The sequence below is a fragment of the Mangifera indica genome, chromosome 1, assembly GCF_011075055.1.
Source record: "Mangifera indica cultivar Alphonso chromosome 1, CATAS_Mindica_2.1, whole genome shotgun sequence".
Lineage (NCBI taxonomy): Eukaryota > Viridiplantae > Streptophyta > Magnoliopsida > Sapindales > Anacardiaceae > Mangifera > Mangifera indica.
In genome coordinates, this window is record NC_058137.1 from 18619667 (window position 1) to 18691755 (window position 72089).

At 31.7% G+C, this 72089-nt stretch overlaps 4 protein-coding genes across 12 annotated transcripts; 1 reads left to right on the forward strand and 3 right to left on the reverse strand.

Annotated features, from left to right (window-relative positions):
• Nucleotides 1-1618: 1618 nt before the first annotated feature.
• LOC123208412 (probable glycosyltransferase At5g03795) lies at nt 1619-11768 on the reverse strand. 2 transcript variants are annotated; one of them, XR_006500791.1, is made up of 6 exons: nt 11177-11768; nt 10400-10686; nt 9342-9577; nt 2312-2469; nt 1977-2150; nt 1619-1874 (listed from the first exon to the last, which is right to left on the reverse strand). XR_006500791.1 is itself a non-coding variant. In XM_044625911.1 (5 exons), the coding sequence occupies exons 1-5, from the start codon at nt 11627-11629 to the stop codon at nt 2049-2051; spliced, it is 1236 nt and encodes a 411-aa protein (XP_044481846.1). In that variant the 5' UTR covers nt 11630-11768; the 3' UTR covers nt 1882-2048. The 2 variants fall into 2 exon arrangements, 1 of the variants encoding a protein (XP_044481846.1); XM_044625911.1 differs by lacking the exon at nt 1619-1874 and having other exon boundaries at nt 1882-2150.
• Nucleotides 11769-12282: 514 nt separating this feature from the next.
• On the reverse strand, nt 12283-15503 carry LOC123212020 (uncharacterized tRNA/rRNA methyltransferase slr1673). 2 transcript variants are annotated; one of them, XM_044631051.1, is made up of 5 exons: nt 15210-15503; nt 13870-14167; nt 13229-13279; nt 12555-12854; nt 12283-12413 (listed from the first exon to the last, which is right to left on the reverse strand). In XM_044631051.1, exons 1-5 carry the CDS (start codon nt 15449-15451, stop codon nt 12372-12374), a joined length of 933 nt encoding a protein of 310 aa, XP_044486986.1. In that variant the 5' UTR covers nt 15452-15503; the 3' UTR covers nt 12283-12371. The 2 variants fall into 2 exon arrangements, with proteins under 2 accessions (XP_044486986.1, XP_044486976.1); XM_044631041.1 differs by lacking the exon at nt 12283-12413 and having other exon boundaries at nt 12435-12854.
• Nucleotides 15504-17213: 1710 nt separating this feature from the next.
• Nucleotides 17214-39307, reverse strand: LOC123225747 (methylmalonate-semialdehyde dehydrogenase [acylating], mitochondrial-like). Of its 7 annotated transcripts, none has more exons than XM_044649939.1 (21): nt 39010-39293; nt 38830-38893; nt 36004-36520; nt 35232-35326; nt 34964-35032; nt 34519-34680; nt 34349-34427; nt 34090-34244; nt 31779-31842; nt 31028-31107; nt 30131-30196; nt 29608-29658; nt 29311-29462; nt 28291-28381; nt 27984-28064; nt 20203-20280; nt 20033-20068; nt 19891-19934; nt 19450-19528; nt 18720-18804; nt 17214-18594 (listed from the first exon to the last, which is right to left on the reverse strand). In XM_044649939.1, exons 3-21 carry the CDS (start codon nt 36494-36496, stop codon nt 17477-17479), a joined length of 3078 nt encoding a protein of 1025 aa, XP_044505874.1. In that variant the 5' UTR covers nt 36497-36520; nt 38830-38893; nt 39010-39293; the 3' UTR covers nt 17214-17476. The 7 variants fall into 7 exon arrangements, 6 of the variants coding, with proteins under 6 accessions (XP_044505874.1, XP_044505842.1, XP_044505852.1 ...); XM_044649907.1 differs by having other exon boundaries at nt 36004-36540; XM_044649917.1 differs by lacking the exons at nt 38830-38893; nt 39010-39293 and adding an exon at nt 38520-38693 and having other exon boundaries at nt 36004-36540.
• A 17936-nt stretch (nt 39308-57243) lies between these two features.
• LOC123211891 (kinesin-like protein KIN-14R) lies at nt 57244-63199 on the forward strand. Its single transcript, XM_044630857.1, has 19 exons — nt 57244-57661; nt 57821-58119; nt 58206-58377; nt 58488-58558; nt 58641-58824; nt 59268-59377; nt 59485-59584; nt 59663-59749; nt 59839-60015; nt 60111-60381; nt 60560-60721; nt 60833-61048; nt 61131-61168; nt 61270-61433; nt 61522-61773; nt 61850-61915; nt 62122-62196; nt 62301-62372; nt 62667-63199. The coding sequence occupies exons 1-19, from the start codon at nt 57448-57450 to the stop codon at nt 63087-63089; spliced, it is 3153 nt and encodes a 1050-aa protein (XP_044486792.1). The 5' UTR covers nt 57244-57447; the 3' UTR covers nt 63090-63199.
• Nucleotides 63200-72089: the final 8890 nt, after the last annotated feature.

Here is a 72089-nt window from a genome sequence, read left to right on the forward strand (position 1 = left end):
TTACCATTCCTTAAATTCGTAAACAATTTGGGTAAATTATGTTTTTTTTTTTTTTTTCTAACTAATTAGCCAAAAGGAGCAGACTAAATTTGACTTTAAATGACTTAATATATAGAAAATAAATGTGCCTATGTTTCAGAAGGCATCTTCAAGTTGATTTGAAGAGGATTCAAGAGTTATATAGAGGACAGAGCAAGATTAATTCATTAATCAAAGCATATATTTATTTGTTAATTCGAAGGTAGCTGGGAAAAGTTCTGACAAGAACTAAGATTAATAATTTAAATGTAATCGTCAATATAAAATTAAAGTTTAATAAAGAGGGTTAGCTATTACGAAATGATTAGCAATATGTAATTGACAGTCACTTGTCTTTTAATTTCTTTTGTGTTGATGATACCAAGTTTAGCCATGCAAGAAAAAAGTATTAACTATAATGGAGTACATGAATTTATGAAAAATTAATCTCTATATTTGGAATGATTCACTTTGCTTAACTTAAACGTGAATTTATGTAAAAATTAGTCTCTAATGAAATCAGAATTGACCTTATTTCAGATAAAGCAGCCATTAATTTGGTTCCTGTCAGATCAAAACTCACTTCATTTCATGCAACCGAACCCACCAAGAGAAATTTTAATTTGAATGGTAGAAAATGCTGGCTGAATGCCATTTGATATGTTGATTTTCAACTTAAAAGATTGATATCTTGGAAAACCATGAATTGCATTGAAATGCAAATCCAATAAACGGCAGCTACATGTACGTTCTAACACAGAGACTTCAATTATTAAGGAAATTTGTGGTGGGCAGGGCTGTTTTATCTTGTAAGATTCGTGGAGAAGAATTTATGAAGCATTTGCATGTTTTCTTGCATCGTTTTCCACGTTTGAAAATGAAGTTGTTTCACAATCTATGGACAAGAAGTTTTATTTGCTCTACCAGAGTCTCAGCAACAATTTAATTCTTATAATACACATTATCAGCTTAGTCCTTTATTTGAATTTTCTTTCTTGAAGCATGAGAAATCAAATATTTTAACAGGAGAACAACTGTTTTCCACAACTTTTCCACGTTCGTAACTTTAAAAATGACACTTTCCCACCTTCCATTAATTTTTTTATGGCACCTACTTTTAACTTCAACAGGATACTCAAGTTATTTTTTTAATCTAATTTGTAATCTTAATTATATTTTATTATATCATATTTCTCTTTATTCATTTTTCCAACCTCTTCTTCCAGTAATCTGTTAAGCTCTGACAAGCATCTTAGATTGCATTATCTCATCCACAGCCACCACCGAGGTGATTGACCACAAAATAGCATTCATGAGGGGCAGGGCTCACTTTGAATGAGAGGGGTTTGACGTAAGGGAGACAGTGATTGGGGTAGATGTTACAGGCCACAAAATCTGACTCCAGAGAAAATAACAGAGCTTTCCTGTGTGGAGGAGATTGGTCAAGGGAGATGAGCCATTGCGTATGGAACAGGTACAAGAATATTTATATCATTTTAATGTTAATCTAGGTTAGGCATCATACCAATATTATCACTTCAAACCTCCACTTCTATAAATAAATAATTTCATCTTAAAATTTGATTAACACAACCTAACAAGTGAAAAAGTGTTATTTATTAAAATAACAAGGTGGGAATGTATGTATAATACAGGAAAATATACAAAAGGGTTGGGAAATAGTGGTAGTGCCTACTTTAGTTTTATGTGATCTTGGTCTCGCTTTGCAGCCAATGTGTAACCACAAAACTTGATGGGATTCATGATTACAAGACTAATAAAACTAGACTTGAGAATGATTTTCAAATTCCATATTCTCCCACCCACAAACCAAATATTAATGCAATTGCATGTACCTGTGAATGAGCAAATCTTCAACCATAGATATTAAGAAAACTATTGCAGATGACAGCTTTTACAAGGCAATATTATACAAGACTGACAGCAAAGAATTTTACCTCTTCTGTTTTTCAGTTGCTGGCAAGCAACATTGAGCGTATACAAAATTGAACCGGGATTATATCCACAAATTAATACTTGATAACATGGTGGCGTAACCATAGTTCATACATCACCATATGGAATGTATCATATTTGCTGGGAGGCGAATTCCATTGGAAGTGATGCTGGACCTGAAAACATGACACAATAAGCATTTGTTATTGATTGATACCCAAAAAAAAAATTTTAATTTCCTAAAAGTAAAGTAAACTGAAGTGATTTTCGAAATTAATAGAATGACAGTTTATAACAAGAAAATTTAACTATGTCACGTGCGGTGAACAGCTTCTACCTTAACTAGGTTGTTATGCAGTGAAACAAACTCTTCATCTGATATTTTCTTCAGTATTTGCTTGAGCTGGTAGACATTGCTTTCTTTAACTATAACAGCAAATTTTCGCCAATCCAGAATGTCATTGAATGGCAGGTCATAATAGTTTGATAATATTACTGGCGAAAAAAAAAAAAAAGTTTATTAGATGGATATAATCACAGCAAACAAAACTAAATGTGAAAATAGCATCCAATCAAGAATCAAGACCTTGAAGTAAGATAACCACACAGAGAATCTTAAATTATTTTTATAACAATATCAGTTCATTAGTAAGACCAATTTAATCATACACTGCTTGCCAATATTTTGTGTTTCCCCCAACCAAAATTCCTGCGCCTACTTAAACAACTTGGACATTCAGAGTGGTAGTGCAGCAAAGAATTAGGATATTATCAATTAGCACCCAAAAAAGAAAAACTAAGAAACAAACTTACAAAGACAACTTCCATTAACTTCTAAGAGGCTACACTAAACAGTGTACCATCATCGGATTGAAAACTATATTAAGGTATAAAAGTAATGACTTAATTTATCATTTTACTTGTATTTTATTAGGTGAGGTTATATGTGATGATTATGTTATTTTTGTCTTGCTAACTATGAGTCATTAAAAAGGTGTTGCAGTTAATATCTCTTGGTTGCAATTTTCTGGGTTCTGTGGATGGAAAGAAATAATAGAAACTTTTGAAGATGTTAGTGGAGAAAATGTTTCCTTACTGTGGGATATAAAGTGAAGTTTTGGGTTTCCATCTCCTCAAAGTTTAAAACAGAATCATTTTTACTTCTTATAATAATTGGGAAGCTTCAATGTTATAGCTACATGGTTTATGTTATTATGACTGGGCCTCTAGTAGGCTTTTGTTCGTCTGAATTCTTTCTGTATGGTGAATGACCTTCACCTCTAATGGAAAGCTACTTGATTTTGTGGCTAGCTAGTCTTTAACTTTCTGAGCTAGGATGCTTACACCCTTTTGTGTACACAAATAAGTACATAGATAATATATTATTATATGATTACGTGATTTTTAATTAATGATAAATAATATTCAATCATGCGTGTACTTAAAAGTTTAGTTAATAAATATGGGAATAGGAAAAAAATGATACGCAAATTATACAAGTATAATACGACGAATAATGAAAAATACGTTTGTAAAAAAACACCGCTAAAATTTTCATATGGGAAAAGTACGGAACGTGTATAGACGGATTTAATGCAAAAAATCGTCAATAATACATTTTTAAAAATACAACAATATTATAATAATTTTAATACTTTTCATAAATCTCTTATTGAAAATTAATATAGTAATTCAAATGTAAAATATTTAATTAACTACTAAACCTAATATAATATAATACATAATAAAAAAATTTTAGACAATAAAGAACGTACTAGTCAGTTAAAAAAAGCAAATAAATTAATCAGCTTAAATTTCAGACTTCAAATCAAAGTAAATCTTTATACAGGCCACAAGAGAGGAAAACGTAACATTAAAGTTGGAAATTAAAAAATAAATGTTGTTGGGTTTTTTTAAATGGCAGTGACATTTTTGCAAATAATTAAAAATAGAAGGGGCAATTTTGTACTTTATATTTAGCTAAAATTTCAAAAAATATGACAAACATAAAATACAACGTATAATTCACTTTTAATACGGAAATGATGTAAAATAAGCACTTAATACATTTTAGGTTCAAAAATTCTTTTGAACGTATTTAATACACAAATAATACGAAAACGCAAATAATACACATATGTACTAACTAAGCTTAAAAGTGAGTACACATAGTGAGGGCGCATATAGCCTCACTCTTTTAGAATTGTTAATTGTGGATTCGTTAGTATTGGTACGAGATATTTAGGCATCACAAATAAAAAAAGTTAGCCCTATATCTTCCAGAATCACATTGATTTTGGTAAAGAAAAAAGAGAAGGGCTTCTTAGGGACCTAACAAATATCATTGATATTAAAAGAAAACAATGCTTACAACAAGAGGTCCCCAAAGGCCATAGCCTCCCAATTAATCAAAGGCTTCCCAAAGTACCCAAATATCAATTCAATAAAAATATGTATACTCATTTTGAATACACAAATAAGTATATATTTCATATGTGTCATTATATGATTGAATGATTTTAAATTAATAATAAAATGATACCTAATCATATAATAACACATATAAGTGTATTCTTATTTATATACTCAAAGTGGTATGCATAGTATTGCTCATATTAATATTCTACTCTGTTTTTTACAATCCTAACAGCCCTTTATATATTGCTCATACTCACAATACATTTTTCATAATAGCCCAATCCAATTTCATGCCTACCATACATATTTCATAACTGCTCAATCCCAATAATTTCACTTATAGAAATATTATCTTAATTAAATAATATCTTAATTAATTAACATTTTTTATAAATATTATCCTAATTAAATAGGATCATAATCTTTAAATTCAAATCTCAATTATTCTCTTATCTATTAATATCATAATCAATAATATCTTAATTATTATCATTATAAATATATTTTTTTTATTATTATAAACTTCTAATATTACCCATCCCTTGAAAACCATCTTGCCCTCAAGGTAAGGAAATTGACAAGTCTTTGGTTTTTTTTTTTTTTTAATTTCTTCCAACCTAATTTGAAAAATTCCCACATTTTGTCATTAGTCTAGTTGCTACCAATGGTTGAAAAAGTCCACTCTATGTTGTTCGCTAATGTCAGAAACACTACTTTAACATTGTTTGTCCTATGCACCATCACATATACCTCAAATTTCATCCCCACAATCACTTTCTCGCCAAATTTAGCATCATTCACTGCCAAGAATGTACCAAGAACTTCAGATCCAAGCTTGATCTTGTCGTCTTCATCCTGACTCATCTCTCTTTTTACAACTTCCTCAAATAACAGCGGTGGTGGTTAGGCTTTGATCTCTTTGTCCTTTTCCTCAATTATTTATCTTTTCACGTCTTCTTTCATAGACAATGACAATGGTGGCGATAGACACAACTCCTTCAATTCCTTCGAACATTCTTTCATTTCCTTAAATTTATTAGTCAACCAATCCAAACTGGTGTCTATAGTGTCCAACTTATCCATCACCATCTTTATAATCTTCTTCAAGTCAATACCTTTATTCTCCATACTCTTCTTGATCATGTCAAGATCTAACATACTCTTATACCAATTTGTTAGTGACGAAACAAATATTATTTATATTAAAAGAAAATATTGCTAACAACAAGAAGTGTCAACTTCTCCCTAAAGGTAGTAACTTCCCAATCAACCACAAACTACTCAAAATACTCAAGTATCAATATTCTTCAATGTTTTTTACAATCCTAAAACCCCTTTATATACTGCATACCTACCATACATTTTTCATAATGCCTTAGTCCAATTTCATGCCTACGATACATATTTTATAACTCCTCAATCTCAATTATTTCACCTATATAAAAATTATCCTAATTAAAAAATAACTTAATCTTAAAATTCAAATCTCAATTATTATCTTATCAGTTAATATCATAATAAATATTATCCTAATTATCATCATAATCAATGTTAATTATTATAATAATATTAATGCTAGGAGTTAATAATAATAATAACAATAATTAATATTGATTATGATAATAATAAGGATCATACTGAATAAGGATAATAAGATAATAATTGGGATTTGAATTTGAAGATTGTGATTTTTTTTATTAGAATAATATTTATATAAGATAATATTTCATTAGGATATTATTTAATTAAAATAATATTTATTAGATTGGGGAGTTATAAAACATGTGTGGTAGGTATGACTATATAAAAAGGTGAAAGAAGAATATTGTTATATAGGTAATTTAGATAACCTATGGTTCAATGAGAGACTACGACCTTTAAGAGAACTTGACATCTCTTGTTACCAACACAATTTTCTTTCAATATTACCAATATTTGAGATAAGTTCCTATCAAATTGGAATCAAAGCACGTTAGATCTAGAGAAGAGTATAAGGATGGTGATGAATAAGTTGTACACCATACACACGAGTTTGGATCGTTTGGCCAATGGAATTAAGGAAATTAAAGGGTGTTTGAAAGAACTGCGTCTATCGCCACCATTATCATCATCTACAAAAGAAGTCGTGAAAAGGACGGTGATTGAAGAAGAATACGAAAAGATCGAGGTTCAACTACCATTGTCATTATTTGGGGGAGTCACAAAAAGAGAGATAACTGATGAAGAAGATTACGTGATCAAGACTGGATTTAGAGTTCTTAGTACATTCTCGTTGGTGGATGATGTTAAATCTAGCAAGAAAAAATTTGCGATGTTGAGATTTGAGGCATATGGAACAATGATTAAAACGAACCATGCCATAGTGGTGTTTTGCCAATAACAAATAACATGGAGTTGACTTTTCCGACCACTAATAACAACTAAACTAATGACAAAATGAGATAATTTTTTTCAAATTTGGTAGGAAGAAATGTAAAAAAAAAAAAAGATATCAAAATAAGTGTGTAACAAAACAAAATAAAAAACAAAATAAAAAAAATTTCCAATTCCCCCACCTCAAGGACAAGGTGGTTTTCAAAGGGCAGGTAATATTAGGAGTTAAATATAATAATAAATAATGATAATAATAATTAATATTGATTCCATAAAACTATATATACAAATAATGAGTACAAACGATGACATATCATCATGTGATTGGGTGATTTTGAATTACAAATAAAACAACATTCAATCACATAAAAATATATCATCATTTGTGCACAAGTTGATGTTCATTATTTGTGTATATAGTATTACTTATATTGATAATAATAATAATAAGGGTATATTAGTTAGGGTATTAAATGATAAAATATTAATTGAGATTTGAATTTGAAGATTAGGATATTATAAAATTAGAATAATATTTATATAGGATAATATTTATTAGATTGGGGAGTTCTGAAACATATGTGGTAGGTATGACTATATATAAAAAGGAGCCAAGATTGTGAAAAGGGGAGAGAAGAATATTGTTATTTGGGTAATTTGGACAATTTTGGTTGATTGGGAGGCTACGGCCTTTGAGAAGAGTTAGCACCTCTTGTTGCCAACACTATTTTCTTTCAATATTAATAATAATTAAGCTAGGTTCCTATCATATTCCCCTTCCTTTGATTCTTTATTTTTGCAGGAGATAAAGAATTCTAACACCTCTAAATCTAAAAGCTAAATACAGATATTGTATCAAAAAGCCCTCACCTGATTTATGACATCTAACTCACACCTTGCCTAATCAATTCATACCTCTTTTCATCTTATTCTTTTCTTATTGCACTGAATTTGGTGGATGGATTCTTTGTTGATGCTTTAGTTCACATGATACAATGACTAATAGTTGGACTAGAAGTCCATTTTCTTTTTATTTTCTCTTGTTTGTTTTATTCATTAGATTCATGTAAAAGTCCTTGGATGAAAAGCTGGTTTTGTCTCAAGTCATTAATTGTTGTAGCATATGATATCAGACTACTTTTTCTGCCATTGATGAACAGAGATGATTGGCAGCTGTTAGGAGTTTCTATTAATAATTTATATTGACTAATATCTATTGTTATTATTATTATTCTTATAATTATTATAAACTCCTAACAAAATACAAGTGGCAGGAAAGGGGAAAACAAATGGCATTTACACAGGATCCAGGACCACAAAACGAGGAGAGGGTACCTGGCAATCCATCCGGAGACTTGGTTGTTATGAAGCATAAAAGTGGAGTAAAGGACAAGAGAAGGTAGCTGAGAATTTGCACAAAGTAGGGAGAAGACTGGAAAAGAGTGTTGGCCTCTAGAATGCCAAGCAACCATAGAATTTGGAGGTGTAGGACTGTTATATTGAATCCTGTAATTACATGACTATCTTAGTGAACTTCTGATTAGTTGTAAGTGGACTTCAGTGTACTGAGATTGGTTCATTTGGCTATAACATTTGATTTTCATTTCCAATTACTCCTGTGTTCTTCGTGTGATTGCGTTTGGCTGAAAAACATAGAGTAGGTGGAATATCATGGAAGTGAGGTGTCAGGTGGAAGAGAGAAAGCAGGGTAATTGTGAAGGCTGAGGAGGTTCTGTATCAGTAAACCAAAACACCCAGGTGCTCATCAGAGTCATTTAAAATTCAAATATGTTGTATTCATTTGTTCAAACATTCATTAATCATTATTCAATTTTTTTAAAATTCTAAGTCATTATTCTGCTAATTCCAACAAGTTTAGTATGGTTTTTAAGAAGATAATGGAAGTTGTAATGTACTTATTTGAATGTACTCCAAACATTCAGTGTTGAAGCCTAAAAACCACAAGTTAAGTCTAACTCCAAAACTTGAAGATTTCTAACAAAAATATTTATATTAGAAGGAATGCCTAATTCAGGGCACAAATTAAATAGGTCCAAGAAATTATATAACAACCAAGACTACAATTAGATCCATTCATAATCATTGCTATTCGATACTAGTTTGAAAAGCTATTAATCAAAAAGAACTGCACCTTGTGTTACACATCAGATGAATTATTTACAACTTCATCATCACCCAGGGGATTGGGAGAACAGCTTTCTCCACTGTACTGTAAATATTGCACTCTAAAGCCTCCTTGGAATAATTAACAAGGGCCTTCCATCTGTGCTCTAGTTTCAATATTCTTTACAAAGATTAATTTATGCCTAAGCTATTCCCTGAGGTTTACTGATTGGAAGACACATTCAAATGTTATGTAAAACTATCAGTTCATGTTTGGGACATGAGAAAAGGAAAGCATAAAATAGCATAACTTTTCAACAAGTGTATGGCTTCATAAGCCACATATTCCACAAAGCAACCAACAAAGTAGGCAAACAAACAAAAAAAAAAAAAGAAAACAAAAAAGAAACTTATAAGCACTCACACTAAATTGAGAGAATTTAAAAACTCACCAGGAACACATCCATAATGGATCGAGTCAGCTATACGAGCACTGTTGACCTGGGAGCCACCAGGACATATACAGAATTTAGTTTTGTAAAACCTCTTCTGATATGCAAGAGGTTGTTCAGTAGCCCTATTTATTCTGTTGTTTAAAATGTAAAGTTCTGTGTCATTCTCCCATACATGAGCCAAGATAACTCTAATTTTAGAGTTTCGATGACCGGCCCAAAAACCAAGAGTTTTCCTGTAAATGAAGTTTAATTTAGTAGTTAAACCTTGAATGACATCACAACATCAACCACTGTGCATATAGTTTATAATGAAAAAACCCATACTTTCTTCTCAAAATAATCTATTCCAAAATTTATAATTTTAATTCCTACATATAATTTCTGTTTCATATATTGCAGTTCCAACACATAAATTTTAATTTGTATTATACAACATTTATAATGTTTGTATACTAATTGATGCGGCATTAATTTAATACTATCATATTGTTATGAAATTCCATCACTCATCTACCGTTTTTAATTAAATACAACATTACTTGGAATAAAAACTTAGCAGCGTATCGTTCTCAATTACATACAAGACTATAATGGAGTCAAACAAATCCTTTGTCCCCCTAGCATTCTATTGAGTTGTATATGAGTTGTACAAACCATATTAGGATTTGAATCAAAGTTATATTAGGATTAGAATCTATAAAATAGGAAATTAGTTTATTGTACTTCCAATTATAGTTTATTGTAACAGTATATATAGATATATCCTATTCACTATCAATATATACAAAAATTATTCAAATCAATATTTCACATATTCTATTCTGGTACACTGAATAGTAAAGTTTGCAAGATTGCATAAGCTGTAGTTTTACTTCCAAGAACACAGCTTCCATTTTCAACGATGAAGCAACAATCTTCCAAACTTTACCCAGACACAGTCAATCAAATTAATGTCAAGTTGAAAAGGCCATATGACTACAAATATATAAACTAAAAACATAAGTGCAGCTAACTTGAAAGCAAAAAATAGGTTAATAAGGAAAAGCAAATATAACCTATTTTCTATATCGTTTCCTCCTCGGGGAAGAGCAAATGGCTGCAGGACTTGTGGTAGAGCAACATCTTTGTGTGGAATGAAGGAAACATCATAACTAGGAGAACACACAACTCGAATCGCATTCTTAACAAGAAAAGGAACCCCCTCAGTCGCCCTTACACCCACATCATGACAAGTTACAAAGAAGTGATCAGCACCCAGTGTACGATTCCAATAAGGATACTTGCTTATCAAACTGTCCACATAGTCCTTAACGATTATTGTCATATTCTCATAAGATGTTCCCTGCACATGATCAAATCAGTCACTCAACCATCATCTTCATAATTTCTCACACACATGAAAAAAAAAAAAAAAAACAAAGAATTTCAGACAATACTAAGAAGCAAATCCCAAAATCACATCAAACAAGTAGAATTGCAGTTCAAACTACTAAAATATCAAACTAGCACCTTAAGATGTAACTAACGAACACAAAATGTCATACCAGTAAATCAGTAACATGATAGTTAGACGATATTAATGATAATACGGCATGTTCAGTTGGGATACAAAACATTTTGTAAATTTAGCTTCACTCAATATCAAATTTCATTCTTCTTAGCAAAAATAATAATAATAATAATAATAAATTTTCATTCTAGAAACACTATAATGTAATACCAGAGTTCAAACTAATAAACTACCAATGGAGAACCTAATTTGTAAATAGTACGAGTAGCAACACAAAACAGCAATAAAAGATCATAGCAACAAAGCAATGGTTTTTAAGTACCTTGCCGCGCATTTTATGGCAGGAAATGGGGATGAAGAACAAATGGGCTTGATCGGGATCAGGAGTTAAGAAAGAACTTTCTCGAATATTCTGAAAGAAATAGCCTTCACTGGCATATTTACCGGTCAATTTCCTGGGGGTCTGATAAAAGGTGTTGGGATCACCATCAGGGTAGATATAGATCTTGAATTTCTGCTCCATCTCCAAGTAATTAAGATGGAAGATATTGGGAGAGTGGAAAACATTGGGGTGGAAGAGAGAGTCGTGCTGACTGACGAAGAGAGGAATAGAGGAAGTGTTCAGAGAAGACATAGAAGGAGGGGAATGTAAGGATTTGAGAGAAAGATAAGTGAAGGAAAGAAGAGTCAAAATGGCTAAAGAAAGGAGCGAAGTCCGGAGGGAGCATAGAGTGTGCGACGGCGGCGATAACTGCGGTGGCTTGTTGGCACTCATGCCCGGAATTCGACGCGGATTTCGGTGGAACGAAAGAGTTTTGAGAGGTGGGATTGGATCTGTGTGAGTGACAGTGTGTTGCGTTGTGTTCTGTTGCGTTGGGTTATTCTTTTCTTGTATATTTTATTTATTATATTTGATTATTGTGATTTCTGAAACCAGGAGTGGGTGTGGGACTGCGAATTTGAATCCTATTATTTATAAAGCAATATATAATTAAATAAATTATTTTTTTTAAAACTAAAAAACAATATATAAATAAAATTAGAAAATTGGGGATATAATTAAATTAAAAAATTAAAATGTTAAAAACACTGAAAAGAGTAAAAACAATATACAATTTTAAATCAATTTGTGTTGTACTAAGTTAACCCAAATATTAAAAAATTTGAATTACAATTAAAAAATTTTAATACAGTTCTAATTCAAATCAAGTTAAACTTAAAAATCACTTATCGAAATCCTAAATTGATATGATATGAAATGACTAAGTCTATTTTTAAGAGTTAATTCATAGTTTCATATGTTTTAAATTGAATATATGTGTACATTAAATCATTCATTCTTTTTTTTAAAGAATTCCAATACTCCCGTCACTTATTCTGCAAGCGCGACTTCGAAATTAGGATCCATACATACTTAACCCTGCCATATGTAGGAAGCAGCAAACAATCTTCTGTCCAAGTTAGATGGCAGAAGTTAATTTTCATAAAACTGATGGTTTTCAGATTGTCTGCTCAAATCATCCCACTTCCCACATGCATTGACAAAAACCCTCTTCAATCTAAAGACAATTATAGATCAATTAGAATCAAGTAAACGATTAGATAAATCTTTGATTCTTCGGTTGTAACATATACAGGAAAATTCCACCAGCCACTGAAACATTCAGAGACTCAAATTCTCCAGGCATTGGTATACTCACAAGTTCACATACCCGCTGAGATTTGTCTGAAAGGCCATTTCCTTCACTACCCAAAACCAAGCATACTGGAACATCAGCTAAAGAGTCCACAAATTCTTGGGACAGTTGTTCCACTGGTCTAAGTTCATCATTGCTCTCCGGATGTCCAGCTAGTAACTTCATTTGAAACATATCTTTCAGCGATTCAAGATGATACCAACAGCCAGAAACTATGGGAAGCTGAAAGCAGGCTCCACGGCTAGCTCGGAGAGCTTTCTCATTGAATGGATCACAACAGCCAGGAAGCAGGAAAACACCACCCTGTTAGATAATACCCTTAAAGTCAGAGTTCTCTTTGGTCCAGTAATGAATCAGTGATAATCAATGAATAGGTGAGCATTGTGAGTGCAAATGCATTGAAGATGGAAATCACAGGCAATTTTGTTATAAAATTGTTGATCCAAATTTCAGTAAGGAATGAATTGACATTAGATGTGAAGAACAAAGACAGTGAGAGTTAGGTATAAGTGCAAATGCATACTTCACATTTAGATGTCTAGTTCAGCCATATAGGATGAGAATCAGCATAGCATGTCCAAACATATGAATAATCAAAATACATTATAATAAAAGGTAGAGGAGATTAAAGGAAGAAAGGAATAAAGACAATTAGAGATCCACAACTATTTTCTCACCCATTTAAAGGCCATAGCTGATCTGAGCAATGTCCCTAGGTTACCTGGGTCCTGCAGGGAAACACTCTCACATGTTAGTGACGTGAATGCCCTTTCCTGACATCAAATGCCTGGAAATATGAACTAAAGGCTAAATATTGAATCAACTTCATATTTTATTGTATCAAGATTCAGGTGAAACCATCATGTTATTTCTTCATATATGAACTGATATCATCTTGCAACAATATGAGTCAATTAACAAATTCAACATTTGCAATTTTCCCATGTCCGTATATGTCCATCAACCAGAACAATGAAACAATGACAGATATATCATCATATGAGTTTAAGCAATTGTTGCATCACAAGGTTATAACAATCCCAGAGCAAAGTTTACAATATGCATTGGGAAACCTAAGAAAATTTTTGACTTGAAATTACTCCATAAATTCTTTTGGTATAATTTCCTTAACTATTATATTAATAAGTAGATATTCAGTGTGGTCAGTACCAGAGAACTGGACCAACTCCATGATCGGCTGTTTACGAGTATCCTAAGACACTACAATAACAATGCCTAGAGGTACACATTAAATGGAGCAATAAATCAATCAACAGAAGTGCAATATATGAAATGTCAACATAAGTGTGAGAGTTGCCTGAATCCCATCAAGGACTAGAATTCTGTGTGTAGATGGGAACCAACTCTGACAGTCTGCCTCTTTTTGATTGCCATCTATACTGAAAAAGCTTGTTGGAAGTTTCATTATGGCAACTGCTTCAATAGATTCTGATGATTGTACTCCAGAAAGTTTTTTCATCACCACAGAGCTAACACGCACAGTACGGGAAGGAATATCATCTAGTCCTTCAGGAATTCCCACTTTATCAAGCAATAGTAAATAATCCATTGTGACAGTTTTATCTTCCAATGACTTTTCATATTTGTATATTTCCCTGTATATGAAGCATAGTCATAAACATGTCACACTAAACCAACGCTGTTGGTTTAATCAGGTTCCTGATTTCAAAAAGCATAAGTCTATATTTTGAACTGGACAAGATAAACATACCAGAGATTATTATGTAATTGTAAAATCACTAAACCTGACATGGCTTTAAATAATGAACAAGTTGAAAAAGCATACTGCAAACCCCACAAGCTCACTGAGTTCTAAATTGAGCTACTTCCAATCGCTACAACATTAGAAGACAAGGTGCAAGTTATATACAATTATATACTAAGAAGGAAGTCCAGAGGACTAAACTCTTGACCTCTTGGTTGGAACCAGAGTTCTGAAACACTCAACCTAACCATCGGTATAAAGGCTATTGAATTAATGCTTACAATCTGTTCGGCATATAGCAATCATCTAAGAAGATTGACTACCACTACTTTCTAATTGATGCTTCTTTATACTCCAATTAGTGGAGAAGGTATATCATGATTTTTTCAACCACAAAGGAGTTGGACTACCCATTTCACCATGTCAACATTGGTTTATATCAACAGAAAAGGAAAGCCTGCTATGATATATTGCAACAGTTTCAACCAGTACTTTCTGTTAAACTTTTTCAAGCAGATTTATTGCCAGATGACACCTCTCAAAGCTAAGTTGTGTACTCCTGTAGAGGGTAAGTAACAACATATTTATAGTAGCATTAACTAAAGCTTAAACTTTGACAATAAAGGTAATTCATTTCCAAGTATTTCTAAACTTTAGAGCAGATTGCTGCTAACACCAATAACATTATTGACTCCAATCTTAAAGCAAAAAATTCCTTAGATTAGTAAAAATCTTCCAGGAATAACAAGAATTAAAATCACCAACAATAGCTAACATGTTAACGATATCAATTAGAAAAAAGAACTTCAAAAAAAAAAAAAAATCGAATTCTTTAACATTATGGAAAGGAGTGATAATAAAAGTGAACAAATACAGAAGAAAACAAACTAAAGTAAGAATGAGAATGAAATGAAGGGAGAACAGGAGGCAACCTAATGGGAGTAGTACCCACAACAAGAGCGGAAGAACGAGAGTGGCGATAAGATGAGCTATGGCGGAGCTTGACGCAGTGCTTGATAAATGGGTTAGAAGTGCTGGTAATGGAATTAACATGAGAAGGCAAATGAAATTTAGCAACTCCACCGCAACCATCATGGCGATTCAAATGAGTGGGTAGCTTGGAATTAGCATTTATGGGTTTGGGAAGTGCCTGGCATGAGCAATGGTATTGCATCCTTCTTCTCTCCAACAACACACCACAATTGCTCCTCAAACCTTTACTGCCTCAAAAATCTGGATAGACCAAAATACCCTTATTTACAATATCATTTTAATTTTTATCTCTTTCAGATGTTTCAGATTTTCATTTTTCGAAGGCCGGAAGACTTATTCCAATCCCATCCCAAGTTTTGGACAAGTCTTAACAATTTAATGTTAAGATTAAAGATAAAAATATCGTTTAGTTAAAAATATTAAAAAAATTTAAAATTTGTCATATATTTTTTTTTTAATTTGAAAATTTAATATTTTTTTTTACTTAAAACTTGTAAAGTGATTATTTTCTTTTAGAGTTTTTTCTTGTCACTGGAATACAAACTTCATCATCTCTAGCTACATTCTCTCTATCAATCTCTTATTTAGTTGTCTTTATTGACGAAGATAAAAAAAATTATGAGCTTTTTAAATTAAATAAAAAATATAATAAATTTTTAATTTTTAAAATATTTTTAATTTTAATTTTAATAGAATAATAAATATTTAAAATTTTAAAAATTAACATATATAAATTTAAGATTGGGAAAATGAGTATTTTCTACCCAAATTTTAGCTCAATCTCAAAAGTATATTCATGTCTAATGAAAAACTCAAACACTCACATATCTCTAAACCGTCGTTAAGTTTTCTATTAAATATAGGGGTAAAAATATCATTTTACTGTTTATATTCAAGTTATATAATTTTATCACATTTTCTCCCTCCGATTTTAAAAATTAAATTTTACTCTTTTATATGAACTTTGAAAAGTGACTTTCAACCCCCCAAATCCCTAATTTTTTGTTCATTTTCTCTCTAGCCACTGATGACGACGTGGCTGGAAGGAGAGTGACAAGCGTTGTACAGATCTAGACGACACTCGTCGACCTTCACTAGACGACGGAATGTCATCTATTCTTTGGAGGACGTTCATCGTCCAATGAGGACGACGCTTGTCGTCCATAATGGATGAGACGACGAAGCATCGTCAAAATAGACGACTCTTCGTAGTCCAAAATGGAAGACGCTTGGTCATCCAAAGATCTGGACAATCGTCGTCCAAAGATCTAGACGATGGTCATCAAAAGATCTGGACGAAAACTTCTCCACCGTCGATCGGTCATCAGCAGAGAAAGTGGTTGCATTTCAAGGGGGAAAAGTGAATTTTTTAAAACTTAATTCAGGGGATAAATGTTAGTTTTTCGAATTAAAAGAGGAAAAATGAGATAAAATTTTAATTATTTAACATTATTGATAAAATAACAAATTTACCTCTTAACCCAAACAGAAAATATGTAGGTGGGTCTTAACATATTAAACTTTAGATAAGTGTTTGAGTTTTTCATTGAGCGTGGATATACTTTTGAGATTGGGCTAAAACTTGGGTGGGAAATAGTCCTTTTCCCTTTAAGATTTTACCAATCCTTACGGGAGAACAAAGCTTTTTGGCCTTTTTCAAATGATGTTAACATGGGTAAATTTGGTATTTTGCTCATCGAAATTGTTGGGTGAGTAATTTCACGAATTTCAGTGACTGGAAAGGCTATCCAAATGTCAATGCAGTGGTCTCAGAAGTCAGAAAGGTTAAAACCCTTTTTGTAATTTCATTTTACGGAGGGAAATTGAAATTCTGATTGTGCACTTTTTGGGTCTAGTTGTGATTGAAATTTATTACATAATTTATTTGCAGCAATGGAAAATGAGAAAGATTTTGATTATGAAATAATTGGAAGAGTTAATCATTCTCAAGAAACAAAAAGTTTTTTTCTTTACCATGTCACATTAATGCCTCTAGATTTTCCAGTATTTTTAAAATGGAAAGATCCTTTAACTCAAGCAGGAATCTGCTTAGGACCGTTTTAAGCTCGTTGATATCAAGCTAACAAAGATTAGAAGAAACCAAAAACTAGATTATAAATGTAAAAACCTATGTTTCACCTTTTCATATTATTTTCTTTAAGTGATGCTTATCTTATAACTTCTGAGATGTAGGCAAAGTCATTGACTATCCTTGGCTGGGAAAATCATCCACTGAAAGTATTTGGTTTTGAGTATACATCCTCTGTGATGACGAAGTTGCAGGCACATATAACCTCTCAGATGTTGGTGACATACTGGTATTTCTCTGAACAATTGAAGAAGGATACATCCTCTCGGAAACTGCAGGGATTACGTCAAGTTGTTGTGTAGCAGGTGCCATGTCATTCCTTGGAGTTGGTCCAGACATGTATAACCTCTCTGAATTCGAATGTAAATTTATGCCAGCTATCCGGGATGTAGATCCTATATGGTCATTTCTGTGAGATGTACAAGGTATGCATATCCTCTCAGTGGTGGGGAACAAGGTAGTATCAGATCTTTGAAATGATTGACCCTCATTGTTATTTAAGTGAGAAGTTGACAGCATGTATATCCCCTCTGAAGTTTGACTTAAGGTCACAGCAGTCCGATGAGGAGTTGGAGCTATACTGTTATTCCTGCATGGTATCGATCCCATATTGCCATTTTTATGAGATGTAAAGACATATGCCCCATCACAAGATGTTGGTGCTGTGTTGCTGTTTCTCTGAGTTGTAGGCACATATATCCTCTCAGAGGGTGGAGGAACAGCATCTGAAGTTTTAGATGTCAAGGCTGGAGATTCACTCCAGTGAGATGTTTGGGGCATATAAATCCTCTGAGACGATTGTAGTGGCGCAGACACTGACACTCTTTGGCTTGACAAATCCCTCTCTGTTGCAGGAGGCCGAGCCAGTGATGTTCCCTGATTTGACAATTCCATATCAGCTGAAGACAATAGCAAGGATTCTCCCTGGTTTGGCAAATCCACATTAGCTGTGGGAGATAGAGATGAAACTCCAGGGTCAGGTAAATCCCTCTCCATTGCCATAGGGATGGGCGGCAGCATTTCAGGGGTTGGTGAATCTCTATCCGATGATACGGACATAGATGATGACTCCCTTTGGTTAGGAGAGCCTCTCTCAGATGATGGATGCAACAGTGAAGAAACACCTTGGCTTCTTATATCTGTATCAGAGAGCGAAGGCACCCCCATTCTTGTAAAATCGCTCCATTGTTGGGCCACCATTTTGATCTGGGTGTAAAACTGCACACCTGCCTTTCCTGAAAATCATAGAGAGAAAATGAGGAAACTAGAGAAACCAAGAGCTGCACGTCAGAAAGCTTGACAATAACCAATCATGATCCAAAGGGAAGAAAAGATGAAGAGAAAGGCAAGGGAACTGTACCAGAAAAATTGAAGTCACCGGCAAAAGATGTTTTTTGTTCATTAGTGAAAGGCGCTGGAAAAGGAACAGGAACATTGATTCCAACCTGAATCAAATAAATCATGTCAGAGGTTTAAATATATTCAAATCATAGTGTGCTCAAACATGAGTAAGGCTACCATGAACCGGTCCCCTTAGTCTGTTTCATAAGTTTCTACCATCACTATGGGGCAGAAAACTGAGCACAGCCCATAACCAAATATAATTCCTTGTGCACACAAAAAGTTGTGAAATTCATGTGTGTTTAAACCTAAGCCATTTCAAGAGATACACAAGATTAATTTTTACCATTCTCTCTTCTTGATCAAACTGGCACTCTTCCCTAGATAAAAATTTGAGCAATAGAGAGTAACCAAATATAATTTCTTGTGCACATCAAAAGTTGTGAAATTCAAGTGTGTATAAACCCAAGCCATTTCAAGAGACGCACAAGATTAATTTTTACCATTCTCTCTTCTTGATCAAACTGGCACTCCCTAGATAAAAATTTGAGCAATAGAGAGTATTTAGACTTCAATTGTTGAAGAACAAGCCAACAGATTGAACTTATTCACAGCAGGTGTTGTCAGATGATTTGTGTTCAGAATGACCAACAAGGAGAGAAGATCTAGAGGATAACAAAAAAGATGCCTCATAGCATACTCTTCTCAAAGAAGTACTCAACTTCAACAATTGAAAAGGATGAGCTTACCAACCCAGCTTCAATTTCATTCTGGAATTTCCTTGCAGTAAAGCCAGATGCTGTGAATATTGATGTTCCATTCACAAACCTACATCATTATAAATAAAAACAGAAGAGAAATGAACAGGCAATGCACAACTCAATATGTTACTGGAAGAAAATGTGCCAACACTTAAAATTTCCATTGTGCCTACATTTTTACAGACAACTTATTTCCAGGAGTAGAATAATTCCACGATTTATGAAAGTAGCATCATTACTGTTACTTATAAGAATTATGTAAAGAACTGGGAACAATAATATATTACAGGAAAAGCGGGAAGAAAGGAAAATGTCATTTAAGAAGCAACCGGCACTAATCATGCCACATTGGGAATCAGAAAAATGATTATGCTGGCACACATTAAAAAAACCATCTGGAAATTAAGAGGGTAAAATTAAAACAAGTACCTGTTTCTGTTTACTATGGCTATGGCATCTTCTAGAGTTTCAACCTGTTTATTGTCACATGAGTGGAACGTATTAACTAATCTCCAATTAATACTGCAGTGCTTTTCACACAAATGCACGACGAAAACTAATCAAACAATACCTGCATACAAAGTAGAACTGGCCCAAATATTTCTTCCTGCTCAACACAAGATACAGTGCAGTCAAGAATATGCCAAGGTCTTTGGTTCAACTCTTCTTCCACTGAGAATCATCGTTACCCAAGTCCATTTATTTTGATAAGTACAAGAATTAAAAGAATGAAAAAAGTACCTTGTAACACTCCATGTTGGGTGTAACATCATGTAAGATGGTCGGACCAACGAAATTTCCATTCTCATATCCTGGAACCTGAAGATTTGATAGTTTGGAATCAGTCATCAAAGGTTTCTAACTCAATGGAAACAGTAAAAGAAAATTAATCAAAGACCACAAGTTCTCCAAACAGTACACATCAAAAAGAGAATAACAAAAGACAACAGTGATGCAATAGAAATGGCAAGTACAAATTCAAAATACAGTAACCACAAAAACTTACCAAGTAAACCCAAACACTTCATTTTATTCTCTTACCAATAAATGCCTTTTATTCTCCAGAAGAAATGCAATTTCAGGCCCAGCAGTAAGAATCATTTCCTTCGAAATCTTTCTTTTCCCACAATCCACAAACCCCTAACTTTCCAAATTAATAAATTCATTGATAAATCAGCTAAACCTACATCCATCCCTGTTTAGTAAGTTTCATGAACCCTCCTAATCCTAACTTGATGTTAAATTCATTCAATCACCATGGTAGCATGTGTGAAGATATCTCAGATCATGTAACACTTGGGTTTAACATTATTTCATATACATTCACTCTTCCACCAAATTACTAAACTTTCTATAGGTTAGTTTCTCTATCACAGAATTAAGGCTATATACATTAAGCCCATCTTGTAGATCCATTTTGTGCCAAGTTAAATCATTCCTATATTTGACTATTTTGACAAGTTTTATCCCTATCACTTTCAAGAAGACCATCCATTTATGTGTCAAGTTATATCATTTCTCTATTTGCTTGTTTTGATTAGGCCTTATGCCTGAGAACTTCTAAAAAGACCACTACTATACAAGAACATTCAAGAAAAGACAACCAAAAGCTTATTTCAGATTTTCAGATTCTAAGGATGTGAGAGAATTCCACATCCATCAGATCTTAGTTTAATACAACTTCATGTACCTATTCAGCTTTTTCACCTAACACTAATAATTTAAGCTTCGGGGTTGGTATTTATGCTTCATCAGAACCAACCAATAAAGTCATACCATCATCCTTCTTCCATTCGGCCATGGATATGTTAACAAAATTTACATGTGAAGCCCGTGAAGTTTTGTTGTACATGGAAGTCTGTTGGGACCCTGGATTGTAAGGATTTACACTTGTCAATAATAATGGAATAAATATGAGATTTCATAAAGAATCACGATTACAATTTAAAATCCAACATCTCTAAACCTACGTCAAGAGATCTTCGGTGATGCCACACCCCCGAATACATAACTACTTTGAAATTGGATTCTCAAAAGTTAATTTCAGTCCTCCCTAAACCCTACTATTGATTCATTACAAATCTAACCCTAATTGGACTCCTAATTCTAATCCTAAACCTTATTGGTAATTATCAAATCCAAATCCTATTTCCTAATCTTGCAAATATTTATTGGATTCCTAAATCACTTACAAATAATTATTAATTTCCTGAATCCTAACTATGATGAAGCTAATAATTCCTTCCTCCTCAACAATAGCATTGTCCCTAAGACTAAGTATAGAAATTTATCATAGAAAAGGCATTGGCCATAACTGTTGGGGGTACACTATTCATCACACTTGAAACACTGACTCCGAGCTCACATCTCAATTGGTGATAGAAGAAGATTGTCATAATCGACTCGTGGTAGATGTAGGCCATTTGTCATAAATTTGGCTTCTCTTGGCTAAAGGCTTTGAAATTTTTGAATTTCTTTCAATTGAAATTGTTGTACATTTGGGAGGTTGTCTAATGAGTCTTGAGCAATGGATAAACTCGTGGACTCATGGATCTTCGGTCATTGGGTGCAAGTCATAAAATTTGGATATAAGAAAAATATGGAATGTGTTATACACAAGTTTAATATAGCACGATATTAATAATATGTTTTTAAAAAAAAGACAATATCAATCATAATTTTAACATTTTTCATAGACCACCTGCTTAAAATCAATATAGCATTTCATATGCAAAATATTCAATTGACAATTAAACTTAATAAAACACAATACATAACTGAGATTCAAATTATAATTTAAAGACTCAAATACAATATATAGTCAAGATTCTATTAAAGTCTCTCAAACACGTAACATAGTCAATTAATTTATAACGATTGTTGATTTTTCAATTTTACATGCATAAAGAGATTTAACAATAATAGATAATTTATATCTCATATTTCTCCTATACAGTTAAGTGAGATTCAAGTCATATAAATATCACTCATAGGAATAAAAAAGCACTTCAGAAGTAAATAAAAATAAAAAAACTCCAAATAAAAATAATCCTAGAGAAGTTACAGTATACCTCTAAACCTTTGTCTTGTCCTACATGTCAAAGGAATTAGCTGGTGATTCAAGGCTAGCAGATTTTATGGCTGATTCTATGCCATTCTATGGCGATTCTGTGTCATTCATTTTATGGCAGATTTTATGTCATTCTATGGCAGATTCTATGTCATTCTATAGCTGATTCTGTGGCAAATTCTATGTCATTCTATGGCAAACTCTATACCTTGTACAGCTGTAATTATTGTTGTAAATTCTCTATATTTCCTTATTTAGGATATACTAGCTGTAGGCTATTTTTAGACAGATCTGTATATGATAGTTTAGCTATTTTTTAGAACTAAATTTCAACTTGTATTCATAATATATAATGGGCATTCTTCTCCAAGAGGAAGACACCAGTTTTTGCTCAAAACTTTCTAAGATTATCATGGTATCAGAGTCTCGGTTCTGAATTCTCCTGTGTCTCTTCATCTTAAATCCAACTCACTCCTAGTTCAATCCTTTGCTCTTAGTTATTTTGATCAAGTTATCTCAGCCTCATGTCTTCAGACAAGTATGATGTCTTCTTGATTCGTTTTAATGACAAAAACTACTCAGCCTGGGCATTTCACTTCAAGATATTCGTCAAAGGCAAAGATCTATGGGGTCATATTGATGGCAGCAAACCTGCACCTGACAAAGACATAGACAAGGATGAGCACTCCAAGTGGGAAGTCAAGGATGCTCAAATCATGGCATGGATTCTAGGATCTGTGGAATCCAACATCATCGTAAATCTTCAACCCTTCAGAACTGCAGCTGAAATGTGGAATTATCTAAAAAAACCCTACAGTCAACACAACACTGCTCGTCAATTTCAGCTTGAACATGAGCTAGCAAATCTCCAACATGGCAGTCTCTCTATCTCTGATTTTTATTCTAGCTTCATAAATCTTCGGGCTGAATATACTGATATTGTCTATGCTACCTTACCTCCCGAAGGTCTTAGATCTATTCAATGTGTACATGAAACTACTAAGAGGGATCAATTTCTTATGAAACTGAGATCTGAATTTGAAAGCACCAAGTCTAATTTTATGAATCGAGAAACAGTCCTATCCTTGGATACATGTCTCAATGATTTATTTTGCAAGGAGCAACGACTTCTTACTCAAGCCACCATGGAACAACTTAAATCCACTTCTGTTCCTATGGCTTATGCAGCTCAAGGCAGGCCAAAAGGTAGGGACATGAGTACTATTCAGTGTTTTTGTTGCAAAGGATTTGGTCGTTATGCTTCAAATTGTTCAAAAAAATTTTGCAACTATTGTAAAAAGGATGGCCATATCATCAAGGAATGTCCTATTCGACCCCCCAAGAGATCTGGAACAACATATACTGTCTCAATTGGTTCCTCTAGTGCTAGTAGTTCTGTGGATACAGCACATCTGATACAAAGTGCTCCTGCTCCTGTTCAATATGTGACATCTGAAATGATTCAACAAATGATCATTTCTGCAATTTCCGCATTAGGACTCTCAGGTAAACCCTTCTCTAAACCTTCTCCCTGGTACTCTGATTCCAGGGCTTCCCATCACATGACAAACAATGCTAAATTTCTTACCAATGTGAGTAAATATCCTGGAAATCTCAAGATTTATACAGTTGATGGCAACTCTTTGCCTATCATTGCCATTGGTGATGTTTCTTCGTCCATAACCAATGTCTTTGTCTCTCCTAACTAATCTCGTTTCTGTCGGACAATTAGTTGAAAATGATTGTAAAGTGAAATTTTCTAAATTTGGTTGTGTTATGCACGATCAACAATCGGGGAAGATGATCCCAAGGGGGCCTAAAGTAGGACGACTTTTTCCTCTTCAATTTCCTATGTCTCCATGTTCCTCTTTACCTATCATCACTTGTAATTTTGCTTATGTTGATTACTGAGCATGGCATAAACGTCTTGGACACCCAAACTCTAATGTACTTCATGCTTTGCTAAATTCTGGTTTACTTAGGAATAAAGGATCAACATCTCTTAGTATTGTTCAATTTGATTACAATTCTTATAGGCTTGGAAAAAGTAAAGTTTTGTCATTTCCTACTCACACACCTAAGGTAGTCCAGCCTTTTGATTTGATACATAGTGATGTATGGGGAATGGCACCAATTACATCCCATGTTAATTACAAGTATTTTGTCACTTTTATTGATGACTATAGTCGCTTCACATGGATTTATTTTCTGCATTCTAAAGATGAATTGTTTTCAGTTTTTAAGCTTTTTCATGCACATATTCAGACCCAATTTTCTGCCAATATCAAAATTTTTCGTTCTGATAATGGGGGTGAGTACATGTCTAATTTATTTTAAGAATTTCTGCAAACTAATGGTATAATTTCTCAAAGGTCTTGTCCTTCAACCCCTCAACAGAATGGGGTGGTTGAAAGAAAGAACCGTCACCTTCTAGATGTTGTTCGCACCCTTCTATTAGAGTCATTTGTACCCCCTCGTTTTTTGTGTGAAGCTTTCTCCACTGTTGTCCACCTTATCAATAGGTTGCTTTCTCCCTCCTTGAACCATGTTTCTCCTTTCTTTCAGTTATTTGGTCATACCCCAAATTACTCTAACCTTCGTACCTTTGGTTGTGTGTGTTATGTTCATCTTCCTACACATGAACGCACAAAACTAATAGCTCAAGCTGTTCAATGTGCTTTTCTAGGATATTCGGTGCACCAAAAAGGTTTTCTTTGTTATGATCCCAACCTACGACATATTCGGGTTTCTCGAAATGTGATTTTTTTTTAAAATCAGTATTTTTTTTCCACACACAAGGATGACCTTTCTCCTTCATTCTCTGTATTGCCAATGTTTACTAACTCTTCTGCAGATTCCGTACCTTCTAAGCCTCTCATAGTCTATCAACGACGCAAGATTTCAACACCTCTTGGGCCTCCTCCAGCTCATTCCCTTAATGTTGATCTTGTTCCAACAACTGCACCAATACCTCTAAGACAAAGTACTCGAGTTCGTAAACCCCCAGATAGGTATGGTTTCACCTTTCCTTTATCTTTGATAGCCACTGTGTCTTCTATTCCTATTCCTTCATCCTATAAACAGGCAATGGAGCATGAATGTTGGCGGAGAGCTATTGAAACAGAACTTCTTGCACTTGAAGAAAACCAAACCTGGGATGTGGTTCCATGTCCACCATCTGTGAAACCTCTTGGTAGTAAGTTTGTGTTTTCTATCAAGCTCCATTCTGATGGATCCATAGAACATCACAAAGCTTGGTTGGTGGTTCTTGGCAACCAGCAAGAGTATGGCCTAGACTATGATGAGACCTTCGCACCGGTAGCCAAAATGACCACTGTACGAACAATACTCGCCCTTGCTGCATCACAATCATGGTCAAATAGAAATAAAGTACGCTTTCTTACATGGTGATCTCAAGGAGAAATTTTACATGAAACTTCCCTGTGGTATGCCTACTTCTTCCCCTAATGATGTTTGTAAACTAAAACGCTTTTTGTATGGAATAAAGCAGGCACCGTGAGTATGGTTTGAAAAGTTTCGATCGACTCTCCTTGGCTTTTCATTTATTCAAAATCAGTATGATTCCTCCCTTTTTCTCCAACGGACATCTAAGGGCATAGTTGTTCTCCTTGTTTATGTGGATGACATTGTTATCACCAGTTCTAATATGGAGGCTATTTCTAAACTTCAGAATTTGTTGCACCCTATTTTCCACATGAAAGATCTCGGCCAACTCACCTATTTTTTGGGGTTAGAGGTGCATCATCAGCCTCAAGATATCTTCTTGAATCAACACAAGTATATTATGGATTTGGTTCAGCTAGTTGGACTCACAAACACTAATTCTGTTGACACCTCAATGGAAATTAATGTGAAATATCGGCGTGATGAAGGAGAACTTCTTGAGGATCCTACTTTGTATCGGAAGCTGGTTGGAAGTCTTATTTATCTAACTATCACCCGCCCAGACATCTCTTATGTTGTCCATATTGTTAGCAAGTTCATGCAAGCCCCTCGGCATCTCCACCTATCTGCAGTCCGCCGCATCATTAGATATATCCTTGGCACACCTAGTCGTGGCTTATTCTTCCCTACTGGTTCTTCCCTCAAATTACAAGCCTATAGTGATGCAGATTGGGCTAGCTGCCCGGACACAAGAAAATCAACTACAGGATGGTGCATGTTTCTTAGTGATGCTCTTATCTCTTGGAAATGCAAGAAGCAAGACTCGGTCTCCAAATCATCCACTGAGGCGGAGTACCGTGCCATGTCTACTGCATGCTCCGAGATCATTTGGTTACGTGGTCTTCTAACAGAGCTCGGTCTCTCCCAAGATCAACCTACTCCCTTACATGCTGACAACACTAGTGCCATCCAAATTGCTGCCAATCCTGTCTACCATGAACGCATGAAGCACATAGAGGTTGATTGCCACTCTATCCGGGAGGCCTATGATCGCCAAGTTATCACTTTCCCACATATCTCCACTACTCTTCAGATTGCAGATATTTTCACGAAATCCATGACACGTCAGCAACATAACTTTCATGTTAGCAAATTGATGCTTGTTGACTTACATGCAAATGATAGAGATAAAAAAATATATTTATTATACCACTATCAATCAAATTCAAAATTTTCTTTGCAACAAAAACAATGAAGGCCAAAAACTATTATTGCAAGGTTGTTCTAGTATAAAATTGAAAAAGTAATAAGTTTATTACATTGACCAGATCACCAGTGTGAACTGTTGTTTTTCAATATCAACAGATTGAATGTTAAAATGATAAATTTATGGTGAAAAATATAAATCGAAAAGGAAAAATATGAGATAGTTAGGGTGCTTCGATTATGGAAGAAAAGGAACGCAACTTGCCACAGCTTAGATTGAGTTTTTATACTTGATGTAAAACGCACTATTTTATACTTTCAAAACGACGTTGTTTTACCCTTTATAAAATAAAAAATAAAAAACATGACAATGTATGATAAGACCGTTTAATACGAAAACCATAAAAAATATGTATTTAATACATTTTCGATCCAAACATACGATAAAAGTTTTTATAACGGTAAAATACGATAAATGCATATAAAACGTGTGTTTACTAGGTCCCTAGATACAAAGCTACTCTGAAATGGATTCTCAACAGTTAATCCCAATCCTTTCTAAACCCTACTATTTATTCACCATATATCTAACCTTAATTGGACTCCTAAACCTAATCAATAATTATTAAGCCCTAAATATATTTCTTGATCTTGCAAATATTTATTAAATTTCTCAAATAATCATTAATATCCTAAATCTTAACTATGATGAGGCCTAACAAAGTCAAACACAAGAAATATGAACAATAAGACATATTTCTCTTAAGAGTTCTATAAAGCAAACTTAACCTTAAGAATGGATGGGAAGCAGAAAAATGAAGGTAATTAGATAAATACACACCACAATATTTCTCCCATCAAGAAGAAGTCTAGCACCATTGTCAACAGCACTCTGAACTAATCTGCATATACGATTCTTTACCTGAGAAGTCGGAAAACACATCAAGAATTATGATGAAAGAGAAATTTACCAGTAACCACAATCCTACATTTTTGCATGCATACACAAAAACTTGCAAAATCCAGCAGTAAAAGTGTATTTTCACCTCCACAGAAAACCATAAGTAACAAAGAACAAAAATCACCTACCAAGATCGTCCCTTATGATCACAAAAATCTTTTAAAAAGTTTTGGATGCATGTTTTCACCTCTTTGCTAATAACTGGACCAAGGTCGGCAGTTGGATCTGTTCCATTATTCACTCTAAGTGCTTTGCCAAGCTCCACAAGTTTATCTTCCCTAAAAACAACATTTCATGTATGAACCAATCAAGTAATTTCCAAAAAGGACTGAGTTTCACTTTCAACAGAGTAGTAGTAAAGGTAATAGACATCATAAAAGATAATAACTTAAATCTCACATAAATTATATGAAGCAAAATGATTTACCCAAACTGACAGATCACAAGAAGATTAGTAGTTTAACTCTAGGCGTATTTTATTTAAATTCCTGTAATATTACTTCTTAAGATATATTTTTTAAGGTACTTTGACAATAAGAATCCCAAATTTTTACAAGCTTGGGTTAACTTGGGGTGATTTTAATGTGCTTGGAAATAATACACCCAAAGATAAATGAAGTTTCAAAAACATTTTATTATAATAGTTTAATGGCCTTTAGAATATTTTTCTCCCTGTTTCTCTCTTTTCTCTTGCTGCTTTTCCTATTTATTTTTTCTGAAATAATGTCTTGAGATCAAACTCTGACATCTTTTCCAAACGTTATTTTGGAATTCCCTAAATTCAATATAGAAGCAAACAAACATCAGACATGACTTCAAATAAGTTGTTTGGCTAGCTTTAAGATTATTACGGAAATTACAAATAGGCGGGTTCTATAAAACTCCTTAAATTCAATAAAGAAGCTCAAAGTTATTTAAAGCCAAAAAAGCTCTCTTGGGGACAATTTATTGAAGCTAAATAACAAACAAAACAGTGATCAAAATTTGGCCGTAAAAAGATTATTTGATTTTCTTCACAATACCTTCTCTTATCCCTTTTTTATAAGCATTCTCATCAACAAATTTCAGTTCTTTCTAAGAGGTCGTGTATTTCAAATTGAGACGATCCCAGGTGACCAAAATTGCAGCCTTAACTAAGTTTAGTTATCTTCAATAATGATCCAGTGTAAATTACAAACTGCCAAGATAGCTAAGAGAGTTATAATACCATAGCATTGATCCTGCAACAAAAATAGCTGTAGTGAGACCCATACATCTCTGTCCTGAAGCACCAAAGCCAGAAGCAACCAAAGCATTCAAAGTAGCATGCATGTTTGCATCAGGGATGATGATTGCATAATTTTTGCCTCCTACATTGGACTAAGAAGTCAAAACAAATATCAGATAACTATCCAGTTCATAGAGTTCTAAAATATCCAAAAAAGACTAGCTAAGCAAGCAGAACAATTTGAGATAGAAAGAATGGAAAACGAGAGATACAGAAAAGCAAATGAAGAGTATTCACCTGTACACGTTTCCCCCTAGCAGCTGCTCTGGCATATAATTGTGAGCCAAACTAAAAAATGATGGGCAAAAAGGGAAAAAGAAAAGGTCAAGTAACATGTAATTGATGCCTAGCATAATCTAAATTCCTAATTAAACATGACATTATATGGTAAGACCAAATCAAGAGGGCATTCAATAGAGCGTTGTTCCACTGCAATCTGTTTGATCACGTTTACTTTCAGAACTTCAGTTAGTTTTTGCATGAATAGAGCATATCTAGTGCATAACTAATAATTTACACTTCACAGACAGCCCAGAGAATTAACAGAAGAGGAAAATAGAAAGAGTAATTAAATTATTTAGTTTGAAGGGAATTGTTTTGAATTCACTAGAAGAAAACTGAATGGTGACACAAGAATCTTCACCAAATATCCCAGTAAGAAGATATTGAAGTAGTTTCCGCATGCATCTCACTTAAAACCATATTTTTACACACTGCATTCAGTGAATACAGAAGTCCCAGAAAGTGAGAATTAACTTACTGTGCTTGATCCAACAAAGGATAAAGCTTTTATATCATCATCTTCACATATATAATTGACAATATCCTGCTCAAATTTATTTCCAAATAAAAATGTGTTAGAGATAAATTAAGTATCAAACAACGCAGAACATTATACTGTAAGAAAATAATGAATACACACAACCAAAAGTGAAAGGGGAAGGGTTCAAGAATTTGGAGGAAAGTAAAAGTAGAAGTAGAATAGACAGCAGCTCCTAAGCCAGTCCTAGCAAAACCCCAGACCCAAGCTGGAATGCATGGGTGGTGTCTGTTGGTATACACAATGTAATATTTTCAAGACAACTGACAACGTTACAATATTATAATGCATGCAAGGCATTATACACAATACTGGACTGCACTTCCCCACACTTGACCAGTCACAAGTAGAAGAAAGGAAGATGCTGCACGGCAAGTAAACCAGGAAGAAAAACATTCTTCAAGAAAGGCTCAAATTCCTCCAAGTTCTGTTTCTAATAGAAGAACACAACTGAAGAACGAACTCATTGAAACAAACGAGAGTTTCCGCACGTAATTTACAGTAATAGTTCAAAGCATATTTATTTTCCATCGCACTAGAAAAAATATTTAGAGCTGTGAGTATTAATATAAGGATATTTTATAATTGCTTAATGTTCAAGCAAGGTAAACTGTGGGTAGAAATTGGTTTAAATCAGAGAGCACATGCTTAATGAGCAACCAGTGCCTCAGTAGGAGTTCTTTCTTTGCCATCTTATCTTTGTTATTTGTACTCAACACACTATATTTAATAGTAACTGTAAAGTCCATATAACCAAAAGTGAAACACACTTAAACATTATTATATCATACAAATGCAAACCAAAAAAAAAAGGAACTCCAAAGAAGTTGATAATACATTTGTGCCATGAACAACATTCAAGACACCATCAGGCAAACCTGCCTCCATTGCTAACGCCACAAGCATCATTGAAGCACCTGAAGGAAAATATGATATAACATTAACGACATTGATGTAGCAGAGATTCCCATAAGGAAAAGTTGTTGAGGAGATAGCAAGATAAATCCATAAAGTAACCAATGAAAATTCACAGGTAATCTTAACCAGAAAGGCATAGCAAACTCTTCTGAGTTCCCACTTTTACTTAGCCCAGAAAACATTATGCCAAATCCAAAACTCCGCCACCTAATATTACAGAATTAGCTTTCATCCAGTGATACAACTCAATGAAATTCTAGTCAACCATATTTATCCATTGGCGAAATGTCTGTCAATGAAAATTTAATTATAATAGGGCTGCAGTTTTGGAAGATCTTGCTGGGTAAGGATTTTGCCCAAAAATAATTAGTTTAATTGGTACATAAAACAAGTCAACAAGCCAGCTCCTGCCCTTTGGTATCATTATTTAACCATGTTTCAAACCAAATTTTAATAAGACAAATTATCCTGCACAATAAACTAAATCCAAGCATATATCAGCCAACAAGTTATTGCTACAAGCTAGCTAATCTACACCATGCAACCAAGAACATCCCAGTTGCAGAGCTTTTGTACTGTACAGCTGACAAGGGTAAATACTTCTCTCAACATTTCCACTAGGTTTATTTAAGCATCAAACCAAGAGTATATCACAATACCAAAGGGGTACCTGGATTCTTTTCGGAAGGCTTAAGAACAAACGTATTGCCACATGTAATTGCAACAGGAAACATCTGCCAAGATAATACAAAAAATTACTTGAACAGAAGTCTTACTTTTCCTTTAAACGTAATGGAAAGAAAATTAAACATTTTCAACCTATTTGCTCCAACTTCCCACTCAAAGAAAAAGCATAGTACAGCTTAAAAACTATGGTTGGACCATTTCTCATAAGCTTAAATTTTTGGGATAACTAATTGCTCAAAATGGTTCTAGAGCGCATTTGACCAAGAGGTCTTGTGCATGGATCCACATATAAAAAAATAATCAATTGTGTAAAATTTTCATGTGAGGGTTGTCTGAGAATTATTGGTGTACCCTTACTTCTATGTTTCAGCATTTGGAACTTTTTTCCCATTAAAACATAATGAGTTTCAAGACTTGCAAACAAAATCTTGACTAAAACATCCTCAGCTATAAACAGCTAAAACCTCTAACAAACAAGCCAGGAAGCAACATAATAGGATTAGATGATGATGATAATAATAATAATAATAATAATAATAAAGAAGTAATAATTAATAACATATTTAGTTAGGATAATACATTTAATTTTATCAAGATAATATATTTGATTTAGTTATATTAATATATTTGATTTGATTAGGATAATATATCTAATTAATTTGGTTAATAGTTGAATTTGAAATTTAGGATTTTATAAGAATAAATAGTAGTGGTTGGTTTGAGGAAGAGAAGAATATTATTATTTGGGTATTTTGGGTAGTCTTTTTACTGATTGAGAGGTTATGGCCTTTGAGAGAAGCTAACACCTCTTGTTATCAGCCTTTTTTTTTAATATTAATAATATTTGTGTTAGGTCTCGAACAAATTGGTATCGATACACGGCGATTCTAAGGACAAGAAGGTTTCACATCATACAAAATGAAACTGGAAGATAAAGGAAGGTCTAACGATTAACAGAAGTGGAAGCTCAAGTAAAGGGGGAGAACGGAATTTGTCTCCGTTATGAGAGCAAAGAGGAACAAAATCATGACTTATTGTTCGATGAAGACGGATTAGATGATGTCATCATCTTGATCATGTACACGAGCAACAAAAGAAGAAAAAAATTGATCCAATCGAGATAGTAGATTCCAGCAAAAAATCGGCTAGTTTAGACAAAGGAGGATTGTCTATTGGGTTGGGCAAGCCTGAGACTCGATTGTTCGGCCCAAAAAATCCAGTTTCGAACTGAACAAAATTTTGGGCCTTAGGTAGGCTTGAACAAAAAATATATATATATCTATTAAATTATCAGGCTGGGGCTTGAACAGAGGTTGTTCAAGCCTGAAACCTCATAGGACTTAAAAATTCATTCTAGGTAGGACTGTATTTGTCAGGTTTTCAAACTTGTAAAGGATTGTAAAGGTGTTTTGCAGGTTATTAAAGTTACAAAATGGGTCCAAAGCAGGCTCGAACAAAATTTTTATGGGTCCAAATGGGCAAATTTTTATGGGTCCAATTTTTAATGAATCAGGTATGAACAAAAAATACGAGACCCAAATGGGCAAATCTAAGGCCTAGGCCCACAAATTCTATGGGTCTAGGCTTGAACAAGTCAAACCCGATTCAATAGACTCGATTAATAACCCTACAACAAAATTATTAAGCTAACGATGAACCAAGAAAGGGAATTGACAAAATTTGGAGTTCATTTGGTCTAATACAACAACCAAGAGGAGGAATCAATAGATTCAAAGGTTCAATTGACAAATTTTGACAAGTTTCAACAATCAGAACCCATTTGTTCACCTGGTAATTGAGTTCAATCAGTGACAAAGACCAAATAGGCAATGAACAAAGAAGAAAATAAGACGTTGATAAATACGCACTAGGCTAGGATCAATGAAGACAAGTTAACTTTTTTATCACTAGTGGCGATTGAAAAAATAGCAAAATAGAAGAGGTTTTCTAGAATTGCGTACAAGAAATGTAAACATTTAAAAAATTCGGGTTGGTGGGATCAAAAATTAAAAAAACAAATAAAAAATTTACAATGTCCTACCTCAAGGACAAAGTGGCTTTCAAAAGGGCCGATAAAATAAGATTAGAAAATAAAAGTGATAATATATTTAATTAATATAATATATTTGATTTGACTAGGATAATATATATAATATTTAATTAGAATAATCTTTGAATTTGAAATTCAAGATATTAGAAAAATAAGTAGGAGTAGTTGGATTGAGGTGGAAAAGAATATTATTATATAGGTATTTTGGTCAGCCTATCACTGATTGGGAGGCCTATAAACATACCCACAAGGGAATCATTGCTGAAAAGTTGAAGGGACATATCCCAGCACAAACACCAAGAGGCTCTCTAATGCAGTATGTGTCAATGCCATCAGATGCATTAGGAACAAACTCTCCCATTTGAAGAGTTGTCATTGCACAAGCATGTTCAACCACTTCTGCAACCACAATAAGAAAACAAGGAAATTAATCTAGATAATGTGAGAGGATCAATTAATTATCAATCACCACAGGTGACGAACAATAAGAACCATAAGAATACCTAAACCACATAACACATCTGCACGGGCACTCTTCAAAGTCTTGCCCTGCTCTATGGTAATATTCATGGCAAGCTTGTCCTAAAATATTTTGTCACATAAAAAATAATGAAACTAAAAACAGAGAAAGAAAGAAAAATGCAATTAGAAAGAAAACTTTTACTACACTCACAATATCTCTGATGATGAGCTCTTGGAACTTGAACATGATGTGTTGACGAGTAGTAACAGGTGTGTTTTTCCACGAAGGAAAAGCCTTCTTAGCTACATTTACTGCATCTTTAAACTCCTCATATGTAGTAAAAGGAACTTGACAAACAACCTCTTGAGTTGCCTAATTAAAAGAGTAGGTCCTATTAACAATTTTAAGAAACAGGAATACTATGTGGACTAGCTTTAGGTACACAAATATGTATACATTTTTATATGTCATCACATGATTGAGTAAAACTTTATCTTTAATTTAAAATCACTCAATCATGTGATAACACATATAAGCGTATACACATTTATATACCCAAAGTCGGTACACAGTTTTATTGTTTAAGAAAACAATGATATCACAATTCCATTAAGAGAAAAAAAAAAATGCAACCACATAAAATTTATATGCTTACAGGATTTATTACATCCATGGTTGCACATCCTTGCGAATACATGGATTTCCCTCCAATAAAATTAGGAACCTTCAAATACATTAAATTTAATTATTAAGTTATAATCTTCATATCTTTATCACAAGAGACAAAAACAAATAAATATCAGACAGGAAGTGAGAGAAACTAATAATAATTATAAAAAAAAAAAGGTATGAAGCAAAAGTTGGTTTCAAGAAAGAATCCTCATATTGACATCATTATTTTCTCATTCAATATGAAAACTTACCTGATTTTGGTTTTGCTTTAATGTCTCCACTGAGGAAGTAGTGCTTGTGTTTACAAGAGCAGATCTATTAGGTCTCCAGGACTTGAAACTATTATCTGCACAACATACATATTTCAGTCATGAAAAGTATTGTTGAGAAGTAATGGAAGCAACAACCTTGTTTCCAAGATCTTTTCCTTGCTGAGAGCATAAAAGATACATAGACTAATAAATTTTTTTTGCTTCAACGAGCGACAAAAGTAACAGAACTTACACCCTTATTTGAATATCTTTTCTCCCATGAGAGCACTAAAGTTTGCATAGAATAACGAATGTTTTCAGCCTCAATGGGAGAAAAATCTTAAACTAGACATTATTCATGAAACTGAACTCTTATGCACATGCAAGTTTATCACTCAAATTCCAGTACATCACAGGGTAAGTTACTAGAAAAACTCCTTTTAATAAAGATTAGCATAAATCTAAAATAGCAATACAAAAAATTAGACCCTAGAGAAGAGTACAAGACGCATATGAACCCCAGACCAAATAAGTAAGCCCTACAAGTTTGGTCAATCTGAGCATTTCAACTTCAAAAAAGTAGATATTATTATAATAAAAAAGGATTTATTCTATTATTTGAAGAACCAAGAAAAAGATCTCAGGTAATTTATAAATTTATTGCCAATCAAATGCTATGCAATCCATATGAATGCCCTTTAGTGACAATGCACCACCCATCTCAGCCACCACAAATTATTTTCATCTTAAAACGCTTAGACAGGGATCAGACCTGATAAATTTCCTTGACGAATTTTAGCTTTCAGGTTGTACAAATGTCTTGGTGTTGACTGCAGCTCTGGATTGCTTTGCTTGAGAGCCTTAAGCACTTCACGTGGTTTTATACCAGCTTCAGTCATTACTTTGATTTGCTTCACCTCTTCCTCAGAAAAACGACGACTATAAGGATGTTCAGACATATCTTTTAATGGATCATGGTTGTGTTCTCCATTTTTAATGGTAAGCACCCATACATCATCTTCCTTTCTACCTATAGCTTCAAAAGGGCAGTTTATAAGCCGAGAGCATGCTTTCCTTTTGCGTTTACTTTCATCAATTTTACGCCTATTACGATATACACCTCCTCTGTCACATCCAAGAATGACCCTCCTATCCTTTCTAGACTTTTTAATGGTCACTACATATCCTTGATTAGCACCAAAGGCACGAGCATGCTTGATGAGATCTTCTCGATCTTGAAAAGTTCCAAGTGGAGGAGGAAGCATCTTTTGCTGTCCTGTAAGCTCTGTCTGAATTTGAGTTCCCATTACTGAAGGCAGAAAAAATTACCAAAAGCTGAAGCATATGATATAATTTAAAAAATAAATTATATCAGAAAAAAAATGAGTATTTAACACTTTTAATCACACATTTACAGGAAGCTTAATTATTTTATTATATTGTAGACTTATCTTTTTTGAAACAATAAAAGCATTAATGTCTAATTAGAAAAGATTCCACATAATCTAATTATTTTATAATATTTGACTTGTAATCATCAGTCTACATGAATGATTGAAGATATTTGCTAAGCAATTTTTTCATATGAAATGGAAAAGGGGAGGCCAGCCTAGACAATCATGAAAATTTAATGCTAAACTTTCAATTGTGTGTAATATGTGGCAAGTACCATATGCATATTTGGGAGAGTTTTAATAAGAAAACACTATTTTCTACTCAATCCTTTCCGCTAAGCCCCTGCATCTAGATTTCCCAAAAAAAGAAATGTCCACTTCTAAAGCTTACCTTTTGGGCCAAACTTTCACTTGTGTGTAATATATGGCAAGTACCGTATGCATATTCAGGAGAGTTTTAATAAGCAAACCCTATTTTCTACTCCCCAATTCTTTAGACTAAGCTCCTGTATCTAGATTTCCCATAAAAAGACATGTCCACCACTAAAGCTTACCTTCATAGGCCACTTCTGATTTGAAAAAGAAGAAAACAACAGAACTGTTACAATCAAAAGGGAGAGAAAAAAAAGAAAAAAGAAAACTCTTTTTTTTTTTTATGAGAGGCATTCATTCAGATTAAAGGGAAATTTTCTCTTCTTTTTTTTTGTAAAGAAAAGTATCACCTCAACTAGTGAAGCCATATGAGCATCTTTGTACAATAGTGATCAGCCCTTCAAAGATTCTACAACAATAGGACCCCCAAGTATAATGAAGATCATAACAACCTCAGTATAGGTCAGCCCAGTGTTTCAACATACCAAACCTCCTAACCACTGCAAAAATTACCTTTTCTATTCTTAATACCATGATCAATTAACCATCATCTGAGAATTATTTTTGTTTGAAAACAGCATACCTTTTATATTTGAAGTGCCAGCAGAAAAATTAACATAATCATATTGGTCAGTAATATGAGAACTATACCTTTCTGGTCCAAGTTTCTCTTTGATTCCTCACTGTCCACTAAATTAACCAAAGAACAATGACACTATGAAGCTCAAAATCTAAACAGCTAGGTTGTCCCTTGCTTATCTTCAAAATTTTCTATCACACAAATGGACTTTCCTTAAAGCTATTCATACATGTATATGTTTCACAATAGTCAATTTAGAAACTTTACATTTAGGTTTCCAATGATGTCTTTTAATGAACCTTTTGTGCAAAAAACTTGCAAAGACATCATCATAACTATTTTTAAATAGTTTTTTAAAGATATATTCTACATCATATACATATTCCATGAATCTGCTACCAAAAATATAACACTTAGTTTTGTAATGAATTTGTATGTATTCAGATTCCTTCTTTTGTCAAAATATACCCTCTATGAAATATAGCATTAGAACAGTTTTTTTTTTTTTTTTGGGTATCCAAACCCAGAATCTGTTAAAATATTCTAACATGCTTCATGCTAAAACTCAAAATCAAAAAAACTTCAACAATTTGTTTAGCAAAATCAAGAAGAAATCAAAAGATCTTCCAATGCCAGATTTCACACCATTTCAACTAACAACATCGAGCACAAAGTTTTAAATGCCAATGTTATCAAATTAATCAACCACCAAAAAAGAAATGGACTCATCAAATCAATTACAGTTTAATGGTTGACTGTTTACTTTATCTGAAGAGGAATCCCATGCCCAATAGTAATCTAAGATGTGCAAATAGCAATTCCCCAAAAGATTAAACACAAGAACAAATAAATACAAGAAATTGTGAGTTCACTTTGCTCAGGCAAACACTTGTTCAGAGATAAACATTCCATGATTCCAACTCAAATACAAAAACAAAATACCTTTATCTTCTAATTTCTAATGTCTCATCAACAGGGGCCTCTCAAATGGACAACAAATGCAGGAAGTTTTATTATTCATAGTTAACTGTCAATTTTCCTTCATAATCAAAATCTTAAGCTCTAAATAAATAGTACAAGAAGTCAGTTTTATACAACATAAAGATACAAGAAAGCAAAACGAGCATTAGAAACTGCTAGAATAGTAACAAACTGAAAAACTAATTAAAAACCCAGTAAAAAGAATTACTTCCAAAATAAGAATTAAACTGTAAGAGAAAAAGAGTAGCAATGTAAATGCCAAGGATTTTACCTGATCAGAAATCACAGTAAAGTGAGAACAACAATTGCAACCCTGATTTTCAGGCTTTCATAACCTAAAAACAAACAAGAAAATGGAGCGAAAACATAAAAAATGTGAAGGTGATTGATAAGACTCAAATACAATAAAAAGGAAAAAAAAATTGAATTGGTAGAGGTAACTAGTACATACCAAAAAGGATGAAACTACATTAATGGCATTGTTCATGGTAAAATTATTGAATTTAAAGAAAAAAAGAAGATAGAATTGCAGAGTAAAAGAGTTGCCTTTTATAAAAATGGGCAAATTAAGAAAGTGAGGGAAATTTGAAGTTTTGGGACATGAAAGGAAAGGATCGGGACAACCACTCGTTTTTTATTTACGGGGACGCCTCACTCTCTCTTCTCCACTTCTACTTTCACTTTCAGACCACGCACTTCAATTGCGTGTGTGCGTGCGCGCAGTTTATTACAGCCGCTTCAGCAAACACTTCGCGACGGCTGCAATCATCGCTATTATTCTTCTTAAAATAATTAAATAGAAAAATTAAAATACATCAATTTGAAATTTTGTATAAAGCAACTAATTAAATAAATTAGCAAATATAATTTTATTTATAAAATAATTACAAATATTAACAAATTTTCTTAAATTTTTAAAAGTTCAAATTATTAAAAAAAGGATTGAAATTATAAATTAAAATCATAAATTGGAGTTAAAATAATTCTTGATTAAATTAAATAAATATTTTTATCAACAATTATATTATAGTATATTTTATTGAAAATCCCAAATGATTGATTTTTTTTTTCAGTAAACACTTGTACATATGTATTGGCATTAAAAATGTGATTTAAGTTATATTATAAACTATTAATATATTTAATAAAAATCAATAGATATAAATAATTATTGTATTTACTTTGATATAATAAAAAAATATTAACATATTATTTTACTTAAATATACAAAAATATTATTGGGTATAATTACATGAATATATTCTTCATATTAATTATTATAATAATTGAAAATTATTGTATTTTGTCCTTGAAAATAATAAATAAGAATAAAATTGTAACAAAATCAAAATTATCTTACTAATTTGTAATACCTAAAGTAGACGTGATAATTTGAGTATTTCATATATTACTTGTATATCATAATTGATAATAAAAGAATATCTAAATTTTTTATTACATAATAAATCAAATAAAATAATAACAGAAATAAACGATATATTATCATAATAATATTTGATTACTTTAAATTAAATGTCTCATAAGTCTCATTTTTCATGAGATTTTTAGGTCATTATGTTAAGTTTGATAAAAATGATTTTTTTAACCAAAAACTAAGTATAATTTATATAACAATATTATGTGTATATATATTTAAATTAACAATTGAATACATTGTTAATGTGTCATTATATAATTTAGTGTTATTTTATTTTTAATTTAAAATCACTTAATCACATGATAATACATCAATTATATATTAAATCGCATACTCAAACTCAAAAATATGTATACATAGTTTTATTGTAATCTATATATTCTAATTTTATGTTTTAAAAAATGTGATTAATGTTGATCTTATATTAATTTTAAAAAAGAACAATTTATCACATCAACACCTATAAATAATGTGAATAAGACATTATTGTATACATTTTGGAATGTAAATTTAGGATTATGCATTTATGTATGTTGTATTATTCTTATAATTAAATTACGCGTACATATTTTTCTATATAATTTGTATATACAGATAATATGTCATCATATAATTAGATAATTTTAAATTAAAGATAAAATAATACCCAATTATATAATAAAATATTATCTGTTGTATCTAATTTATGTATAAAAATATATATACATAATATTACTCTTATTCTTATTGAAAATCAATTCTATGAAACCTAATGGAAAATAAATTAACTTAATATCAATATTAAAAGAGAATTTTTAAAATTTTTAGAGTGGTAATTTATTTACTTGCTGATTTAAAATAATAAATTTTAAAATCTGCTGTATTTGGATAAGGAATTTAAGTTTAACGGGGGAATGTGGGCACGCGCATTAGGTGAGAGTGGCGGTGTATAGAAAGTTGACCTCATGGGTGAATAGCAGGTGTGGCATTTTGATGCTTATTGAGAAGAGTGTCCCGTTAATCAAAAAGGGAACACCCCCTTGTGCTGTGCAACGTAAAGATATCATACAATATTTTTAAGCACAGCCAGTGACTCTCATTTTAGACCCTTTTATGTTCATCTTTCTCCACTTTGGTTTTTTGTTTCTTATTTGAATTGGATCCTCCATCTAAATGTGTTTTTTATGCTTCTTTCTTTTTCATTTTATTATCTTCATTTTCATGTTATAATTTTTGCCTAAATACTAAATCTTGCTAGACTTATAGGTATGTATATACAATTTCGAATATACAATTATATATATAAATGATGTGTCATTATGTAATTGAATATCTTTTAATCCAGTGGGAGATTATAAACAGAAGGAAATTGTTGTGTGTTGGTAAGAAAATGCCTTATATATAATAATTTAGTTTTATGATTTATAAGTTCTTCAAAGGAGTTGTTCCTCCAAGAAAATTGTAACATTTTATTAAGCAGCAGTTGTAATCCATCCTCTAGATGTTTACTGTTTCATACGTAAAGGTGTTTCTCACCACTCTAGTTAATTTGTGCTATCCTCTTACCTTAAAGCTTAGTGTCAAACAGATTAGAATTTAATATTTTTTTGTCTAACTAAAGGGATGCTACCGAGAGTTCTCTTTAGTTTTTAGCCCTAAATACTTAAATTCAATTTGGATCATGTCAAATTAACCTAAAAATGTTTCAAATTGAGTTAAGGTTAAAAAATCATAACAATATTCGAATTTAGGTCAAGTTAAGAATGATGGTCTTTGACCTAAAAGTTGAATTGACATGATATGAAACTGTCATATTTATTTCATTTCTTCATCAAAATAGTTTTATGCAGTAAAAATTGATAGAATGAAGCTATTTCAACTACCGTTTTGAGAGCTACTACCACATTATTACTCTTAATAACTATATTTACTCAAATGTTACCTCTTCACTATGAATATGAACAAATAGTAAGGGATCAACAAAACGAAGATCAAACAAAAAAAAATACAAGTTAGCTATTGTCATTAGCAAATGAATGATCAATTCAATAACAATGTTGTAATTGTAGGTCTTTAAAGTTGCATATTTCTTCTGTTGGCATTCTATCTTTTCATATTTTTGCATTCAAATCTCACTAATTTAGTGTACTTTTCATTGGTGCAAATTTATACACCAATAATTTGGTGTTAAAAGGAGGGTCTTCAACATAAGTTCTCCCATAATCTCTTTTATTTGCCACGCATCTCATCTTCATTTCAATGCCACCTCAAGGAAGAAAAGTTACTTGATCTATGACTACCATTAATCACACTAACAACGAAGGTCCTTGTCAAACCTCCTCACCTCCACCACTCTTACTTGTGGTTAGGGGACAATGTCTTACACCTTAGAAGTAATGGCAAAAATAGATGGTCTGACAAGCATTATCCAAATGCCTACACAACATCTCGACAATGCTAACCCAATATCACCTACAAGGGCACCAATCCACATGTAGCTAATGAAAGGTCTCATGCCTCTCAAACAAACTTTTAATCCCCCCGCCAACAAGAAGACGATAAGCAATCTCTAAGGCAAGGGGTTTGTCCCTTTGTCAAGCGTGTAAAACATAACTCATATAATAAATTTATCATATCTCATCATGATATTGACATCTAAGGGGTAAACTTGAATTGACTAGGCAATGACGCTAGCCCACAACGTATAGCTTTTAACTCATATCATAACGAGGCCAATTTTTGGCATTTAAAATATATCACACATTTAGATTGTTAGAGAAAATGTTATAAAATCAGTTGTGAAGGCTAATTTTGCTATAACACCCATCTCCCAAATTGCTACCTTCTAGGTAATGCTACGCTACTTAATTACACATGCATGACATAACTTAAAAGTAAATTCAAAGAATTTAAAATATTTCATAATTACTAAAATACCCTTATCATTTATAACTTATAAGTAGAAAACGTACAAAAAATGTCTTTAAACTTGATAAATATGAAGTGTGTAATTTAGAAGAAAAACATATCATATAAAAAGAATTCATAAATTCATGTTAACATTGCCCTCATACACCACCTTTGTTGACCCATTGTCCCATAACCACCATATCACATGTTATCTACAAAACAATTAAAGGAAAACAATAAGGGATAATCCCTTGGTTAGTAAAAGGCACTATGCCCTACTCATTATTTCTCTTAATACTTTTTATACTATAATGCTACATTCCATTTGAACTTAGTCATCTAAGGTATACCTTCGGACCTTAAACTTTGATGACATGGACAAAGTCTTTTAAAAGGGCTTTTCTCTGGTGCAACAAACTCTTTTATTGAAGGATGAATTGAGTAATTACCAATTCTTTTTTTGGTAGGTGTCTTATTATTTCAACCATCTCTTCTCATTTCAAGAAAATGTTAAAAATGTTATTTTTTTGTTTTATATTTTATTCAAAAGTATGCGCTAAACTCTTACTTAGTCATCTAAGATACATCTTTGGACCCAAAACTTTAATGACCTACTATATCTTGGGAAAATTTACTTAGTCATCTAGGGTACACATCCAAACCTTGAGCTTCGATGACATTATATGCAATACATGTAAAACATATGAAAATTATTGGTGAAATAATTAATTTCTTAAAACACCATTTTCTTGAAGAAAATAACATTCCTATGGCAATTAGTCTGAGTTGAGGTAAAGATTCAACACATTGGTCACATGACTGATATAACTATGTAGTCTTTTTTCTATGCACACATATATTAGACTACAATAAACATATATGTGCCTTATTGTGAGTGTGCATGAAGAATCTCATGATTGCTCTCACATAACAACTCTAATATGAAAACAATATATAAATCATTCATAAGAAAAACATGTTTTGTTATGTCATAAAATTTGTGAACATATGTTAAACATGTCCTACACATGTACTGCGAATACCTTAACCCCACATATGTATTACAAGATTGAGTCCCACATATGTATAACGAGAACTCTAGACCCTTATATATACTACAAGATTAGATTTCAAACATGGCTCTACACCCTGAAAACTTTGAAGACATGCAACATCGTAAAATTGTCTGGGTTGGTGATATGTTTTCATAAAATCAATGAACATACATTCGAGCCCCTTATACAATTCACTTAAGCCTACGTATCGTTTTCACCTTTTTAATTCGTGTCATAATCATGCCCTAACTCATAAAATCATTTTAGGCATATCTTGTATTACTCTATACCCTTAATGTCCTTTTAAAACTTGTAAGATAGTCTATTGAACGATTGTTTCATTTATTATGTATGATTGTTCATCATTAGTGAACAAGCGTTCACTTTTAGTTAACATGAACTTCCATTATTCCTCTTTCATGATCATTCATGTCTTAGTCATCATATATGATCATTTAAAGGCTTAAATAGACATTCATCCTTACGTCATGTACATCTATTGTACTTCATGATCATGCATCGTACTAGAGGTATTTTTATATTTATAAACGATCATACCATAATTTAGTATAAGCGGTCCTTTGCATTTTAGTCTACATTGTTGAAGTTAATGTGTTACAATCAATCTTCTTGACAACATAATGTAAGTTATTAATAATTATTTTAAAGTGGAAACAATTATCATACCTATAAATCTTAAACTTTATGTTTTTCACATTAAATAAAGATAAAAAAACATACCTTGATTTCATCATATTTTATAACGTGCGAATCATAAAGAGAATTCATGAAGAAATATAGAGGATGTTGATTTCTCTCACTTCACCCCTTGATTTAATGATGGATAAAAACAACTTAATGTTTTTCTATATATAAGTTGTTACTATTAGTATGTTGTAATGTAAGTGTTGTGAAAACTATGTGCGTGTTAGAGGTAGAGAGAGGACCAACTCCTATTTATAGAATTAATGGTGACTTTCCATCAAAAGTCACATATTTTCATTAGCAAAGAGTTGTTTCTTTTCATCATAAAGAATCATCTCTTTTCATTAAGAAGAATCATATCTTTTTATCATAAAAGTCACATCTTTATATTAATCGATAAAATTTCGGTATTGAAAATCTTATATTAATTTATTTTATCAAATAAATACTATTATACTCGATAAAATAAAATCTTAATGTCATGTGAGTCATAAAAATTCTTACATTCTCCCACTTGGCTCATATGATATTACTTTCATAATTTAATAAGAAAACATAATGTGCACAAAATTTTTTTTTTTTAATACCAAAATTTTTCTTACATTAGCTATAACATTATATCATTATTAAGTTGAAATATTAATGCGAGTCATGGTGGTTGTATGTCATTATTTCTTGACACAGTCCCTTCCATGTACCACAACACCAACTCTCAACTTAACATGATCTTTAATAAAAATGATCATAATGGTCCAACTTTAATGTCTTTATTATAAGACTATTCCTGTCAACATTATTTTATAACAATTATGTATACAAATAGAAAACAGGAAATATCAGAAACACATAAGTGAGCTCAGAAGGTCAAATACATGAACTTAATATAAACATAATATAATATCATTAATAACGTCCAATAATTCCCATCCTTTCCACAAATATTTTGGGAAATAATCCTTATGTTAAAGATTTCACAATCATAAAATTAGTGCTAATGTATTCAATTTGACATTCTTTGTTTCTGAAATTCTTCTTTAACAACAAAGTATTTTATTTTTATAAGCTTAGCACTTTAGAATACATGTTGTATTTAAAGAAGAGAACTACGATAAAGTTAATTTTCAGCGGTCTGACTATACTGTCGACAATCCCAAGTCTTGAAATAAATTTCCGTAGCCACAATTCATAAATAGTGGGAGGCAACAATTATAGAAGTTTTGGGTAGAGCAACTCTCATTATAACTTCTTGAATGCTAACATTATGTATTCTTTTACTCCCACTAATGTCATCATTTTCAATGAACCTAGTATTTTTAAGTTCAATAATTCTTTTATCAACACACCAAACTTAGCTTGAATCTGAATATCCAATCACTTCAAGATGATTAAACCTTTTGTAAGTGAGCATATAATCTTTAGTTATTTACTAGTATCTTAGAACTTTCTTTACAACTTTCGCATGAGCAAAACTTGGATTACTTTTCAAGAACATGCTTATGCATACATGAACCATCATATTTCATGATGGTTAAAGTATTTATTAATGTACCAACATGTGACTTTTCAGCAATTTGAGAATGCTCTTAAATCAAAAATTCAGAATACCTAAGTGAATCTAGATTTGTTCACTCTAATAAGATAAATTCAATCAATTAAATAAATGAACAAATGAAGCTTGAAAATAAAGTGACATGATATAGATACTAGAAATAAATACTCATACATTAATTTGTCACATAAATTCAGATTCAAATATAACATAAAATACATCAAAGTTCACCTTTGGGTGATACCAAGATATACAAATAAAAACAATAATTGGTAACCACATATGCACTAATTAAATCAATTTGCTATCTTTGGATATACAAAATAAATATAATAGAACATACTAATTACCACAATCATGTTTGTTAATTATGAGAACAAATAATTAACTTTTGGGTTAATTCTGAAATGTCTCATAATGCAAACTTCAATTTACCCTTAAACAAACATTATTGCACAATTCTAATGTCATCTTTATATATAAAAGTTTGTGGGAAATTAAAATAATGACAATAAATTATAATTTAAAATTTATTTACATTAAGATTTGACCACTTTGGTGACTAACAAATCATTCATAATAAAAAATTTTAAATTATAATAAATTACAACTCACTAGAAATATTTACAATTTGAAATTTATTTTCATTAAAATTTGGTCACTTTGGTGACTAACAAATTATCTATAATATAAAATTCAAATTATAATAACTTTCAAATCATTACAAATATTTATAATTTAAAATTTATTTACATTACGATTCGGTCACTTTGGTGACTAATAAATCATACATAATATAAATTTCAAATAAAAATAAAATTATTAAAATTATTCATAATTTTTGAAATTTATTTACATTAAGATTTGAGCACTTTGGTGGCTAACAAATCATCCATTATATAAATTTCAAATTATAATAAATTTTAAATAAGCAAAAATAATTATAATTGAAATTTATTTACATTAAGATTTAACCACTTCGATGGGTAACAAATCATCCATTATATAAATTTCAAATTATAATAAATTTTAAATAAGCAGAAATGATTATAATTGAAATTTATTTACATTAGAATTTAGTCACTTTGGTGACTAACAAATCATCCAAAATATAAATTTCAAATTATAATTAAATTTCCAATAAGCTTTTTTTTTTTTTCCCACCGTTAATATTTTATATGTCACCGTTAGATTTAAAAAAAAAAAACATTTATACATATAAAATTCATAATGAAATTAACTTTAAGAACCAATAACAATAATCATTGGAAAATTAAACAACATGCAACATTTCTCATCCATTTTCTTTAATACAATAATTTAAGTATGTAAATATTCCCTTAGTATTGTGCATATGAATGAGAAAATAATTTTATGGCCTTTGTGGGCATGACTCAAAAATTGTCTTTGTCATGCATATGTTGTTTGCATCTACCTTTAAATCTAAATGTATTCATTTTTCTTATCATGTTTAACAAATATATACATTAATGCATAATTTTCACAAAAAATTCAAACTCAAGTATTTGTGAAATGTGACATACATTATATATTCTTAAGAAAAGAAAAGATGACGAATATGTCACATTTATCAATGCAATACAAAGACTCATTCATTGCATTTATACACAAATCAATACCTTTATTTTTAATTCAATCAAACAAATTAAATTTAAACTATACATTAAAAGGATGTTGATTTCTCTCACTTCACCCCTTGACTTAATGATGGATAAAAACAACTTAATGTTTTTCTATATATAAGTTGTTACTGTTAGTGTGTTGTAATGTAAGTGTTGTGAAAACTATGTGCGTGTTAGGGATAGAGAGATGACCAACTCCTATTTATAGAATTAATGGTGACTTTCCATCAAAAGTCACATATTTTCATTAGCAAAGAGTTGTTTCTTTTCATCATAAAGAATCACCTCTTTTCATCATAAAGAATCACCTCTTTTCATCATAAAAGTCACATCTCTATATTAATCGATAAAATTTCGGTATTGAAAATCTTATATTAATTTATTTTATCAAATAAATACTATTATACTCGATAAAATAAAATCTTAATGTCATGTGAGCCATAAAAATTCTTACACATAAATCCATGAGAAGTCATATTTGAACATTCAACTAACATTTTTACACTTATGTTTGGATAAATATCTTTATGTTGGTAGAACTGTGACATGGGGATCAACGTGTAGCTTGATCATAAGAATCTTATAAGCACATATGATGACCAATCTAAAAACATTCATAGCCTTAATATTATCTTGATTTAGGGCATATATAATATGATAAAACTTGTTAGAGTAGGTGTCAAAATTCTATCGTGATATCAGTGTAAATGATTATAATGATTATAATCATTGTTCTAATTAATGGAAATGATATTATTCTTTATCAAGAATTTTTTTAAGTAGATAAATGTTTTTAAAATAGTCAAAGCATGATGAGGAGATTAGTGTATATCAATTGATCATAAAAATCATATGTTCATATAAGGTGGTTGTTTTGGGAACGTCCATAGACTCAATATTAGTTTGACCAAAAGCACAAGTAATATAGTTAAAACTATTATAATGTTCAACAACCTCACTGAAAGGTGGTGACAAATCTCACATATTAAAGTTATTCAAAGATAACTTAGTATAACATATAGGTGCACATTGTATAAATATGTCTACCAAATTGACCCACAAAGAGGATTATATATAGATGGTTACTTCAATGTCTATGAAATATATCCTCTAACAAATGATGGTACATATAATCCTTTGACTTGAGGTTATCGAACCGTCTTGAATAAGGATAAATATAGTTTGGCATTAACCTAATGTAGTCCTTGAGAAAGGATTGCCAAAACACTAGTGATTTGACATATTAAGAGATGTATAAGGGTTATGGTGGATCAACAAATAATTCATCACTCTCGGGTGTGAGAGTTGATATCTTTGTTATGCCTATTGATAGATATCAATGACCATTTGAATTTATGGCTATAGTAGGAGTGAGTCATTACTCAATCTAATACCATTCAATTGTTAATACAAATGTCAATTAATGCGTATCAACTGTTTGTTGAAGTGAACACTTATTTTGTGTCTTAGCCTCAAAGAAATATCATATGATGAAGGGATTAGATTGTATAATAACCGTTTTGTCGATAGGTTAAAAGTCAATCATTGACACTTCATTGTTTGGGTGGTTATGATGTCTTATTAGAGATCAATCTTAATATGTATACAAATGACTATCAATTTGTTGATTTGATATAAATTTATATACTACTAACTCAATAAAGAGCCTATAGGTTAAAAAATAAAGATAGATTGAGTTTTAGAAAAATCAGATTATACGAGATGAATTGGATCTGATACTTGAATTGTCAATTTTGAGTCTCATAAAATATTTGTACTAAAAGTTGTTATGCTTTGAACATCAAAATAAAATAATCTAGAAGTGAATGGGTTTGAAATAATTATATGGTAATATATGTTGACATAGATTTATTGCACAAGAAAAATAATGTAATTTGTAATTAAGTAATTAATAAAGAAAGAAAAACAAATGTAACCACTTAAATATTCAAGTTGTCATCAACAAAGAGAATAATAAAAAACATTAAACTGGGAAAGCGATGCAATTCTCAAAGTCTAGCAACTAGGAGTGTTAAATAATATCCAATAATTGAACCAATTTTCAAATTGAAAACTAAATAAAAAATAAGTTATTTGAAAAATTAGTTTAGATGTCAGTTCAAAAATATAAAAAAATTAGTTTTTCAATTTGGTTACCGATTTATCAATTTTTTTAAAATTGGTCAACCAAACCAAATTAGTTTTTAAAAAATTAAATAAGAAATTAATAAAATATTGAATAGATTTTAAAAATTTAATAAAATAATAAAATAGGATAATTCTTTAAAATTTGGTTCAAAATCAATTAACAAAAAATTTGGTTCTATTAATTGGTATTTTTGGTTTGGTTCAAAATCAATTAATCTTTAAATCCGCTTGGTTTATGATTTTTTCCAAACTAAAAATTTGATTTAGTTTAAAAAATTGTCAAAACAATTTTGCACTCCCCTAGTAGCAAGAGCTTAACAAATGAGTTTTGTAAAAGATAAGAGTCAAGTTTCTTGATGATTAAAGGGGTGTTAACAAACGTTATGGTGTAGCTTTTCTATGGTTTTTAAGAATTTGAAGAGCAAAGGCGATAAAAAGAAAACTATATGGCCTTGTGCCATGAATGGAAAGAGTAAATTAATTTGCAAAAAAAAAAAGAGTGAAAGAAAAGGGAAAAAAAACATAATATAAGAGGAAAAAAAATGATCCATTTGTACAATTATAAGTGTAAGTTATATTAATTATATTATATAAAATAATAAAATTATCTTTGACTGATAAAATTAATTTTTGACTTTAACAAATAAATAAAAAAATAAAGATTTTAAATTTAAAAGGTAAAAAGAATCATTTAATCAAAGTTTATGTTATAATAATAGTTGTATCTCTAATTTAGACATAATTAATGCTCTAATTTAGTGATCGTAATTACCTCTAATTTAGATTTTATACTAATGATTGATTTTATTTCTTAATGTGTATATTTTTTTAGATTATAAATACTAGATTGTATATTGATGTAAACACACAATACAAAACATATAATTTATTTTTTTATTCAATCATTGTTATCAAAATTATCATGGTATCAAATTGTAAAACCATTCCAACCCTTGGTTCTACACAATTTTTTTAATTCTAGCAATATTTATTTATCATCTTTTGTGCCATCTCATTTTTTTTTCTTCTCTCATCCTTACTTGATTTTCCCGATTTCTCTAATCTTTGAAATCATGTCTACTACTGAAAGACAAATTGATGTATCCAGACTATTTGATATTCTTTTGAATGACACAAATTATGTACTTGGTCTCAAGCTATGTTTAGCTTTCTAAAAAGCCAAAAATTATAGAAAATTGTTACTAGTGATATCAAAGCCCTAAATCGAGGTATAAGGGAAACTAATGATAAATATGAGGAACGTCATGAAGATTGGGACTGCAAAAAGCATTAAATAATTACTTTGTTTTGAAACACATCAATTCCCACAATTTATGAAGAATTTGGTTATTATAAATCTACAAAGGAAATTTGGGACATGTTGAAAAAACATTATGTCACAGGTGATTTGACTTTTTGATATCACCTACGAGTGTTCTACACCACATGACTCAAGAGCTAGGTTAATCGATCCAAAATTTTTACACTTAAATGCATTTTGTTTGGGATCAAATTGCTATGTTAGACCCTAATTGGGACAACACTAAATATGCACAAAAATTTCAGAAATACAAGAATAAAAACTGATTGATTCAATTTTTAATGGCTTTATGAAATGAATTTCAACATATACAAGCCTCCTTGTTGCACATGGTATCATTACCGACTCTTGATCAAGTAGTTGCTCAATTAGTTTCAGAAGAAACTTGTCTTGGATCTTTACACTCCCAACGTGATGACACAATTATGGTAGTTTCTGATGTTCATTCTATTCCAATGGTTGTTGTAGCTATACCTGTACCTAAAGGTGGATATAATGGCTTTAAAGAATGTTGTTATTCCAGAAAACTTGGTCAACATATTTCAAAGTGTCAAAAATTGGCTCAAAGACAATCTCCATAGTTTTGAAATACTTCATGTTTTGCCACTTATGTTACTATTGATGCTAATTTTGATGCTTCTGTTATATTTGTTGTTGCTACCAATTTCTCACTAACTGGCATGTCATTTTCTATAATGATCTTCAAGTTTTTCTAAATCATCATTCTTCCTCTTCTGATAACAATTTATCTTTTGTTATGTTTGTTGTACCAGGTAAGTCCTTTTTGTTTTTTGATATTGCATGTTGTAATCATATGACATCTGATCTTACCTTATTTGTGTCTAAAGTTCCTACATCTCATATTCTTGTCATTCATATTGCTGATGGTCATGTTTCTACTTCTAAATTGTCTATCAATGACACTTATCTTGTTCTTAAAGTTAGTCTTAACTTGTTATTAGTTAGCCAATTGTGTGACCTGGGTCTTGATGTTTACTTTTCTACTTCTAGTTATATTGCTTAGGATTCATAGACAAAATAGACTATTGGGATAGGGCAAAAAGTTGGATGATTGTCTGAGCTCATTTCTCTTCAAGCTAATTCTCCTTTCGTTGTTGTTGTTTTATCTACCTTCGTTCCTTTGAATGTTTGGCATTCCCGGTTAGGTCATGTTTCTTTTAGTCGTTTACGCCTTCTAGTTTCTAGTGGAAAATTAGGTCTTATCAAAGATGAACATGTGGATTGTGAGTCATGTCAACTTGCAAAACAAGTACATTTACCTTTTCTTATTAGCAATTCGGTATCTTTGGAACCATTTGATTTAGTTCATTTTGACATTTCAGGACCAAGCTCTATTGCTACTTCTAGTGGTTCTTGTTATTTTCTTATTTTTGTTAATGATTTTTCTCAATGTACATGGATTTTTCTAATGCATAATCATTCTGAATTGTTTGAGTTATACTTTACCTTTGCATACACGATTCAAACTCAATTCTCACTCACTGTTAAAATACTTAGAACTGATAATACCATGGAATACAAGGAACACAATCATCTACAATTTCTCAAAGCATAAGGTACTATTTTACAACACTTTTGTCCTAACACCTCACAAAAAAATGGTAAAGTCAAAGGAAAACATAAACATATTTTAGAAATTGTTCGTGTTTTACTTATTTCCTTATCTTGTCATAAACGTTTTTAGGGAAAAACTGCTGTTACAATTATATACAATATAAATTGTCTTCATTCTTTTGTTATTAATAATCAATCCCTTTATGAATGTTTCATTTGGTGCTCTCTTAAGTATAATTTGCTCAAAATTTTTGGGTGTGCTTATTTTGTTCATTTGCAACCACATAAGTATAACAAGTTAAAAGCTCAGTCTATACTGTGTTGTTTTCTTGGATATTCTACTACACATAAAAGTTACAGATGTTGGGACCCTATCTCAAAACACTTGCACATTTATAGTCATGTTGTCTTTTGGGAGCATAAGATGTTTTTCATAATGTCACAATTCTCTACTACACCTTCATTTACCTTTTTTAGTAACCCGTTAATTGAGTTATTCCTTAAGGATTATGATGCATATTCTTCTCATTACCTCATTCCAACAACCAATGATATACCTTCTTTTAAGGAGTATGTTACATCTGTTGATCCAATCACTTAACCTTCCTTTGAAAATCTTTCACTTCAAAAATCTAATCGAGTAAGAAAAACTCTTATTTATCTTCAAGATTATTTTTGTTATTCCATATTTAGTTCTATTCATGAGCCTCACACTTTTTGTAAGGCTTTGTCCTATCTTGTTTAGCAATAAGCTATGATAGAAGAATTGCAAACATTGGAGAAAAATCGAACTTCGGATTTAGTTAACCTTCCCCTAAGCAAGTCTTTGGTTAGATGTAAATGGATTTATAGAATTAAAACTTGCTCTGATAGGACCATTGAATGATATAAAACACATCTTGTAGCTAAAGGATATACTCAAGAATATGAAATTGATTATAAGGAGACTTTTGCTCCAGTTGCTCGATTAACATCAGTTTATAGTCTTGTTGCCATTGCTGATACTAGAAAATGGAATCTTTTTCAAATGGATGTCAAGAATGTTTTTCTTAATGGTGATCTTTCTGAAGAAGTCTATATGCAACATTACTTGGCTATAACCATCCACCCAATAAAGTTTGTCTTATTCAATAAGCATTATATGGCCTTAAGCAAGCTCCTTATACTTGGTTGTTAAAATTCAATACCACAATTCCCTAATTTGGCTTCTATCCAAGCTTATATGATTAAATTATTTTCATTTGCAAAACTGACAAATTATCTTTTATTGCTTTATCTTGATGATATGAGTATTACTGGAGATAATAATATAGGTATTGTATATCTTAAAAAATATCTTCGTCAATCATTTGAAATGAAAGATTTGGGATTTCTTAATTATTTTTTGGGGTTAGAGGTCACATATTTATCTAATGGTTATTATCTCTCTCAAGCTAAGTATACATCTGATCTTATTTCTCGAGCGAGGTTAACAAATAGTAAGATCACTTTTACACCACTTGAGCCTAATGTTTGTCTCACCCCAATAAATGGTATTGTTCTTTCTGATACTACTCGCTATAAACAATTGGTTGGTAGTTTGGTTTATCTTATTGTCATTTATTTTGATATTGCTTATGTTGTTCATATAGTTAGTCAATTTATGTTTGCCCCTCGCTCTTCTCATTACGTAGTTGTTTTTCACATCCTTTGCAATGTTAAAAGAACATCTTTAATGGTTTACATTTTTCAACTCACTCTTCCTTACAATTACGTGCCTATTCAAATGCTAATTAGGCTAAGGATCTTATTGGGAGATGCTTTACTTTAGATTTTGTTTTCTTTTAGGTGACTTTTTGATTTCTTAGCGAAACAAGAAACAAACAGTAGTTTCTTGCTCTGGCACCAAAGTCGAATATAGAGCTATTATAGATACAACTGATGAACTTTTATGGCCTCAATGGTTGTTAAAGAATATGGGTGTTGTTCACATTGATTCCACTACTCTTTATTGTGACAACCAAAATGCAATTAAAATCGCTCATAGTGATGTCTTTCATGAGCACACCAAACACATTGAGACCAATTGTCATTTCATTCGACAAGGCACTGTGACGCTTCAATTTGTTCCCTCCACCAGTCAAGTAGTTGACATTTTCACTCAGACTTATCCTCCTAGTTGTTTTCGAGAATTGGTATCCAAACTCAAGATTGTTTCAATGCAACCTCTTGAGTTTGAAAAGGGATGTTACAATAATAGTTCTATCTTTAATTTTGACCTAATTTATGCTCTAATTAAGTGATTATAATTAACTATAATCTAGGCTTGATTTTAGAGATTGTAATTAACATTAATCTAGACTCTAATTTAGTGATTGTAATTAGCTCTAATTTATACTTGATATTAGTAATTGATTTTATTTTTTAATGTTTATATTTCTTTAGAGTGTAAATACTAGCTTGTATATTGATATAAACATACAATACAAAACATATATATATTTTTATTAATCTTTATTATCAAAATTATCAGTTTGAATAGGAAATAGTTATTTAACTTTTTTTAAATCTGATTATTTTATAATTAGCTTAAAATTACTTAATTATTTTTACTAACCATCCAACTTAGATTTAAATAAAGTATATAAAAACCAAATGGCCAAAGGACTATTTCCCACCCAAAATATGCTGTTTTCTTATGTTTCCTTCTTTTAACTTTGAAAATTTCAAATACCTACTCATAACTGGTTAAAATTAACTGTAGTAAAAGTAAAATCATCATTTTATTTATAATACTAAAAATAAACTAAAATATAATATTTTTTTCCTCCCCTAAACTTTAAAAATTAAAAGTTTTTTCTCAATCGAAGTTTTAAAAAATGATAGTTTAGGTTCCAAATCTTCGACACTAAATCTGGAGCCATTGTCGATTGTCTCTCTCTCCCGAAATTTCCTCTCTCCGCCCATTTAGACATCCGATCGGTGTCGAATGAGGCTTGAAAGATGAAGACAAAGTTGTCATCTTCGTCTGGGAAGACGAAGAGCTTCGTCTTCCCTGACGAAGAGCTTCGTCTTCCCTGACGAAGCTTCTCATCTCTCGTCATCTCCCAAGCTTTATTCGACACCGAGGGAGAGAAAGCTTCGGGAGGGAGAGCCAATCAGCAATGATGTCAGATTTGGTGTTGAAGATCTGAAAACTAAACCTTTGGGGGAAACTGTCATTTTTTAAAACTTAGATTGGGAAAAACTTTTAGTTTTTAAAGTTTAGGGAGGAGAAAAAGAGATAAAATTTTAAGAAGTTAAGGTTCCGTTAATTTTAACTGTTCATGAGTGGGTATTTAAAATTTTCAAAATTAAAAGAGGAAAACTTAATAAAATAACATACTTTGAGTGGAAAATAGTCTTTTGGCCAAACCAAACTAAAGATATATAAAAGTTCACACATGAATTTGACTTGGAGTAGAATTAGCACAACAAGAAATATGTATAAAGATAAATCATATAATAATGAAAGATAATATCATATCAGTTATATTAATTTTTACATAAGTATTAAATTAATTTTGTAATTTTCTATTACTAATGTAATAGAATTAATACATCTAATTTTATCTACACATACACATACATATATATTTCAAATAATCTAAAAATTTCAATAGTCTTTTTATTATTTAAGATAGTTTGTTTATCAGATTCACTTTAAACAATAATAATAATTATTAAAATAATTTTAATTTTATTATAATTTTTTAATTAAAGAATTTAATACAAAAATATCTTTACGTATAATTAAAATAATAACTAAACCTCAAAATATATTTTTACTATTTTATCTATATCATAATTTTGAAGATAAAAATGTTTTTTTATTTTATTAAAATTACAAGTTATATAACCACACCACCACTAATCATCGATCGACCACTATTTACCAATACTACTATTAGCACATCATTACCATCCACATAACCACCATTTGCCAACACTACTACTAGCACATCGTTACCATCCACATAATCATCATTTGCCAATACCATTATTAACTCATTGTCATTATCCACACAATCATCACTTATTACTGAAAAGACTTTTGATCGAGATAAGATGATATTACAAAATCTTTATTATTCAATTGATTGACACCACTGAAAAATCTTAAACACTTTCAATTAAAATAAGATAAGATGAAACAAATTGAAATTGATTGACACCTTATTAAAGTGATGCCCCACAACATTGATCGAGGGTGAGAGAGTAGTCCTTGTCATTGTGATTTATTGCAATTTTTCCCTAAGATTTCTCGTTTAGCTTTGATGGTAGTTGTCACAAAGATCGCAGTTATGGAGCGTTGACGGTAGTCATCTTAGGTAATTTTGGTAACGGAACCGGAAGTTTAAGTTGTCTGACCCCTAAAAGGTTAAGTTTTATAACGGTCGTATAGAATTCAAATTTGAACATTCTTTAACGTTTAACCTAGGCCCAACGTCCACTTTCCTCTCGTTGCTGCAAGAAAATCTAAAGAAAAGCTTCCATCTTTGAATCTCAAATTTCCCACTTTCCAAACACGCAAACCCTAGTATTTTCATGGAAAATATTCAATTGAACGTTGCTCATCATGGCCCGGAAGCCCTAAGTTCAAATAATCTTTTTGATTGGGAGAAAAATTTGATCTTGAATCAAGAAAACAAAGCTTCTGCCATGGACGAGGACGAAAAGGAAGATTCTTTGATTGATTTGATGCTTTGTGACTCTAATTCAAGACTAATTGCAACTGGGTTAACAAGATCTAGTTGTACAGGTTAGTCTTTACGTCTTTCCAGGTTTTGTCTTCTTTTACAAAATTTACACCTGTTTGGTTGCTGAGAAAATCCTTGCTAGAAATTTATAAATTAAAATTCTCTAAATTTTCATTGCCAGACCTAGTAATCTACATATTTGTTATGCTTCCTTTAACCAGATGAACTTGTGATGTTTGTAAATGCTGGAGGGGAGGCTTCGAATGAAGCGGAATCTAGTATGAAGATTGTGACTGATAAATATTTCGTCGGAGGAAATGTTTTAAGAACAGATGAGAATATAATTGAGGCTGGAGATTATCCATACTTATATAAGTCCGCACGATTAGGGAACTTTTATTATAAGTTCAGTGATCTTCCTCCCGGGAACTACGTTGTTGATTTTCATTTCGCGGAGATTGTAAACACCAATGGACCTAAGGGAATGAGAGTATTCAATGCATTTGTGCAGGAAGAGAAGGCAAGTTATTATGCAAAGTTGACTTCATTATTTTTTTCTTTTGTTTTTTTGTAGGAAAATACTTATTGTTTGGGGGATAATTGCAGGTCCTTTCTGATTTTGATATTTTCTCCATTGTTGGAGCAAATAAACCGTTGCAAGTAGTTGACACCAAGGTCTCTGTAAAGGAGGATGGAATAATTAATATAAGATTCGAAGGGGTTAACGGAAGCCCAGCGGTTTGTGGAATTTGCATAAGGAAGGCGGCAGTGATGTCAGGTACTGTGAGTTTTAGTTTGTTGTTTCAATAAACGATTTGGGGATACTAGTATAGTATGTGCACATATTGAAACATCTTCTAATGTCCCTCATCTGGAAATTTGGTGAAGTTCCTCGGGTGTCACATGAATATCTAAAATGTAACAACTGTGCTGCCGAGATTGAAGTGTCTTCAGCTCAGGTTAGACTCAAATGATGTGAAGAGTTGCAGTGTTGAGATATTAACTTGCTGCTTAATTGTTCTTTGCTTTTATGGCTTGTAGAAGAAACTTCTGCGAGTAAAAGCTACAGATAAGTATGAAAAGAAGATACAAGAGCTCACTAAGCAGTGCCAGCTTAAGACAAATGAATGCCATGAAGCGTGGATGTCACTGACTCAATCAAATGATCAGCTGGAGAAGGTTAGGATGGAACTCGACAACAAAATCTTTCAAACACTGACTCTAGGTAATTATTAAAGCATATATTATTTACTTTTTTAGTAGAACAGAAGCCAGTAGATGGACTTCCTCTCTTTCTTTCTTTGTTGGTGTTACCCAACACAACTGACAAACAAAGTTGTTCTTGACAAAAAAAACCTTTCAAATGCTGAGTCTAGGTGATTATGACAACACAAGTTCTTTTATATATATGTAAATAAGACGTCAGCAGATGCAGTTTACTTTCTTGATAAGCTCTAATAATGTTAAAACAAATTATGTATAGAGTTTCAGTTTGATAAATTTACAGTATGCTGAGGTGTAACATTGTCAAAGCTTCATGTGTTAGTAACTGATTGATGGTTTATATAATGTAAGTCACTCAGGAGGGAATCATCAATTGATGGTTATCTTTGGCATTATGTTCTTCTAAGTCAGAAAATTTCTGAAATTATTCATTTTTCCTGTTAGATCAAACTGTCGGGAAACAAGCAGAAAATTTAGGGGATATTACCAACAGGTATGAGTGTGATAAAAAATATTGGTCAGATGCAGTCAATGAGCTACAAGAAAAAATAAAGGCAAGTAAAGGAGATTTTTCAGGACATATGAAATTATCCTTGCTATATTTCGTGATTTGTTAGTGATGCTCTTTTCTTACCATGAATTATAATTAATGTCTGTGTAGACGATGAAACAAGAACATTCTCAACTCTCTCAGGCAGCACATGAATGTGTGGATTCGATACCTGAGTTGAACAAAATGGTCACTGGAGTTCAGGCATTGGGTAGGTTTGGTTACACAATAAATTTGATGGTATTGAGAAACACTTTGTTTTATGCACACTCATGCTTTCGGACTGCAGTTGCACAGTGTGAGGATTTTAAAATGAAGTATGTCGAAGAGCAAGCCAAGAGAAAGGAGCTTTATAACCAAATTCAGGAGACAAAAGGCATGTTTTTTCCCCTTGTAGTAATCATCTGCTGTATTATATGTAGAGAATTTAGAATAAAAGGAACTTAAATGTTTATTGAATATCAGGTAATATCAGGGTTTTCTGTCGGTGTCGTCCATTAAATAAGGATGATATTTCTGCTGCATGTGCGACAGTCGTAGACTTTGATGCAGCAAAAGATGGAGAGCTTGGGATTTTAAATGGTGGTTCCACAAAAAAGTCTTTCAAATTTGACCGAGTTTACACACCAAAAGATAGTCAAGGTATTTATATATCACAGTAGACTGATTGATATGATGTAAGAATTTTAATTTTGGGAAGTGCGTACTGAGCCAGGCTTTTGTTTTTGCCTTAACAGTTGATGTGTTTGTGGATGCTTCACCAATGGTGACTTCAGTGCTAGATGGATACAATGTTTGTATATTTGCTTATGGGCAAACAGGGACAGGGAAGACTTTTACGATGGAGGGTACTAAGCAGAATAGAGGAGTCAATTACAGGACTCTTGATCAATTATTTGAAATTGCCAAGGAAAGGAGTGAAACTTTTACTTACAATATATCTGTAAGTGTGCTTGAAGTTTACAATGAGCAGATCAGAGACCTGCTAGCTGCGCCAACATCAAAGAAGTAAATTCTTTCGTTTCCCAGCTTAATAATCAGGAAAAAACTCAAATGTACTAGTAAATTTTGGGAAGCATGATTAAGTTAACAGTATGAAGTTGGTTTAAATATGGCTTGGCTTGCTGATATAAACTTGCCTGACAACAAAATGCCCATTGACATTTTTTTTCCTGGGTTTATCTAGATTGGAGATAAAGCAATCTTCTGGAGGTTCCCATCATGTTCCAGGAATCGTGGAAGCCCGTGTTGACTGCATTAGGGAAGCTTGGAATGTTCTACAGGCTGGAAGTAATGCAAGAGCTGTTGGATCCAATAATGTGAATGAGCATAGCAGCCGATCTCATTGGTACTAAGCTCCAAATCTTTTTTTTTTTGGTGAATGTTCTTAAACAAGATTCTACCAAGCTGTTTTATTTTCATAGACGATTGACCTAAACTTTTTAAAATTATCAAACAGCATGCTGTGTATAATGGTAAGGGCCAAGAACTTAATCAATGGTGAGTGTACCAATAGCAAACTTTGGCTTGTGGATTTGGCTGGCAGTGAGCGACTTTCAAAAACTGATGCACAAGGAGATAGACTCAAGGAAGCTCAAAATATTAATAGATCTCTTTCAGCACTTGGAGATGTCATATACGCTTTAGCAACTAAAAGTAGTCACATTCCATATAGGTCTGCTCTACGTCTTTCTTGCCTATGTATCATTCCATCAGAATCTATTTTTGATTTTAAATATATTTGCTTTTTGTTTCAGGAACTCTAAGTTGACACATCTACTACAAGATTCATTAGGTAGATTTTATCCGGAGTGTGTCTATTTTGAATTCATGAGAGGACTTCAAAATTCATCTTGATTTGTCACTCATATTGATATCAATGTGTATGTGTTGCAGGGGGTGACTCCAAAACTTTAATGTTTGTGCAAATCAGCCCTTCAGAGAAGGACTTAAGTGAGACCTTGAGCTCATTAAATTTTGCAACTCGAGTTCGAGGAATTGAGTTGGGCCCTGCGAGAAAGCAAATAGATACGACTGAACTTCAAAAGATTAAAGTGATGGTAATTTCTCTTAGTATTTTGAACTAATATCATGTATACTAATAATAGTTTGATCATTTAATAATTACAATTAATTATCTTCCGTAAGCTTGAAAAAGCAAGACAAGAATCAAGATCCAAGGATGAATCTATAAGGAAGCTAGAAGAGAATTTACAGAACCTTGAGAGCAGGGCCAAAGGTAAGGATCAATCTTTCAAAGACCAACAAGAGAAGATCAAAGAACTTGAAGGTCAACTTGTGTTGAAGTCAAACTTGCATGGCCAATCGGAGAAGCAATTCTTACAACTTTCAGATAGATTAAAGGGCAAAGAAGAGTTTTGCAGTAATCTCCAAATAAAGGTTGATTTCAGTTGACTTGTAATCGATATTTTACTTCTTTTGTTCGTGGCTAACCAGAATCCATTTTCTGGTGAAGATCAAAGAGCTAGAAGCGAAGCTTAGAGAGCAACAACAATCAGAGTCTGCAACTTTCCAACTGAAGGTTTAGCATCAACCTACTTTAATGTTTGAAGAAATGAAATATCATTTTGTTTTCCTGTTCTTGGAAATCCGTGTTGAAAGTTGATTGCTGATGCAGCAATTTTATGAACAAGTGAAAAACTACTTTGAAGCTTGGAAGATAGACCTAAGCTTCTTATCCATCCAATGTTAAACAAAACTGATTTAGCTATTGTTTACTTTGAGCAGATCAAAGATCTTGAGAATAAGCTGAAAGAGCAAGAGGAGGAGTCCCAGTCTCATTCATTTATCCTTCAAAACAAGGTTGTCAAGATTTACTGCTCAGTGCTAATTTTTAATCTATTTTATAAGCAAATGGGAAATTGGAGAAACCATATTTATCTATATACTTTTTTTTACGACTACAGATCAAGGAGCTTGAGACTAAATTGAAAGCGCAGGAAGAGAAGAGTGAAGAGTCCACTGTGCTTCGCCAAAAGGTTAAACCTTTATTCAAATAGAATATATTGGTGGCTCATGTATATTGTGAATAACAAGTAAATCTTTCGTACCAGAGAACCTGGAAACTATCTGGTTTTTAAGTCTTGATATAGTGAACCATTTATATTATTTGTGAACCTTACCTCCATTCAACTCATGCAGTTGCAAGAAATTGTAGCTGCCGCTGACTAATTAGAATCATTAACTTTGAGAGATTTAATGGGAGGAAAATTCGCTGATCTTCTGAACTGCTTGCCATTATTGACTAACTAGTGTTCTGCATGTAATGGCAGATTAAGGAGCTTGAGGACAAGTTGAAGGAGCAAGAGAAACCATTTGCTGACCTGATACGAGCCACTCCAACTGAAAGCAAAAGTTGTAAGAGAGATGATGAAGTGATGAGTGATATTGATCTTCGAATTCTAAGGAGTTCTAACCGGCCAATGAGTCATGGTTCTGTATTGCCGAAAGGAAATGATTATCTGTTTGAGACTCAAAAGAAACGACAGTCTAGGAGTGCAGAAACAGAGAATGCTATGGTATCAACTTCTTTACATGATAACAAGAAGAGGAAATCTGACCCTCCTAGAGTTGCAAGGCTGGTGAGAACAACAAAAGCTGTCACCAGTATTCAAGGGCCTTCCATTCAGAAGAGAATTAGTAAAGATCAGGTTGCAGGAATTAAGGATACAAAGAAAAAGATTTGGTCAAGATAGTGAATCAGATTGCTCATCTGTTGTTTCTCTTCTCATTCTTGTGTGTATTAATGAGATAAAATTTGTAGTTTAAACTCTACTGAAGGAATGGAAGTTACTTTTTTTGTTAACTTGTGAAAAGGAAACATATAGGGTGTCACAATTTTTATTATTGAATTATGATTATAGTAATAATTAATTATGTGATGCTTAATTCTTTGTATAACTTATGATTATTGAATTATGAATAATCATAATCCAATTAGGACTGTGTGGTAAAATGTCTATTATGTTTAGCTTTTGAATTAGAAATGTAAAAAATTCAATAATCAAATAATTCAAAAAAAAAAAAAATCTTACTGGCTTTTGGATTATGAATATGTGATTATTATATATAATTTAATCATTTATATAAAGTATTTTAAATATATCATAATTGATTATTTAATTCAAAAATCTAATAATATAGATTAAGTAAACTATACTAAACAAGCAAGTTAATTCTGTATAATGAAAGAAAGTTTTAGTTTAAATAGTTGTTTTTATTTTTCATATAATTTGGCCGGCATTAAAAGTATAAATGCAGATTATTTTATCAATTGGGTTTCCTTTTACAATAAAATTACGTGTATAATTTTTTAATATAATTTTATACACAAATAATGATGTATCATCATATGATTAAGTATTGTTTTATCTTTAATTTTTAACTATCTAATTACATAATATCATATCATTATTTATATACATAGTTATACACATAATATTACTCTTTCTTGTATTATTTCGGTCTTCTTTTGAAACAAAATCCAAAAAGGCTTAAAGACTTATTCCCACCCAAGGTTTAGTCCATATCTAAACTTTCATTCGTTAAATTTTAAAAACTCAAATACTCATTTATAAATTGTTAAAGTTAACAAAATTTGTTAGTTTTAAGGGTAAAATTATCATTTAACTAGTGATATTTAAAAAATAAAATTTTATCTCATTTCCCTCCGAAACCCTAAAAATTAATAATTTCTCCTAGGTTTAAGTTTTAAAAAGTTAGATTTTTCCCTCCAGGGTTTCAATTTTTCAATGATAATTTTATGGCAAACGACCACTTTCTTTAGCGCTCTCCTAATGATATCTCTCCTTCTTCGGTGCTATTTCTCCTTCATGACTATCTCTCTTTGTGTCTTGCTCAATTGTCTTTGGATAAATTGTTTGTTTGGATGACAAATGATTTGTCCAAATGACGATACTCAATAGACGCTTCAATTCGTCTTGCTTTGTTTGGATATTACCCTTTCTTCTTTGATTCATCTTGTGTCGGATGAATACGAGTTCATCGTCCTTCCTTCTTCTTTGGCTGTTGACGACGTCTCCTGAATGAGACAAGAAGATGGGTGGGAAGGCCAACTTCAATTGCTAGAGAAGCAAGGAAAAATATGCAAACCCTAGGGAGAAAAGATTAATTTTTCAAACTTTTGGGTGAGAGGAAATTATTAGTTTTATAAAAAGGGAAACAATGAGATAAATTTTTATCTTTTAATATTATTAATTAAATTATGTTTTTACTCTTAGATTTAATAGATTTTCTTAACTTTAATAACTAATAGATGAGTATTTGTGTTTTTAAAATTTAACAGATGAAAATTTGAAAACAGACTAAACCTGTGGTAAGAATAAGTCTTTTAGCTTCCTTAAAAAATAAAAAATATGTATACATATTTTTTATATATAATTTAGGTATATAGATAATGTGTTATCATATGATTAAATATTATTTTATTTTTAATTTAAAATTATTTAATTATATAATAACATATCATTTATGTATAAAAAAATGTCAACGTATAATTTTATAGTTCCAAAAAATGTATAATCATTATTACTTTCACGTGGCTGATTGAAATATAACATCGGAAGAAGGGATTTGTAGGCCCATCAATTTTTTCTGGGCTTGGGTCCAGCAAACCAAACATAGGCTCTTGTGGGCCTCAGCATCACATAAAGAAGATTCGCCACTCGTGTATTGTAAAACTGATAAATAAATATACAATAAATTAATAATTTTTTTATTGGCCCTAGCTTGGACTGATGGAATTATAAATGAATAAATTTGATAAATTTACAACATAATACACAGTAATAAAAGGTTTCTATATGTCCCACTAATAATGTAAATTAATAATTTGTTAATAAAAAATAAAAGTTAATAAAATTAGTAAAACATTAAAACTTTAAAAAAGAAAATTTAGGTTCGAATTTCTATCACATTTATAAAATCTTAATTTGAATTACTTATAAAAAAAAAAACAATTTGTTAAATAGAGCATTGTATTCAAAACATCTTACTTTCTCCCTTATAACTCCGAATTTGTTCTTGATATGTATCATATCAATGGAACCTTTGAAATAAGAAGTCATTGGTTCATATGCTTTCTTATAGCCTTTTGTTACGCTTATATAATGTAATGCTTTATTTGATTAAATATTAATAATCAAATCAAATTAATTAAAAATACATTGAATGTATGTTGATAATTAAGTACATTCATGATTTTATTAGGTTCAATAAATACAATGAATTTTAAATAACTTAATTATCAATTGCTAGTTTGATTAAATAAGAAAATAAAAAATATTATGATAAATTAATAAATTATCAATATAAATTAATAATTGATGCTTAATTAATGGATTTCCATGGATCAAGTCCTTGTATCAAGAAACCAAGACCGCAAAAGCAAGGAAGAAAATAGAAGAATTAAGAAGAAAGAAGAGAGAAATGTGTTACAGTGAAATACACATGTATTGTTACTTACTTCCTTTTTATACAAGATGGAAGAGTTACAGTTGACGGAATAACTTTATCTGCTGTTACATTTAACCAAAGTCATCCTAACATCCCCCATTAAGCTAGACTTTCTTTAATTTCCAAGAACTATCAATTACATCTAAGAACTCTTTTGACACTGCCTCTAAATACAAAAAGATTGAAAAACTTTACACATTACAACTGAAATACAATGTCTCAACATCAGTTCAAGAGCAGTAAAGACAACCCATCTGAACAAGCTTGAAACAATTATATTTCAGCATACCTCATGATTACTCTTGAGAATTACTCATTTCTCCATCAATTCAACAACAATAAACCAACAACACCCAGAACTCATATCTCCAACAAGTTAGAACAACATCACTATTCCAATAATTAAACTTATTACTTGTGCAAAACTTATAACCCAATACAACCACTGCAAATAATCACCATAACATTGGAATTCTGAGCAACATATGGAAACATAAGTAATCAGTATAACATTGCAAGTATCTAACACAAGTAAATTATCAGACAAAAGGTTTCTCAGATTGATGATAAGAGGAAAGACTAAAAATTTTTAAGACTTTGTAGATTAAAAGAGCTTCTCAAAGTAACAAACTGTCTAGTAGCCAAAGGTTTTGTCAAGAGATCAACTTTTTGAATTTTAGTTGGAACATATTGAATAACCCACTATTTTCTAGCAACTTGCTCTTAAATATAGTGAGCATCAATTTCAATGTGTTTTGTTCTAGTATGATATACTTGATTAGATGCTAAATAGGCATCACTTTGATTGTAACACCAAATTATAGGAGGTGTAGAAAATTTTAGCCCCAGTTCATTAACTAAGCTTCTGACCTAAGCAATTTCTATTATTTTTTGAGACAATGCTTTATATTTAGCTTCAGTAGATGATAATGCAACTATTTTTTATTTTCTAGAACTCTATTGAATAAGGTTTGAATTTAAAAAAGATAGTATCTAGTAGTGGATCTCCTGTCATGCAAACTACTGACCCAATCTGAGTTTAAAATATAGTTTAGATGTAATAGATCTCCTTGTGTGAACTACAATCTAAAGGTTATAGTCTTTTTAATATACCTGAGTACACTTTTACAAGCCTACCAATGGGTAGTAGTAGGTTTTTGTAGAAACTAACCCAATTTGTTGACAGAAAAGGCAATGTCAAGTCTAGACAGGGTTAGATATTGCAGAGCAGCCATTACACTTCTCTATGGTGATGAATCTTCAAACATAGGGCTGTCATTTAAAGTTAACTTACTGCTAGTAGCAAAAGGGTTGTACATGGTTTTGCTTCAAACATTTTAACTTTAATTAGTAAATTTTGAGCATATTTTGTCTGATTTAAATATAAACCAAACTTGGACCTTGTAACTTCAAATCCCATAATATAATGCAAACAACTTAGAACTTTAAATGCAAATTTATCATTTAAATGTTGAATTAATTTGTCAACAAGTTTCATATCATTACTAGTAAGTATGATATAATCTACATATACTAGCACATAGATTACTTTGTCTCCACTATTATACAAAAACAAATTGGTATCCATTACTGCATTATGAAAGCCTCAAACAAGTAAAAAAACATTCAGTTTGTTAAACTAGACTCTAAGAGCCTATTTCAACCCACATAATGCTTTATTCAGCTTGCAAACAAGCCTACTTCCTTTATAGTTAGTGGTAAAGCTATCACGTTGATGCATATATGTTGTCTCCTCTAAATCTTCATTTGAAAAAAACATTGTTAATATCAATTTGCCTAACATCCCGATTAAATTGAATTGCCAAACTCAAATAATTCTAATTGTGGCAACTTTTATAATAAGGCTAAAGGTTTCAAAATAATAAATATCAGGTGTTTGTTGAAACCTTTTTGCTACAAGTCTAGCATTATATCTCTCAATAGTCCCATCAAGATTACATTTCCCATTTACACCCAACTAGATGCATGTCTGATTGAATAGGAACCAAAGTCTAAGTGTTATTAGCTATCAAAGCATTAACTTAGCTTTCATAGCAACTTTACATTTAGGACTAGACAAGGCTTTAGATATAGTCATAGGTTCAAATGGAAAAAAGGACTCAGTACTGGATATCTTAGTAAGGGAATAGATAAAAGGTTTTGAAAGTTTAGCAAAGTCAAAAGGTTTCAACACTCTTGTTTTAGTTCTAGTGAGCATAGGGTGCTAATTTTAAGAAGGTGGAACTGACAACAAGTTGGCAGGTTGAGAATAAGAATAATTTTGATGTTGCACTTCACATCAACCATAAGACTAGTAATGTCTGTGTGTATAAGTTTAAGTGAGTTTAAGGCTGAACAATGAGATGTTAACATAAAGAATAAAGGAGTATAACTAGATGTTATTGATGTTTCACACTGACCATTAGATATATTGGGATTTGACATTGTGGGCAATAATAATGGATATTTAGTATTCAAGCTAGTAGAACTCAATACTAGTTTAAGTGAAACTAGTTGAATAGAGGACAAAGGAAGTTGCCAGCTTCTGGTATTAATAGAAACAAAATTTTTAGAAGTAGATGAATTGGTGTCACTAGGAGAGAATGAAGATTTGAACTGAGGATTATGAAAAAAAGGGAACTTTATCTCGTTAAATTTGAGACTTATAACTATATACAACCTACCAGGGGAATCTATACTCTTATAGCCTTTATGACAAATTATAACCAACAAAAACACACTTGGTTATGTAATGAGAGAATTTGTGTTTATGATATAGTCAAAGGTAAGGGATATGACCCAAAGACTTTTAGCTTGGAATAATTTGGATTTTTAAGAAACAATTTATGAAGAGAAGAAACAAACTCAAGAACGGAGGATAACAACCTGTTGATAAGATACACAATAGTTAGAAAAACATGCCACTAGAATTTAAGAGGAAGACTAGCCTATGTAATTAGAGTAAACCCTATCTTTACAATATGTCTATGTTCTTTTTTTGACTTCCTATTTTTCTTATGAGTGTGGAGACATGGATGCCTAAAAACAATGCATAAATTGTTTAATAAGGGAGCTAAACACCTGTACTCTCCTCCCCAATTTGACTCAAAACACTTGATTTTAGTTTCAAATTGCATTTCAGTTAAATGACAAAATGACTCAAAGATTGACTTTATTTTATATTTGTTTATAAGAGGAAATATCTAAGTAAATCAGGTATAATCATCTATAAAGTGGACATCATACCCATAACCCTATAGTGAATTATGGAAGAAGGTCCCCACAAATTTGAGTGTACTAATTCTAAGGGCTTAAAGGTTTGAGAGTTAGATTGAGAAAAAGAAGTTTATCTTAATTTGCCAAGTTGATGAACATCATAAAAAGAAACATCAAGGTTAGGATCAAACCAAACATTTATTGACTTAAATGCTTGTATAAGGATTTTGTTATGCAAATGTCCTAGTTTAGTATGCCACAAATCAATAGTAGTTTTAGAAGCTGTAAAGGATATAAATGAACTAGTTTTATTATCACAAGTCAAAGATTCATAAATAGGCACATTGCACATCATTGTTGACTCAGACTTACTCTTAGCACTACTATTAATAACAGAATTTTTATTTTTACACTGTTGTAAAACTAATTTATTGACAAGACAAAAAAAAAAAATTTGGTCGAAAATTTTCTTGAAATAAAGTAGAAGAACTGAGAGTGAATTTGGAATTTAGTGATAATTTTAAAGAATGAAAAATGTTGAATTAATATAAGTCATCCTTAAGTTGCCCTTTAAGCAAAATTGCTTGAGTGTATTTGTCCTTAATAACACATGTATCAACATCAAATTCAACCAAAACATGATTATCTTTTGTAATTTTTGAAAGGCCAAAAGACTATTTCCCACCCAAAGTATGCTGATTTCTCAAGTTTCCCTCTATTAACTTTGAAAATCTCATTTATCCACCTACAGACTATTAAAATTAACGGTTTTAAAGGTAAAATCGTTATTTTATTTGTAATATTAAAAATAAACTTAAATTTGATTTTATTGTTTCCCTCTAAACCATAAAAACTAACAATTTTTCTCAACTCAAGTTTTCAAAAACAATTATTCCCCTCTAAAGTTTCCAAACTTTCAGATTGAATTTTTTGGTGACTACTGATGATCTCTAGGTAGCGTCTCTTCCTCTCCAATGTCTCTTTCTTTTAGCCATACTTCTTCCCATCCTCTTCGGCGTCATCGTTGACGAAGACGACTCATCTTCATTGATGACACATCGAGGAGAATGGGAAGGAGCACGGTTGGAAGGAAGAGACGTCGGAGAGGAAGAGCTGTCGTCTAGAGATCGTCGGTCATCGTTGAAAAATTTAATCTAGAAGTTTAGAAACCTTGGGGGGAAATAATGTTTTTGAAAACTTAGGTTGGGAGAAATTGTTAGTTTTTAGGGTTTAAGATGCTAAAATGATATAACTAATTGACTCAGTTAATTTTAACCGCTTATGAGTGGGTAAATGAGATTTTCAAAATTAACAAGGAAAAACTTAGGAAATCAACATACTTTGGAAGGGGGGTGGGGGGGAATAAGTCCTTTGGCCATTTTTGAAACACTAAGCATATTTTTAGTAATGTAAGCCACAAAGAGAACATTTTTAAGATGAAGAGTTTTAGAATGAAAATGGTTAGATGCTAAAATATAATTAATATGAATGAAGTTTTGAGACTCACCATTACCTACTTAAAACTAGCCATTACCTTTGTAATTGGCTACAGTTTCCAACTAAGAGACATCAAGGGTAATATGGTCAGTGGCACCTAAATCCATCTTAAATTGAAGCAAAGGTAGTTATTGGAATTGACTGATGCTGCTTTGCAAAATGCTGAGTAAAATAGGTTTGAGGAGTAATTACAAGAGGATATATATAAGGTTGAGTGGATTCATATATATATATTGATGATGGAGATAAGCTGAATTAGATGGTAAGGGAAATGTGTTTAAGCGTCTGTTTGGATGTGATAAGGAAGAAGATACAAGTGGAGTGGAATATTCAACCCTAGGATGGTATATTAGTGCTATATTGGATTGAGAAAGAGGCAAAGGTTAAGACAACTCCATATCAGAGGAAGTAGATTGATAAGGTGTATTATGAGGTGAACTAGTGTAAAAGTGAGGTACAATGGAAGGGTTATTGTAATTGGTGTTACACTTGTAATAGTATTGCACAACTATGTGACCAATTTTACTGCACAATTGATAAACCACTTTTCCCTTGTTGGAAAATCTCCCTTCCCCTCTTCTTGAACTAGCTACAGAGGAATAACCAAATTGGTGAATAAGTTGATAAGATGGATAGTTCAGAAAGGATTGAGACCAATGTTGAAAGTTAGGTCCATGAGGCCTAAAAATTCCTTGCATAAAGGTTGATGGTTTTTGAATTGAAGATACTAGTGGTAGAGCTAGGGAATAACTCTTTCCATAGGTTGGTTCAATTATATGAGTATTCAGATGTCACTGGAATTAACACCATGACTTTGTGACTTAACTAAGTTGGTTGTATTAGCTGAGCTACAATGAAAGTCCATTGATATAATATAACTCAAGGTGGCATTGGCCTTTTTCTAACCTCATCTCATGTTTTTGAAGCAAATGCAAAACATCTTACAAATTAAGAGTTTCAATTCTCGATTCTAATCTAGTAGTTAGACTAGCTGCTATTGTCTCATACTTTGGACTAAGCCATTCAACATACATTTTATAAGGTTCTTATAATTAACAAACTGACCTCTAGAACCCAAAGTTTTAGCGTAACTCTTCATCTTGAGAACATAGCTACTTATACTAAGATTATCTTTCTTAGTGGTCTGTAACAAATTTCTAATAAACAATATATTTTTTTTGATTCACTAACAAATTCATTTTCTAACAAAGTTTAGATTTATGTGGAAAACTAACATTTAGAAATTACAAGAAACATTTCTTTTGAAATTGATGCAAAAAACCAACTTACTAACATTTTATTGATCTTTTTCCATGAAATTTAATCATGAGTTACCATTTTCATCATCATAGGTTTGAGTTAGGGGGTCATCTGACTTTACACGAACAAATGGAGATACTTGAGATACCAAACCGACAAGATGCTCCTCCAAGTCATGAGTTTTGAAGGCAAAAAGAACTTATGACTTCCAAAATTGGTAATTGGATATTGTTAGTTTCAATGAGATA

Bases quoted from the DNA above. Each gene is read 5' to 3' on its own strand.
- LOC123212020 (XM_044631041.1), bottom strand. From the start codon at position 15,451: ATGCAATACCATTGCTCATGCCAGGCACTTCCCAAACCCATAAATGCT. The intron at 14,168-15,209 runs GTTGCCTCCTGT...CTTCATATACAG, and splicing joins GTGGGTACTACTCCCATTAG to GGAAATATACAAATATGAAA. The intron at 13,280-13,869 runs GCAACTCTCACA...GTTTCCCTGCAG, and splicing joins TAGTCCTTGATGGGATTCAG to GACCCAGGTAACCTAGGGAC.
- LOC123211891 (XM_044630857.1), top strand. From the start codon at position 57,448: ATGGAAAATATTCAATTGAACGTTGCTCATCATGGCCCGGAAGCCCTA. The intron at 59,378-59,484 runs GCAAGTAAAGGA...ATGTCTGTGTAG, and splicing joins AGCTACAAGAAAAAATAAAG to ACGATGAAACAAGAACATTC. The intron at 61,774-61,849 runs GTTGATTTCAGT...TTTCTGGTGAAG, and splicing joins GCAGTAATCTCCAAATAAAG to ATCAAAGAGCTAGAAGCGAA.
- LOC123225747 (XM_044649907.1), bottom strand. From the start codon at position 36,538: ATGGGAACTCAAATTCAGACAGAGCTTACAGGACAGCAAAAGATGCTT. The intron at 34,428-34,518 runs GTGAGTGTAGTA...AAAATATTTTAG, and splicing joins AGCTCATCATCAGAGATATT to GACAAGCTTGCCATGAATAT. The intron at 29,463-29,607 runs GTGAATACTCTT...TTGACTTCTTAG, and splicing joins CTAGGGGGAAACGTGTACAG to TCCAATGTAGGAGGCAAAAA.
- LOC123208412 (XM_044625911.1), bottom strand. From the start codon at position 11,629: ATGAGTGCCAACAAGCCACCGCAGTTATCGCCGCCGTCGCACACTCTA. The intron at 2,470-9,341 runs GTGAGTTTTTAA...TTTTTTCGCCAG, and splicing joins CCATTATGGATGTGTTCCTG to TAATATTATCAAACTATTAT. The intron at 2,151-2,311 runs GTAGAAGCTGTT...TCATGTTTTCAG, and splicing joins TGCATAACAACCTAGTTAAG to GTCCAGCATCACTTCCAATG.